Source organism: Prunus mume, linkage group LG2 (assembly GCF_029339155.1).
Source record: "Prunus mume cultivar Tortuosa linkage group LG2, ASM2933915v1, whole genome shotgun sequence".
Taxonomy (NCBI): domain Eukaryota; kingdom Viridiplantae; phylum Streptophyta; class Magnoliopsida; order Rosales; family Rosaceae; genus Prunus; species Prunus mume.
In genome coordinates, this window is record NC_142699.1 from 5,050,756 (window position 1) to 5,111,002 (window position 60,247).

A 60,247-nucleotide genomic window follows, 5' to 3' on the forward strand; every position below is an offset into this window, starting at 1 on the left:
ATAAGAAGAGGCACCGGACCAAGTTCACGCAGGAGCAGAAGGAAAAGATGCTGGAGTTTGCGGAGAAAGTTGGGTGGAGGATTCAGAAGCATGACGAGGCAGCGGTGGAGGAGTTTTGTGGAGAGACTGGAGTGAAGCGACAGGTTCTCAAGGTTTGGATGCACAACAACAAGCACACCCTCGGTAAGAAATTAGGGCCTTAAGTTAATTGATTAACCATTTTAATTTCATTTAATAGCTAATTAGCTAGCTTAGCTAGCTACCTAGCTAGCTCAGAAGAGTGTTGCAGTGTATGTTGAGTTTACCCAGTTAGATTATCATCACCCATTCATGCATGTACGTAAGAAAGAGGGCCTCCTTGCAAATTTATTGTGTGAATGGTTTTCCTTAATTTAGTGTTAATTCATGGTAATTTTAGTAGCTAGCTTAGCTAGGGTTTCATCGCCAGGTTCTAAAACTTTAATTAATTAAATCTTCTTCTTCAGTGTTTTTGCTAATTAATCTCTGGCTCTGGTTCTAATCTTAAGGTTAATCATGGTGTTCTTAATTGGGAATTTTGGTTAAGCATCTTCTTTCTTTGTTGCACATTGCCCTAAAAACCCAAAACAGCTCGGCCATTTTATTCCATGGAAGTGTAACTTTTCTCCTTTTCTTCTTTTGGTGAAACAAAAAGGAAAACCAACATAAAGGGTAAGCTTAATTATGCTAAGATAACCTAAATTGGGTTGTGATTAGTTCGCATTACCAGGAAGCAGAGAATTCCAAAAACTCCAATCGAAACCTGTAATTTTTGGCATGCAAAGCAAACCTGAAACCTGCTATTTTTGTATTGTTTATTAATTTCTTTTGGATTAGTTCTGAGTTTTGGGTTTCGGACGTTCATCCACATTTGTCATCTTATCCTTATTTGCTTCCATGATCACCGCCTTAGCTTTACTCTCTCTTTATCTTTTCTCTCTCATATTAATTTGGCTCAACCTCCATATTGCATTAATCTCTGGACACATCCAGCATGAAACTGAAGAAGCTGATCAAATTCACCGATTTTTGAGCTTAACGGACACATGTGATCTCATCAGATGAGAGCATCTATTTACAGCGGGGTGTACTGGATTGGTTTAATAAATTTGTTCTTTTCTTTCTTAGAAAAAACATTTTTTTGGATTTTTTTCTTTCTCGAAAAGCATTATGCATGCGTTAACGACACGTAGCATGCATGCCGATATCACGCTGTAAGTTCACACAAATTATAACACGTATATTGAATTTTGAAATTAGTCAAACTGCTCTCGTTTACATAAATTATAACACGTATATTAGATTTTAAAATTAATCCAACTGCTCTCGTTCACACAAATTATAACACGTATATTGAATTATGAAACTAGTCAGGTTGCTCTCGTTTTCTTAATCCATTCAGCTTGTGTTTCATCTTCTTATGCTGGTTTATTTCTTCTTTTACTTTGGTGTTATATTTACATTTATTGTTTTTTTTTTTATAAACAACTTAAATAATGAGAAATTAACTTCATATTAATGCAGTTAATTATCAAAATTTCTTGTTTTACATATGCACTAATTTGGACTATATGGGGAACTCTGTGTTCATCTTTTGGTGTGCTCTGATAATTTAACGTTCTTCCACTAAAAAAAAAGTGACAACAGTTACCATTATTTGATGACATTTGGTGATTAAAGGCTTTAGTCACCAAAAATGCCTTTTGTAGTGTTCTGAGCCATAAACCTAGAAAAGGGTTTAACAAGTAGTTGAGTATGTCCTTAGGATTATAGTCAATTGAAGAAAATGCCCCATAAATTGTTGGGGGAGGCCAATATGTATTTAGGTTGATCTCTTGGAACAATTTTTTTCCGTTATTTGGTTAATTACTTGGAACAATTTTAATCGATGTTTGTGACGAGCGAGGCTCAGCTGCGTATGGAGCATATGATCAATGGATGAATTTGATATTTTTGAGTAATCTTTGATTAATTTTAGCAATTCAATGTCAAGTCCCCAATTAATTTCTTTCACGCTAATCAAAAAAGGAAATTAAGTTGCATGAACAGGTACGCTGCTAAGAGTTCAAGACAACCTACTTAGACCTCCAAAACACCAAAATAATGGGTTGCTAGATAGTTTGACTCTACAAAGTTCTTCTGTTGGAGAGTTCTTGTCAGCTTGAAAATTTTGGGGTTAGGAATCGGGTCCTTGATCTCTTAGAAATAACAGGTGTGAAATGAATAAATGTGATCGAGAAACACAAAAGTAAACCAATCACAAAGAAGATTCACTCGTATGAGCTACGCCACTGAGTTACTATGAGATTCTGACTACAGAATAAGAAGGAGAAACAATTACAAGCACTTAGGTGTTTTTTTCATAGTTACTTCTAATTAGGGTTCGCAAGATTACCAAAACAACTCCTAGCACACCTTCTCTCGGAGCATCCTGCCTGGTCAGTTTAGACTATAACTTTCCCATGGAATCATTAATTCCTCAGTTATGAGAGGCCTCGATATGTTCATCTAAAATAACCTTCAGAGATTCAGCTTCTCTTCAATGTCACTCAACACGTTTGTAGGTTCACCAAACCACCCATGGTCATCTTCAATTAAACAACCGCGTAATCGTCAATTTGTGACCTCCATAGCACAAAGTCTATCAACAAACTTGTCTACTCTCTTCTCAAGGTCGTCTACGTTCATCATTCAACTTGAGTTTAAAGTTCTAATACCAGTTGTTAGGAAACATGTCTACTCTCTTTTCAATGTTAGATGTTAATATGGCATCACATGTTTAAATCGGGTCTATATCTTTAATAGTTGATATTCAGAGTATGGCAATATAACATGACGATATAATGTGCGCAATGTGGCGAAGGATTTCATCTGTGTGCCTCTTATAAATTATAAAAAATAAAAAATTGAACTCATCATAATACATACAAAAAATAGTGTGTATATATATATCACATGTGTCAAGAATTATATTGCTTATTGGTTGCAATCATAATTGTTCTCGACAAAGGGATACACAAATACATTCTAAGCAAGAAAATTTGAAAGAGATAGATAAAGAGTAGCGATTTAGCAAATATCTTTAAAGCTTTTTCCCCCATTAAACCCAATATAAAGAAAAAAAAAATCAAAATTTCCCAAATTAGAAACAACCTTAGGTCCCTTTATGCATTCATATCATACATGAAAAAATATTGACTAAATATGAAAAATGGTTTTTTAGAATAATCATTTTCTCAAGATAATTTTTGGCGGCTTTTATTCCTTACACATGAAATCAGAAAACTTGATTTTATGGGATTTAGAATGAAGTATATATTGACTTAATGAGCCATCATTTTTAGCATAAATCGTATTTTACACTAAAATCGATTTTTCATATTTTGATTTGGTGGGAATTTGATTTTCAGTATTTTTATTTGAATCCAAATAGGGGGTACTTCCTTATTTACATTGTAAACTTAAGTAAATGGAGTAATATAAAAATAAATTAAAGTCAATGGACAAAGACATTTACTTAAATGTTGAAAATGAAAATAAGGTAATCTGTACATCTGGAGTGTATCACCACTAGCTGAGTAAGGCGCAATTTGAACTACCTCCTTGTGCCTTAATAAGTCCGCCACAATACATGTAGTATATATCAAAACGTAAAGTATTTGAAATAATATACAAATACAAATACATAACAGTATATTACTTTTAAAATATAAAAAACTTGAGTTAGGGCTGGGACCACACTGGTCCCAGTGTGGCTCCGCCCATGTGCACAACTATATTGCCAAAAAAAAAAAGCGGGTTCTTAAAATATACATATGTACCACCTCAAATAAGATATACATTGTGGACCTTAGAGCCCATTTACTTTTGTTAGAAGCGCTTGTATCATAAGAACGACGATAATTTTTGGTAAAGAGTTGTGTTTCTTAAAAAAGCACTTTTATGACCCATAAATTTTTTGTTTTGTTTTGCCAAACATAGTTAAAATCAATTTTGGTTGTCAAAAGGCAGAACAATGACACCATAAAGGATAGATATATGCATTTGACACGACACGCATACATCATATATAGTTTAAAAGATTAGACATTCTTATAATATGTAGAGAAAATATTATTTTGATACAAAATTGTGTTGACATTGTAGTCTTCTGTTAGTTTAAGGGAGAAGAGGTTAGAGAATGGTTGGTTTAGTGTTTTGGACAATAGCTTAACTTGGAATGAAAACTTTTGAAAGAGTAACAAAGTAGTCTTTATTTGAATGGAGGAGAAAAGGTACAAAGCTTTGATATAGGACTTAGTGGAATATAGGACAGCTGCTAGTTTTTTCTGCTTTTAGCTTGATTACTTTGAGGGGCTGTAGGCTTATTTATAGGAATACTAAGTCGGCAACTTTGCTTTGGACAAGTCGGTTGCACACAACCGACTTATCCAAAGTCATTTTCAGTCACAAGTTGTATTTTAATTCTAGATTTCTCTAGTTATAATTATAATAAATAATTATTAGATAGTTCTAGTAAGAGTTGGCCATCTTTTTTACTTGATAATTCTCTCAATTATTCTAGAGTTTTCTAGTTTTATCACACAAGTTTGTATTAATATTTAACACCTTCATACAAGCCTTATTGAGCTTTGCAATCCGAGAATGATTTAGTTTAGAGCATAAATTTACATCCCCGACAAGCTAGCTCTAACAACAATATATATCCTTCGATTGCTTAAAGCAGCTCTCTGTCTATGTATGTGAAACCATTGGTGTAAAAGCAGCCTAGTTTGCGAAAGGTTGTTTTTGTTGAAGAGCTAGTTTTTCCAACACGTTAAACATGCAGAGATATATATACGGTGAAAGTCGTAAAGAATACAAATTATAGCCAGTGGAGTTTTTGAAGGTGTTGGAAAAAACGATGTGAAGTTGGATCGACTTGTTGCTGCTTTATTCTAAACAGGTGGGCTCTATCTCTCTGTTCCCCTCTCTGTCCAAGGAAAAGAACTGACCACAAAATACAAATTGGACTGACATTACAGCTATTATATCTGCTTAAATAAATGAGTAGCATCATTGCATTTTGTTTGTGAAGTCAGCATATATTCCCCCCCATCTACCAACATTTAGCATTTCCATCTTACCTTTTTAAGACCAAGAAAAGCTCAAGATGAAAAGAAAAACTTCTGGTCCGCTCGCTGCCACTGTCGTCAGCATCAGCTCATGCCAACGTTCCTCCGACTAAACACCCATGAAAGTCTCTCACTCTCTCATCGCGATGGTGAGAGAGGATAGACCGATGACTTTTCCGGCCTCGGATTTGGAAGGATGGGGGAAGGTTAGATGGGGGATAGGGTGGGTGGTGTCGGACTCAAACATGGCAGTCACTGTTCTAATTTCTAAATCTCCAACATCCTAACAGCAATGTGTGAGATGAAATATAATAATACCAACAAGAAAATGCCAAATGCCAAAAGGTGATAATATTAATATAAGTGGTTTGGTTCGGTCTAGGCAGTTTCTAAATAGCCCAAACCACACCTACCTAAGCGAAATCAAACCAACTTAAGCCAAACTAATTACATTTTAGTTCGATTCGGTTCATGATTACATTTGTTTTTAGTGTAGAAACCTAATGCTCAGATCGGTTTGATTTGTCTGATTTGAAGGTTCATGTGGTTTTTTTGTCAACCTCTAATTTTAAATAGAATTCATAAGCTAACATGTTGGGTGTTTAATGTATATACATTATTATTTTATTTTTTTTGCCAAAATTTGGAAGGTAGAAAGGAGGAATGATTGGGGTTGGAACCTAATTTTTAGGCCTAGAGTGGCTTTGGCCCTCTCATATTTTTATTAACCCCTAATTTTAAATAGAATTCATAAGTTCACACGTTCTAGGCCTGGAGTGGCTTGGCCCCCCCATATTTTTATCTCTCCTCTATTATATTATATAAAACATATAGAATTTGCAATAAATAATTTATAATTTAAGTTATAGTTTCCTTCAAAACAAATTAGACGTGACTTAATTATAAATATTTAGCTCTAAATATATAATTATTGAATACTTAAGTGTTTTATGTACTTGTATTTTCTACTTCGGTCTCTAACTTTACAATTCTAGCTCCGTCTCTACTTAAAACGTCTAATGTACATGAAAATGCTCTTACTACTAACCCCTTGGCAACTAGAAAAATACCAATTGCACCTAAGTTTTTGTCACAAGATTGATATAAAACCTAGTGAGGAAATGTGTGGGCGTGAGTCGTTGGGGGCCAAAAATAAAAATGGCCCAATTTTCATTTCATATGATATGAGGGCCAAAAAGTAGCTTGTGTTTCAAGTCAGTGTCCAATCCCCTTATTTTCTTCATTTGGACTGACAACGTAACATGCCTCCATAATCCGTGACTGTCGGCGTTTGGAGAGAAGACACCCACTCACTATCTGTTTCCCTTTTCTCTGCTTTCTAGATAGTGTCAAGTCAAGGTTGTTTTTTCTTTTTTCCTTTTTCTAATGGTTTCTGTCTGGTTGCTCTCATTCAAACGAAGCAACGGGCTTGAGCTTGACCGAAGTCTAAGCCTTGCAGGGTTGGCCTGGGTCATTCCATTAGTGGCTTTCAAATAATCGACCTCGTAGACCAGGCTCCAAATTAGGTAATGATTTAGACAATTTCAAATAACACACTTCTCATAGAAAGAGTGTGAAAATGACTTCTGAAGTGCCAAAATAGCGGGTTCGGATTCGAATTCCATAGATAATATGAAACCGAACCCCATAGATAATATGAAAGGCAAGGTATCGTCTATAATGGTTATAGGCTTCATCCCTGACAGTATCCTTCCTCACTTGTAGTTCTACAGAAATTTGCCTACAATCATAGGAATATACAAGTTTTCATCCATATTTTTTCATCCATATTTTCACAATACGGTGATAGTCTGAAAATACGATGTATATAATCACAAATGTCATTTACAACAAATATAGACTCGACTGAAACTTCCCTCATCCCAAATGTATCACTATACCCGAAAAGTAAAAAATCACAATCTGTGGGTTCTAATAACAAATACATCACAGCAATTTCACAAATAAAAGAAAATACATCCACATTAGCTGATATATTCCATATCCCGCACGATTTTGTCTATGTAGATGTCTTGCCAACATGATGCCTCTGCTGTAACACGGCAAAGGTTTGGACTTATATTCATCACAAGCTATGGGGCTGGGGCTGGGGCTGGGGCTGGGGCTGGGACTGGGTGGGGTGCAATACTTCTTGAAGATATTTCACAGCACTGTCATAGTGTACAAAGCTCATAAACCAGAATTCATGGTTGTCAACAGAGACCACCTGGATGTATTTTTCAGCTGATTTGACTTTGCTTGTTGATGGATTGACTGCCTTCAGCTGATGCAATGGAATAACCACCTACATACGAGAAGGGAATTATACCAGATTATGTCCATAGCTAATAGAGAGATTTCAAAATATAAATACTCATTCTAGACCATTGAAAATTATCAGAAGAAATTCATCAAAATGAAAAAAATTATTGGAAGGAAGCAAAAAAGTAAAATTGACTAATGGGATCACAATAGATCTTCAAATGGGGAAAATATATGAGTTTTGATTTCACTGCTTGTAACCCCTTAAGTATGAAACACCATACCAGAAGGTTAAAAAAAAGGGGTAAAATTAACAAAGAGCGTTTCTCTGTGCTTAAGAGATTTCACCACTCAGAAGGTTTGGCTTTACAGTGATATATAGATAACACAAATGAAGGGACATGGACATGCATGGTTGAACTGACACTGGGAAAGAATTGAAAATGTGGTCGACACCTACTTGGAAATGTGTCGACACTTCTTGGAACTTAACTTATCATAAATAGAAGAAACACCAAGTCATTCCACTTGAAATTGTTTAGCCTTCAAAAGAAGGTGATATCGATGGTTGCACCAATCACCACAAAATTCATGAACCAAGAATTAGGCAATTACAAGTGGAGTACACAACTGGAGGCAATTACTACATAACCAGAAACTTGAAGATTATAGGGTAAATTACATGTACTTCCACTGAGGTTAAGTGCAATCACCAAAGCTTCCCTCTTATATGGAGAATTAAATTAATGTCCTTGTCATAGAAAATCTTAGAAAGATCTACGAACAAGGTCGATCACTAGCGTATTCATCATTGTATCCGTATCTTTCATACGTACAAATGAATTAACAAATTTAAAATATGCTTTATTATCATTCTAAACACTCATCAGTAAAGTGAAATTTCTATTTTCAATTAAAACCTACCTCCTTAGTATTAATACTGTGCGTTCAGCACTGATAATATGACACAAGAGATTAGTAAAATTTATAAAACAGAATTTTTTTGAAAGAAATTCAAATTTCACTACCACAATTGGCGAGCATAAATGGCTCCTAAGTCATAATTCAAGCAAGGAAGGTGGCAAATGGTTCAATGGCAATAAGCAAACAATACTAATCCACTATACCTTATAATAGCTCCATTCAGTCTGGTCGCCATTTTTGTATGAAAGGGGATCGTCACTGCAAAATGCAAGCTTTGCCGTTGACAAATATAAAATTCCCATTACTGGGCCAGCAGATGTTGATAGGTAGCAAGCATATGTCTTCTGAAGTTGCTCCTCTGGGACAGTCTCAAAATTTTGTCGAAAGATCTTCTCATAACCACCTTCTGCAAGTACCTTAGTGCTCTGAGCAATTCTTGCCACAGCAGCATCAGCAAAACTAGGTCCCGTTTTCACTAGTTCAAGGGAAACAGCAGTACATGATTTATGTCTCACAAATAAAACAGCACAGAATTTACTATGAAATCAAGCAATGATTTTAATTTTTAAACCCAGAAATCATCAAGGATTCACGGTTCCTACCACAACCTCTGAAACTATAACTAAATAACAGAGTAATTAAAGTCATAAAAATGAGGAATGGGATCACAATGGGGCAAGAAAGAAGTAAGTGAAAAAAGTAATCAAGAGGCAAAATCCATAACTCTAAGATCCATTGCAATCTAAAAGCGCATATATTGATGGCATTTCTGAATTCCAACTCCCAGCACACATATTGGCACCATTCTTCTTCCATGCAAAAGCCAGAATGCTCCCACATAGAAATGCCATGCTATTGCTTAATCATTTAAGAAAAACAAAGACCCCAGTTTTACAGCATACTAAACAAAGCATTTGTGAATGGAAATTGATTGCATTGGCTTTATACATAATATTAATGATGCAAAGGACAATTACCATGGAAAATTAACATCTTTCACTGAATTGAAAACACTCGGAAGAACAGCTTAATTCACTGGAATTGAAAACTTACAGTGCTGCCACATGTTGCCAGCAAGATCCTCGGCCTTCTTGGTGGCCTCCGCAGCCTTCTTTCCCCATTTTCCAAGAACATCTTTCACTGAATCCATCTTGTCTAAATAACACAACAAATAAACAGTCATTTCCAACCTCCACAGTAACACTCCCAAATTCATCATTTCCTCAACAAAACCCTAACATATACAAATATATATATGTGTGTGTGTGTGTGTGTGTGTGTGTGTGTGTGTACACACATATAATTGAAAACACAAATGAGAGCGCTGGTTGGCTACTGATACTCACTCTTGACGGAGGAGGAGGGAGCCGGAGCAGGAGTGGCGACGTAGGGATTGGACTCCGCCGGCATGGAGGTGGCGGCTTCACCGGCAATCGGCGCTCGAGCCTCGACGTGAACCGGCGGATCGGCGACTGGAGGCGGCGGCGCTGACGGTGATTCCAATTTCGGCGGCGGTTCAGAGGCAATAGAGACAGAGGTCCAAGTTTCGGGCTGGGAAGGCGGCACGACGTCGTTGGGGTCGAGCTTAGGGTAGGGAGCGTAGTCTTCGGAGTGAGGAAGAGGCTTCGTGGTCTGAGATGGTGGGTGGTGATCGGGTGCTGCTGCGGCCTTGTGGTCGCTCATTTTATTCTTGTGATTGAAAATGGAATCTTTGTCTGATTGCTGTTGTTGCTGCGAAATTCAAACGGCTCGATTGGGGCGGAGCCTACGAGAAGAGAGGACACCTGGGGCAACTAGATTTGAGGTGAAGAAGCGTTTTATTGGGGATTTTTGGATTCGGCAATGAACTTGTCTGTAAATGGGAATTCAACATTGGCTTTGGGCCAACTTCTCTATACATATAAATCTCAAGGCCCAAATGGATGAACAAACAATTCAACACTGGCTTTAATATTCGTTTGTTTGTGTACATTTCTAGTGGAGGATTAGTTCTTGTTTTTGTTTTAAATTTATTGAGTAAAGCGATATTATTTTATTGATAGGAGGATAAGCAAGGAGTATAAAAATTGGGCTATGTCATCATGGATTATATGAGTTCTTTTATACATACAGGCTTAGTCGTCGATCTAACTACGTAGTCTTACCCTTTAACTAAAAGCAAGAGAAAGAACATTGCCTCTAATAGAGTACCAGTACTTCCATCTCCCAAAGATCATATCCATAAAAATTGTTTGTTACATCCCTCATACAAAACAACAACAAGAAAATCTAGCGGTTCTTCAAACAATGAGAAATCATTCCTTATGTCACAAGGAATGCCATCATTCCTAGTTTAAGATGGTTCAAATTCTCATCAAGTCAAACAAGGAGAAATTTTATAATTATAAATAATAATAAATATAAATAAATAAATAAATAACCCTAGATTATAGTAGGAATCCTATTCTTGTAATAATTGTAATTATATCTTAGAATAGGTAGGATTTCTAGGACTACTATATATAGGGGGATTCGGACACCATTGTAAAAATATAATCCAACACCATCAAATTCCTTCATATTCATACTCATAGTCATAGCTGAAACACCCTAAGGAGAACAAGAACAAAGCTCGTGCAACCTTGACATTTGTAGGGGCTTTTTTCTTCCGACTATAAATGGGTTGAGTGCCATAAAAAGCATATTGATAAAATTATCCCCTATGTCTAAGTTCAAAGATTCAAGCCCCAAAAATACTTCGAAAGGATAGTGAAACCTTAAGGAAACACCTTGGTTACCTTCACCAACAAAAATAACAACAGCTTACAGATAGATTTTTTAGCTTAGCATGAGAAGCTTGTGGCATGGAACAAAATTGTCATGAGTTTAGCACTGAAGAGAAGAACCTTGGTTACCTTCGAAATGATAAATAGAGCACAAATTTGTTGGGTTTGGAAGGGGAGAGAGGAAGCTTGCTCTCTGGATGTGGTTGTGGCTAGTGGTGAAGTAGTAGGTGTTTTGGGTAATTTTCTAGCAACTTGGCAAAGGCTCTATCAAGCTCTGGAATGACTTACCAGAAAAGAAGATAGGAGAAAATAAAGGAATGATGCTCGAAATTGCAGAGTTTCAAGGATGAGAGATGAAGCTTGCTCTCTAGATGTGGGTTGAGATGATATGTAGGAAATACTTCTTTTTATAGGCGCTGAAGCTCTTTCTTCCCTAAGAAACCCTAATGGTTTCTATTTCAATTTGACCAAGTCTTTCCTCTCATTTCCTCTTCTCTTCCTTTGACTTATCCTATTTGGTGAAACTTTTCTCTGCCCAATCGCACAAAAACAGGGTTTGGGGAGCTCTAGGCTTTTCCCCACTGTTCCAGTAGGGGACTCCCATTTTCAGCCATCTTTCTTCCTTCTTTTCTCCCATATTCTATGGACTAAGATCTGATTGGGAGGAAAAGGAATTGGAATATACACTGGTTTAAATGATGTTTTGCCCAAGTATCCCTTGGTTTTTCTTATGGCTTGCGTTGGGTTTGTCTTTGGCCATGTACTGGAGATTCTCAGTAGTCTGCATATGTGAGTGGCTTTTGGTTTTTGTCATGGTTTTGTCTCCAGCCATGTGCTGGAGACTTTCAAATATTTTGTTGGTCACTTGGGCAATTCTTTAAGGAAATTAGCTAGTTCACTAAAGGGATGAGCCAACTTCCCAAAGTGATGGGCTATCTTTTCTAAGTAATGGGCTATTTTCTCTCATTTATGCTTACCCACATATTTGGGCTCAAGAAATTGTGCTTGAGTTTCGGGGCATCCAAGCAACCCAAAACTTCTATTTCTCGGCTCATCAATGAGCCTCATGAAAACTTGTAACCATCCATACCACAACCCGCTCAGTAAGCCCCAGGCATTCGCATGGCTTAGGCCCACTTAAGCTTGTAGCATGGCGTGTTGCTTATTTGTTTAGTGTGGCACGTCTGCAAACGCATATGACGAACTCTTGCATACCCAAGTTGGGTTTCTTCCCAAGTTAGGTGTCGTACTGAGCTAGAAATATATTTGGGCTCATCCTTAAATTTTTTGGGCCTCAACAACATTCTACTTCAAGAATTTAATGCCTCTCATGTTTTTATCAATCATCATGTTTCCTAATAAGTCCTTAATGAACTAATCTCTTTTTACTAGGACTACAATGTAGCCTAGATATGAATATTCAAATTCTTTGATATTGTTAATTCTATTTATCAACTCGGAATATTAGGTTGTGGCTTGTGTAGTCTTTAATATTTTTCATAAATTCTTAATGAGTTCTTAGCCATCTAAATCCTATAACTAGGAATAGAGTGGGTTGACGGTAAGAAATACGACTAATATAACTTGGAAAAGAGTGTTGGTGAGGTAGGGAAAACGACTATCAATATGTTAGGTAAATTAGGATTAACAAGTTAGAATGATTTTGGTGGGATTAGCTAGGTGAAATCAATGTCCTACTGCTTTATCATCTTGTTACATTGTTTACTTACTCTTAATTTACTTCTTAATTATATTTTTGTCATACAATCCTTTTATTGTTTAATTCAAATATAATTAGGAATAAATAACTCTAGTACTTGATAGATTAACTTGATCCATGTTCGGAACAATTCGAATATGATAATCTAATATGTTTACAGGTCTAAGTGTAAGAAGGTGGGCTCTCATTCACTACTCTAACTTGCATCTATTATGATTGTTGGTATTTCACCCTAACTTGCGTCTATTATGATTGTTGTTATTTCACCCACCGCCTATATTCCATTTTTCATTCACCATTTAATGAGAATATAAATGACAAATATACTATGGTTAAATGGCATCTAAGACTGCTGACATAAATAAAAGGTACTTTAGGTATAAGTGGGGTGGTAAAAGAGGATTGTTTTTCAGAAAAAACATTCAATGGGCGGTGGGGTATTAGAGTTGGAAGAGAAATATCAGCATTCCTAACTAATACACTTAAATCCCTGGCTAATCTTGAATTATTTGATCAAATGTATAAAATGTGTAACTATCGTGCTATCACATATAGTTAAATCACGTGTTATGATATTAATTAGTAGACGATAAAGTTGATATTTCATGGAATTAAGGAAGGGTAAGAATTTCACGTACCATTCATATCTTGCAGCCATGCACTGTTGGAAAAGAAAAGAGACTGAGGCCCATGGACTTTACAGCCACTAAGGCTATGCATGTCCTACTCCTATGTGCCTCGGTTATGTCGATTGTCAAAATGCAGGCCAACCCACAAAACAATGGAAGTTTTTTTTCCCCTTTCCTCATTTCCAGAACTTGACAGCATATATATAGCTTCTGTCATTTACTGGCCATAGCTAAAAAGCCTACACCAAAAGTTCAGTTTAAAAGCAATGCCATTCTGCGGTCTGATTGATAAGCATGACTTTTTGCCCAATGTAAATCCAAATAGACCAGTAGAAGTTAAAAAAACCAAGAACAGAAAGCTCTTTTGCATGTTGGTGTGTGCCTACTGGAATTATTGACTAGGACAATGCTTCCCCAGACAACATAGCAAATTGAGCACTAAGAAAATTAGCTGTCTTATTTGCAATTTCGATTTTCAATGGCTGCTTCAATAATTCTCAGGGATGATAAAAGGGGTTACCTTCTTGGGTTTTGTCCAGTCCAATCAATAGCAGTACAGAGAAAAGGCTCACGAGCAATCTTGTTCAAACCAAGATACATGCAAGCTTGTCTGCCATCCACACCAGAAAAATGCAGTTTTTTTATAATGAACAAAATGCAGTATTTTTTGGAACAAATTAAAAACAAAAAATTCTGCCAGTGGAGAATATCTCCAGAAAAGATTTACCAGGATCTAAAATGTATGATGGCCCTTGTACTATTATAATTTGCACCTTGTTCTACAACTTTTGAATATAGGTGGTCTCAACAAGATTAAATTTTCTCTTTCTAGTTAAAGAAGATGTACATTATTACGAACCTAGGATCGAATGAGAATGAATCTAAATGAAAATGAATCGAAATGTATGGCACTCCAATGAAAGGTATGCAATTTGGATGAACAAAGTTAATTCTCATTGAAATGTTTACTAATTGTTGGGAGCGCAATTTCGAAGATTGGTAGATGTACGAAAATATTGAGAAAAACAAAGAAATAACCTTACAAACAATGAATTCAAATTACAGTAGGCTAGAGCTATGATGATTGTGTATCTTAAATTGTTCATGAGAATGGTTATATAACGGTGCAAAGGGTCTTGTTTAGGTAGGAGTTTAAACCCTACTTAGCTGATTTAGACTTATAATCCTTTCCAAAATCCATGTAGATTTGGTCTGAAGTAAGTAAATTTAAATAATTTTCAAATTGGAGTAAAAACCGTTGAGTCGAAAGAGTTGAAGTGTGTGCTTTAATTTTTAATCCTTAGGTTAAAACGAAGTTACCATTGCAGGTTTTTCTACACGCAGTCTTGGTTTCAAATCAATAGCTGAAGCCTGAAGGTGAAATTAATTCACTTCTCATGCAAAAACCAAGACTGCTGTTTTAGTGGTTGCCTCTCCCGTCGTCTAGCAGTTAGCTTCATCCTTCATTACTTATAGCACAAAATTCAATGAATTTTTATCTACATCCAAAAATGATGGGCTCCTATTTAAATAGATTTCCTAAATACAAACCCTGTACTTCTTATGTATCAAGGGTCATATATTTGGTTTATGTATGTAGAAAAATTCAAAATTTAGTGATAACAACAAAATGCATAAGTCACGGACAATTAATAACTGTCAACTGTTAAATTTCGCTCACAAGTGATCGATGCTAGCAAAATTTAAAATTCATTGAGAGTAATTGAGGAGGATGAACTGAAATTTTATATACAGTTGTACTTGGTACGTATGAATTGTGCATTTTGGGGGAGGGGGGGCTGGATCGATCTTCCAGATAGCTACTTTGTGAATTGTGATGGATGAGAGAAAAAGAAAGATGGGGCTCTTCTCTTTCTAAACTTTGTTCTCAGGGAAAAAAGGGTAATTTGCTTAGAGGGGAAAACGATGTTAGAACTACATGGATTGGAAAAAGCTAATTTAAGGAGGAGGCATAGGAACCACAACTCATTCTTTTCCAATTTTCTTTCTTGCCTTTTTCCTTTTCCAATCTGTTTTCTTACTTTTCTCTTATTTTTGTTTTTTTTTAAGATTCCTTTTGTTCTGAAGTAACTATTGATGAGGCTCTCCTCTTCTATATTGCCATTAGGAACAATGACACTCCAGTAAAAGTGTCTTAATTCAAATTTTGAGATTTTGACCTTTTATTTTATTCTTTCTTTCTTTATTTTTAAAAATTAATACTAATTACATAATTTGGGGAGTTATATATTGGTTTTTGAATGCATTGCATGGTGGTATTTTGAGTTCCTAAAATAAAGGGTATTAGAGGCGGAGTTAGAATTTTATATTTGAGGGGGGCTAAATTATAAGACACAAAGTATGATGGTATAAACCTAATAAAGAAGTATTACCTACAAAAGTACTATGTGGAAGAAGAATGATTTTTTATTTTCATTAGTGTAGTATTATATCTTCATTTCAAAATGTAATTTTGCACTACATATTCATGTCAAAATATAACTTTGCAATATTTATTCATGTCAACATGTAACTTTTGCAAAATATTTATTGGTGGCTAGGGTGCCATAAGCTTAAGAATGATTATTCCTGCTCACATATGTAACTATACATTATATATGCATAAATAATCTTTCTACAAATAAATTAAGCAATTAAATAACTCAATAATATTAGGGTCATCAAATTTGTTTATGTTTGACCAATGGGGTGTTAGTTGGATTGGCCTAGACCTTTGGTGTGGTCCCAAGTGATCCTCGATCCAAGACCCCCATGGTAACTTGGCAAAAAAAAAGGTTTACATTTGGAGTAACAATTGAGCTCAAATTGGAAAAAAAATAAAACACTAGAAACATGATTGGTAACACAAAATTGTAGTAACCAGATTGCCGACCCTAGCATACTCTAAAAGTCGTTATGAAATTCTTATCCATAGAATTTTAACCTAACATAGAGACTAAATATCACCAAACTACATGATCATTGACATTAAGGAAAGATATTCGAACCTCCTTTCAGAGAAGTACAAGTAGCTAGCAGATAAAATCTCCAAACTTTTCTTCCCACGATCCATTTATCCGAACTAAGAAAGCATGCTAATAGTTAGGAAAGTCAGATTTGGCTGCTAACCACACATGGGTTTTCTCAAATTTTCCCAAAACAAAGATTGAACAAGATTATGCAGTGACTTTATCATCTCATTAGATGTAAAATGACAAATTTGTTTTTTAGCTTTTTGTCAACTATAAATAGTAATCGGATAATTATGAGCATGCATGGCTTGAAGTTATTGTTCAAGTTGTTATTTGCGTCATGAAGATCTATTTGCTTATCTTGCTAGCATTTGACATTTGCCTATGAACACTCAAATTGGAAACATCGATCTACAAACACGCTGCGCTTGTACTAATACGGCCAATGTCTACATGGCCCATCACAAACTTGAACATGCTTATATCAACATCATAACAAAGGAGACTGCAAAGTCTTTATATTTCTATCCTTGATTAAGTTATTGTAACTTGTTAACTTGATGCATCAAGAGATATAATTAAGCTCCTTAGTGATTGCATTGTGCAGAACTAGCCCTCGACTCTTCGGGTGCACTCTATATTGAAATGTAATGCGTAAGGTGTTAGAAAATGTGATACAAATATTTTATAGTCAAGAAGGCTAGGGAAATTGAAAAAAGTCCCCCCTCGAAAAAAGAAAAAGGAAAAAAGAACCTTGTAATTATGCAGTCACCTTTTGAACTTAACCCAAAAGGGTAAATGACAACTAGGTGATGAGATGCCAGATTTAACCAAAAAGCTACATGAAAAACTCTTCCCAGCTATGATTAGAAGTGAAATTCCTTACCATAAAAATCAATTAAGCAACTCAAATCTTTTTAACCAATTTGAAAAAAGCACAGCAGATCAGAAAAAAAGAAGATAAATAAACAAATAATAGACAAAAGATGTTACAGAAAAGATCTGAGTAAAAAGGGCAAATGATGGTTCAAACTTAAAAAAGCAAGAGACTGATGGGCTCATTTCATTTGCAATTTGCATCCACTCTTTTATTTTTATTTAGTTATTTATTTATCTTGCTGCTTAAAAAAGTATAAAATAAAATAAATACAAAAGTGGAGGGAAAAAGGTATAGGGAGGTTGTTCTGACGCGAATATACTGCGCGTGCATGTAGCGCCAAGCACAGCCTGCCCTGCTAGCTTGCTTCATCTTTTGGTCAGCCTTCTCTCAAGGAAGCCCCTGAATCTCCAATGGAAAACAACTGTTTGCTCCTTTTTTATTGGGCCGTGCTTTCACTTTCTTTAAAGAAAGCATGCAGACAAAATTCTTTTTTTTTTTTAATCTTTTTTTAATCTTTCTGTTTGGTGGAGTGTAGAGAAAAAAGCTATTTGTAATTTGTATAATCAAACTGTTTAACTAAGATACATGTGGTTTTTGTGTCTCTATATTTTTGTTCACCCCTATATTTACTTACAAATAATGGGAATGAGTAGAAGGGAATTGATTTCAATTTCTGACTTTCCTTATATTTACTAGCAATACAAAATGAAAAAAAAAAAAAGGGTCCCATCTTAAAATCGATAATCACACACCCTCAAAATTATGAATCAGATCAACTAGAAAGGGGCAATTGATCATATCCCATTCATGTTCTTCCTTATTGCCTTCCAAAAACAACCTTACAACTTTACGATTCGTATTCATGTGTTGATTCCATATGGTTAATAAACAACTTCTTTCCGTACCAAGTCATTATATTCTTAAATTCCATGATTCCTTACTTCTTTCATTCTTGGTAAGTAAACATGTCATTAAAATTATAATCTATTAAAAATAGATTAAGTTTTAGCATATAATTTCATAGGTTAACAAGCTCCCATGATTGGATGCAAGGAAGTTGTATTCTAAATATGTGTTTTCAATTTTGCTGGTTATGATTATTTTTTCTAATATTTTTTGGCTTGAGTTTGAGTTTGGGTCGAGCCATTTCAAGCGTAGACATTATACTAGACCGAGCCTAGTTGATGTTGGGTTTCAATGCTTCCGCCCTCGACCTGCTGAAAGTACATTTAGTTTTTATTTATTGATACTGAATTATATTGCATATTGTGGACTAAATATAATATATCTTAAATTAAATATATTAAAATTTAGACTAAATATAATGAATAATATGGGCTGGCTTCAGCAGGCTAGATGGATCGAGCCACATTGGACTCAAATGGATCAGGTCATGGATTGGGCTTGGATTGCAAACCCATAGCCCAAGTCCTACCCAATACGAATACAACTTATTCAATGACCAAACGCAATAATAAGTTGAATTTATCTGGAGAGAATATGCACAACCCAAAAAATGATTAAAATCTCCGAATTAGCAACCAAACGTACATGTACTCAAACATACAATAAAGATTTGCAGCGCAATGACATAAACGACAAATCCGTATCGAAAGCCAAAAGTCAAAATAAAATAAAGTATCTTAAATAAAAAATCAAACTACATCAAACTCTTAAAGAGTTTATGAGAATTATTATACTAAAACAAACTAAGGAACAATACCATTGCTCCACATCCTCTCAGGCAACCTGATGAGAGCCATAACATCATACCGTCTAAACCCATAATTTTGCACCACCTAATCCCGAATCCTACATCATTCCTTCTTCGTAGCTCCAAATCTATATCGAAAGTTGACAACTTGAGGCCAAATCCTTATATGCGTGGGCCAAAAGACGGCAACTATATCATGGCGACTGCTTCTACATCACCAAAAAAAAAAAAAACCAAAGAATCCAAAGAGAAAAAGAATCCAGATGAAAGGTGATGAGAGGAGGAAAAATGGGAGGGAGTAAGAAGAGTAGGGGGCGGCTAGGGATTTTTCTTTAGGATTTTTCTCAGATAGCAAAAGAAGGGGGATGGGACAAGTTAACCAACGTAGTAAAGTCTAATTCATAGACCCCTGCTACATTTTAGCCAAATAGTTAATACAAGAAAAGAAAAGAAGAGAACAGAAAAAGAGAGGAAGAAGTAAAGAAAAAAGAGAAGCTAAATAATAAATAAAGAAAGGGAAAAAAGACAAGGTTTGTAAAGGGGAAAACCCCCAAATAATGGAGGAGAAGTGTGGAGAGCCATTGGATAATACAGATGAAAGAGAGAGAAGAGAGAGGAGAGAGAGTGTGTGTGTAAGAAGAGATGGCATGGAGAATCCCAATGCTCAGAGACACTGAGACACAGACAGCAGAGCCCTACTGTTCACTCTCCCTTGTGACCAATTAAAATAATCCCAACCCACATCTCCATTTCTGCATATCACACCCACCTCTCTCTCTCTCTCTCTCTCTCTACCACTCTATTTCTCTCTATCATCAGAACCCCCAAATCCAATTCACTCTCCCAGAGCCCATAACATGATCTGAATTAAAAATTCAAAACAGCAGCAAAAAAAAGAGAGAAAAGATTCGATTTTTGTTTTTGATATTTGTATTTGATCAAACACCCAGACTCAGATCATCCCAAATTCAGAAACTGATAGCGAAACTGAGAAGAAAAAGAGTGAGAGAAGGGCTTATGGGGGAGGACCCTTCAATCCCTTCATCCTCTTCATCCCAAATGTCCGAGGACGACGACCGATCTCCGCCGTTTGATCTCATCGACGGTCAAATCGTCTCCAACAAGGCCCGGAACTGCTCCGGAGTATCCGGGTCATCCGGGTCGGGCGGAAACTCCATCGAGTACAGCGTCCCCTACTCGGACCAAGTCCTCGAGAATGTTCTCGAAAACGTGCTATGCTTCCTCACCTCTCGCAGCGACCGCAACGCCGCCTCATTGGTCTGCAAGTCGTGGTACCGTGCGGAGGCCCTCACCCGATCCGAGCTCTTCATCGGCAACTGCTATGCGGTCTCTCCACGCCGGGCCACGGCCCGCTTCACCCGGGTCCGGGCCGTGACAATCAAGGGGAAGCCCCGGTTCGCCGATTTCAACCTCATGCCGGCCCATTGGGGGGCCCACTTGGCGCCATGGGTCTCTTCCATGGCCAAGGCTTACCCCTGGCTCGAGAAGCTTTTCCTTAAGCGCATGTCTGTGACGGATGACGATCTTGCCCTCTTGGCTGAGTCGTTTCCTGGGTTTAAAGAGCTTGTTCTTGTTTGCTGCGATGGGTTTGGGACCAGTGGGCTCGCCGTGGTCGCTAGCAAGTGCAGGTACTTTGCTAATTTCTTAATTAGTTTCAGGTTAAATTCATGGGTTTTGGTTTGCGTAAACAGACGTTGATTAGATCCGTGAAATGGGTATTGGATTTGGAGTTGAAAAGCTGAAGCTTTAATGGGTATTGTTTGGATCTGATTAGTGTTTTTAGATCTATTACGGTTTTGAGGGTTTGTGTGGATAGTAATGGTTTTCTATTTCCCCTTATTAAGTATTTGAATCTCCAAAGTAATGCTTTTTTCTCCCCTGCATGAAGTAATTGAATACCCACTATCAATAAGGTGCCTAAGATAATGTGATATTGCAATGGGGATCCAATACTGAGGTTAATAATGTTGTATTTTGCAGACAGCTTAGAGTGCTTGATCTGACTGAATCTGATGTTATGGACGATGATGTGGATTGGATATGTTGTTTTCCGGAGAGTCAAACCTGTCTCGAATCTCTGATGTTTGAATGTGTAGAATGCCTCATAAATTTTGAGGCATTGGAGAAGCTGGTGGCTAGGTCACCTTCCCTGAAGAAACTAAGCTTGAACCGCTTTGTTTCAATTGGGCAGCTATACCGTCTGATGGTTCGAGCGCCCCAACTCACACACTTAGGAACTGGTTCATTCAATACATCAGAGGTCATGGCTCAGGGTGATCAAGAACTGGATTATCGCTCTGCTTTTGCTGCTTGCAAATCCCTAGTGTATCTATCTGGGTTCAGGGAAATCTTGCTGGATTACTTACCTGCAATTAGTCCTGTTTGTGGTAATCTCACCACTCTGAATTTCAGCTATGCGAATATCAATGCAGAACAACTTAAATCAGTCATATGCCACTGCCACAAACTCCAGACCTTCTGGGTATGTGTTCTATGTACTTATTTTTAAGCATTTTGGTGAACTTTGGCTTGTGGAGCTTACTTTTTTTTAATCCTCATGCAGGTACTCGATTCAATATGCGATGAAGGACTTAAGGCAGTAGCTCGAACTTGCAAGGACCTGCGTGAGCTCCGGGTTTTCCCAGTTAATGCTCAGGAGGATATTGAGGGTCCTGTTTCTGAGGTGGGTCTCCAAGCAATTTCTGAGGGTTGTAGAAAACTGCGATCTATTTTATATTTCTGCCAACGTATGACAAATGCAGCTGTGATAGCCATGTCAAAGAATTGCCCGGATCTTGTGGTGTTTCGTCTCTGTATAATGGGGCGCCACCGGCCTGACCATGTTACCAGTGAGTCCATGGATGAAGGTTTTGGAGCAATTGTTATGAACTGCAAGAAGCTCACCCGCCTTGCTGTCTCTGGTTTACTGACTGATGGAGCTTTCAGTTACATTGGAAAATACGGAAAATTGGTTCGAACTCTCTCAGTTGCCTTTGCTGGTGACAGTGACACAGGGTTAAAACATGTGCTTGAGGGCTGCTCTAATTTGCAGAAGCTTGAAATCAGGGATAGCCCTTTTGGGGATACAGCATTGCGCTCTGGTTTGCATCACTATTACAATATGAGATTCCTCTGGATGTCTTCGTGTACGTTAACTCGCCAAGGTTGTCGTGAGATTGCTCGAGAACTCCCCGGTCTAGTGGTGGAAGTAATGAAAAATGAACAAGAGGAAGACACGGGTGAGCCTGAGAATGTCGATATATTATACATGTATCGATCCCTTGAGGGAGCCAGGGATGATATTCCAAAGTTTGTTGAGATCCTATAAACTTTGCACTTAGAAGTTGTTTCAAATTGTATTATGGCGGCATCTGAGCAAGTTAACCCTTGTTTTCGGGGTGGGGGGGAAGAAGTGTTGTGCGGGTGACTTTTATATATCCCGCGAGGTGACTGTTGCACAAAGATGATTAAACAACTCTGGTCCTGGGCTGGGCTTTTGCAGTGACAATCAGGCACCACATGTGCAATGGCATTCAAAGGAGCACCGTAGACTACATTTATTTGCTTTGGTTCTTCAAGAGAACTCGGAGGAGGGGTGCGGATGCCTCTGCAAGGTATTGGATTGTCCAATGTTGTATTGGTACGCTTCTAAATTTAATGTTTGTTTTTGCTTCCATATTCATTTGATCATAAACAAAGGCTGCCAGAGGCGAACGGAGGGAGGGTTTTGCGAGCTGATTAGAGATTGATAATTTATCCATCTTCAAAGGAACCATATTGTTTATCTTTTGTCCAGGAAATGGAGATAGTTCTGGGAGTGGATATTCGGAACAGGTTGAATTTCCACGTTTCTAGCCTCTTGTGTGCCACCAGTAGAGAAGTAAAGGAAGAGAGCGTAGTCTGTTTAGTTTTTATTCAAATGGTAGTTTAGTGTTTAAGCTGTAGCTGGTGAGATTTAAATGCCTAAACTGATACATCTATCTCATTCTCTCTTTCTTTCTCTTTCTCTTTCTCTTTCTCTTTCTCTCTCTTTCTCTTTCGAAGTGTTTGTTTCTTTCAGATGTGTTGTTGTAGCACCTGACTGTTGAATTTATTATTGTTATTGTTAGCCAATGTGATATGGGTAATAAATGCCAAAATATGCATGGACCATATACCATATATATACTTGGTAGGTCTGCATCTTTGCCCTTCTTTTTCTTCCCCCCTTGAATGTGGAATGATAAATTGAATGCATCATCTCCTCTAATCTCCTAGCCAAAAGAAAAAAAGAACCCCTGGATCAATATAAATCACCATGCTTACACAAGATTTCTGGTCAATGAAGAAAACCATTTAGGTTGAGGAAAAAAACTGGCTTTTACAGGTTTGGTTGCACCTACGATTTGCTGTTGAATTGCATTATTGATTTTGGTATGACCTGTATATAGTTAGGAGTGGGACCCTTTAGTTTGATGACTTGTCACACCCCCGTGATTGCGTTATAAAGCGGCCAAGTCCAATGACTCACCATCTCTCTCTCTCTCTCGCTCTCTATATCTCATAATTAGAAGAGAAAAATCTATCTGCATTCGTTGTTGGTATTCCATTTAGCAAGATGGTAAAAGCAAACTTATCATCAGAGTGGGATCTGACTGTGCAATTGATCTAAGTGATTTGGAACAAAAAGGGTTTAAACAAAAAAAAAAATTAAAAGAAAAAAGAGTTGTTTCAATTCAAGCAAAGCTTGTTTTACTTTCTTGTCGAGCCATTGGAAGCTCAACCTAATGTTGGGTTCAAACCAAAGGATTGGCATCTCTCTCATCTCTCTCTCTCTCTCATCCATGTCTCCCGGATTGTCATGACCACGATCCACGAAGATCTTGAATTGAAGTTTGATTTGCTTACGGATAAGAGTGTGTGTATGTGTGCGCGCGCGTTCAATAGAAACGATAAAAGAACATTGAGTTTTTTCCAGTACTTTTGCTTATCCACATTGCAAATGGTGGGAATAGTCTCTCGGATGGCCACTGCCTAAGAATGAAAGAATGATAGCCTTTGCTTTTTGATTGTATCATTCCTTCTAAGTTAGCTTTTTTTTTTTTTTTTTCTTTTCGAGCAACCGTCCTTGTCCCCAGAGAAAAAGTGAACAAAAAAAAAAGTTGGGCAAAAGAAAAACAAAAAAACTGATGGGGACCTTACACAAGGACGAGGAGTGACAAATCAATAAATCTCAGCCGTCCAATACATTAAACGACCCCTTCTGATTGAGCCATCTCACCAACTTGCACACATCAACCCATCATTTTTTAGATAAAAACTTCACCAAATTAAATGGTCCTGGATGAAATAGCACACCATCAACCCCCATTTGCTTAGCACATGCTTATACTGTTTGCTAAGCAAACACATTAACACATTAACACATTAAATACATTATTAATTAATATTTAATAATAATAATAATAATAAAAGTTGAGAGAGCTTTGTTTGGAGGTGGCTGATTGGTGAAGAAGATGACCCAAATCAAGGTGTGGCCCACCAAAGTGATCATTGAGTATGTGGGTCACGTGTACGGCATGAGAGCTTGCTGGGGGATACCATTAATTATTATTTTATTAATTAAAATTAGACATTAAAATATGAAAGTTACACCCTTTAATTATAAATAATCATGCTTTTATTAACAATAATATCATTGTTGTTGTTATTAAAGTAATGCACAGAGAGAGAGAGAGAGAGAGAGAGAGAGAGAAGAAGCTAACGTACAAAGTTTAAATTAAAATTATATTTAAAATCTAATACAAACAAACAAACAACAAAAACCATCCAAATGACATTGGCAGGTGTTTAAGTCCAGAGAAGACTCAAGTGGTGGATAGTGGGTGCTGCTTGTGCTTGTGCTTGTGCTTTTGGTGTGGTGGAAAAACCACCCAAAAAAAGAAAAAGAAAAACAAAAGTCGGTGAAGCCAAAAGGGTTACGGTTTTTTGGCTTTTTATTTATTTTTTTAATTTAAACTTTTCACTGTTAAGCACATTCATGGCTGAACTAAGCACGAGGTCAACCACCAAATCTTGTTTTTTGTTTTTATTTTTCTCTATTTTGCACTCTTTCCCAGCATACTTTTCTTTCTCTAGTTTTCAAGCCACACAAAATCTTCTATATAAATTTGTAATTAATAATCTCACTTCTGCTGTTACCTTATTCAAACTTTCTTTTTATTTATTTCAAGTTTGGTTTGGTTTGGTTTGATATTGTTTAATTCATATGCGATTCATGCACAGATGTATCTCATAGGAGGGAGTTAGATACCACTAAACTTTGTATCTCGAATATTTCAATTATCTTTTACAATAATTTCGATACATTATGATTCAACATGTTTATCATGAAATTAATGTTTGTGATTCGTCATGTCCTGTCTTTAACATATAATATTTCTAAAGTATAAGTATGGCAAAATAACTTTTAAGCACGCATGTCTGCTAGAGTTTTACTATATAATTTAGTTCTGAGTTGTTCTTAGCATAAGTATAAAGAAAACTTTGGATCCGATCATGGAGGTGACCATGTTACATTTTAATATTAACATTAGGTTGCCGACATTTTAGCTGAACAGAAAACTCGGTTATTAATTTTAAATCATATAAATTGAACTTATAATATAAACTATAAATATTATTGAAATGGTGTTTGGTATCTTAATCAAGCTTGGCATATTAATTTCTATTCACGTGCAACATGTATATAAATTTATCAATTGGCAAAGCCAGTGAGACAGTGGCGAAACATGGCATATGCTAACAGGCCGATCGAAGCCAATTTCAGACTCCAAAGTTGAAGAAAAGATGTATAACCAATTCTCTTGGAAATTGTGGGCACAACCCTCACATAAAAACAAATTTTATGTTTATACTTAAACCTAATATATGGCTTCCACTTGGATGGACTGATGGAGGATGCAAAATACGTGATTATGATCATAAACCTATGATTAGCTTATCACTTGCATTAATTCCATGCACCCATATGCACACTTCGATCCCGATCACTAATTTAAAGATGACATGATGAGTATAAAACGAGCTGTAAATTTAGACGTTATACATTTAGAATTTCATTAACAAAAAGAGAGAATGATAAAGTCGAAGATATCTGTTGTTGGACAAAAAAGATAGTATCGTATGTTCCTTAATTTGAAAGAATGAAATTCTCATAACCCTAAAGCGAGTTAAAAAGAGGTTGCTTCAATCGGCCGTTTGATAAAGTTTTGTTCTTATCAAATGGGGCTTCGAGTGCAACTTTAGCCAAATTTGATATTCAAAGGGAGTTGAAGCATCATTTAAAGAAGGCTAGACATTTGACTAAAGTTTAGATTTTTGTAAAAAGAAGAAAATGGATGGATATTATTAGGGGTTAAACTATAGCTATATTTCGTCAAAAATTATCAATTTTCTTAATTGAATTCATGTTGCCATGTAAGAGCTTGTAACTCAAATTGTTAAAAATATTCACTTACATTTGAAGCTCGATATTCAGTTTTTCTTTCTGAATCATTTGTTTTATTTATTGAAGCGATAGTCTAAATTAAAAGAGGAAGAGGTTTTCAACTGTAGTATAAAACAAAAACAAAAAACAAAGCAAGCAAGCAAGCAAATCCCATTAGAGGACTATAATTAGATGTTTAATAAAAATAAGACGGGTTTCTCAAACACATTTCAAAAATATCATAAAGTTTAGAATATGAGACAATTAATCTACAAATTAATGCACTTTTTCACTGCACTAAACCGTATTGGCCCTCTCGGAACCATCATTTGTATCAAAAGAGTGTGAGAATCGCCAATAATTCACAGCCTGCCCCATGTAATTCCTGAAAAGACACAACCAAGTCATATAGTAAACCGTTAATATTCCTTTAATGCTCACCCAAAAGTCATGATACACAGGAAAGCAAGCAAACCAAATGGGTCAGTCTCCCATAACACAAAGTGCCCCCCTTGGAGGAGAGTGTCTGGGGGCATACGTGGCACTCTCTCATAGATTCTAGAATAATGGGTCCTCCCTCACCTCTTCAATTTTTTTTAGTTTTTGTGTTTGTTGAGGGACACCATAATTTCCTATTGGAGATAAGATTGAACCCCACTTTGGATGTTTGTTTTGTACATTCAAAAGTTGTTTGAAAGGAAAAAAAAGTTTCAACTCCTTTGAAAGCTCAAGAAAATGGTACACCAATCCACAATCCACACACCCACAATGATGATTTAAGCTATTGGGCACTACCATCTGAATTTCAAATCAGCTTTCCATATATTAATCATAAAAACCATTCCTTCTCACCAATTTTTATGTCAGTAATTTTCACACTTGTTTTCTTTGCCAGAATCCAAGTTTTGTGTTTTTGGTTTTTCTATTACTGCGTCATCCTAATTTTATGGCAGCAGTTTTCACTATAAAATAATAGCAAAATGTTGGTATAATTACTCGTATAGATGATGTATGAATTTTGGGCTAACGATAAAAGATCTCTTGAAAATTTGGGGTCATTCTCGTTCTTCACAAATAATTTTCTTAATTTTGTGAATCAAGGCTCCGATTTAGTGGGATGCAATTCTGTAAATTTAAAGAGAAGGTTATTCTTTAGTTCCCTAAGCACATAAGAAAACATTCATTAGAAGCTCAAGTGTTTATACGTATTCATAAAAAAAAATGTTTTCTAATTTTTTTTTTCTTTCAAAAATGCGTTCTCTAACTCAAAGGATACTAAAAAAGGACTTATATCTCTAATGATTAAGAACGGTTACTTCTGTACATTATTAGTTTTTGATTATCTAAAAACGCTTACCAATAGAAACCGAAAAAAAAAAACAAAGAGGGTTTATCCATAGAGCCCATAGGTGCTTGCTTACACACATTATCATCCTTAGCAATTAGAAATTCCAATGAATTATCAACTATTAGTTAAGGACGTGGCCACTCGCAAAGCAAATTGGCTGCTGAGGGGTCATTCAAAGAGACATTCTCAGGGGGGTTCAATGGCCTTCAACTATATCCATTAGCAATTGGCATAGTAGAAATATTGATATATCAGAAAAATGCTCTTGTGGTTTGTATAAAACAACTTTGTCCACTTGTGGAATATATCAAAAGAGGCCCAGGCCTTTTTAGATGCATGATTTTAAAGAGAGAGAGAATCTTCTAATCATTTCTCCTCTAGAATTCTTTTCAAAAATTCCCCACCTCTTCTCCTTCTTCTTTAGGATCTTTGTGATATTGTGGGTGATGTGTAAACATGGCACAGTCAGAGTCCCCTTTGAATATTTTTACTCTTCTCTTCCATTCATATATAAAGAAGAAGGAAAATCAACAACCCAATCCACCTCTCTTCTTCAAAAGAAAAAGTGAGTGGTGTGGTCAGCTTGCATCAAATTGGCCTTTGAATGATATAAAGTGTCAGCCTTCAGTTTCTCAGCTGGTCAAAAGATCCTTGAAAATAATTTGTTTTTTTTTTTTTTTGGTTGAGTTTTTATAAGTTTATCTTTATTTTCATGGTGGAGCCAAATTCTGGTCAGAAATCATGATCATACTACCACAACACTCAAATATAAGCAATATTAATATTAGGAAGCCTCCAAAACAAAGACAGTAGGCTTTAAGCAATTTGGAGAGTTTAAACTTAAACAAACTCAATAATTCTTTGTCCACCATTTCACAGACTATCATGCTCCCATAAAAGTCTGCAAAAATTTAGTCTCCCATCTTTAGTAAAGCATGATCAAACTCAATTGACAAGAAGCATGCATTAAACAAACCTCCAAAAGTTTAAGATTTTAGCAAGGGCTTTAAATATTCTTAAGAGCAAAAAGAATTTCTCCTTTCTTTCTGTTTAATTTTTGGGCCACTGTGATTTTAAAATTATAAATTTTACTATTTATGTATTTGTTGTGGTCATCAAAGGCAAATACTTGTTAGTCAATTATGAAATTTGAATAGAAACAGTGTTAACTTTTTGATCCATTAGCAAAAGCAATATCCATCTTGCATGTGACAAACTGTCACACTTCTAACTCCAAATATAGAACTGCAGCCAAGCTCCCATGAAGTGTGGCTGTGTTCAATGATGGTCATCACATTTAAACCTCGACAAATTCTCGTGAGGAGACAATGACGAGGTTGAAACCCTCTCACAATCACCCTCACGAGTATATGATCACCCTATCCTATAACTTTTGCTACAGAAGACACGGTGACAAAATCTCCCAAAATTCATCAGTTTATAGTTCCGATAACTCCAGCGATAGTGAGCATTTGCCCCATACTTGGGTCAAAGTTCGTAACTTCGTACCTCATCTGCCCCTCTTGACCTCCTTTACATAAAAAGAAAAGTTAACCTAAATTCAAATACCCTTCCTGCATTCAAGCCCAGGTGATGCCTCAAAAAATTTCATGTAAAAGGAACAAAAGTTGAGCTAAGACTTACCTGATCGAAAGTACTAGAAAAAGAGGTAGAACAGGCAGTGTGACTAGATTATAGGGGCTAGATGGAAGACTGCCACTACACTGGAGGAATAGGTGTTTTAGGTATGACTGGCTGATTCATGGAACTCTAAAACCCAAGTCCAAAACGAAACATCTTGAAGAACATACAAAATAAACTTGAGCTGTTTCTTCCAAGCATATACATTTCATCATACAAAGAAATATTGCAATCTTCCGGTGGCAATTTTGACACTAACTAATCACCAAGGCAATGGTACTGTTCCAAACTTTTGGCACAGATCTCCGTATACCCATAACAATGTATTTCACTATTCATGGCTACCTGATTCACCAAATCGTTTATAACTAGTCTAAAATGTTCCATTCATTGGAAACACTACTACAGCACAGTAGAAAATGGCAAATGAATTCAATACCACATGGATGATTGGATGATTATGCATTGTAAGTGAGGACATAAGCTCCATCTTGGCAAACAATTTTCCAACCCAACAAAGTTCATGTGTAATATATTCAATTGTTTTATTTTATGACATTTGATGCTTATTCATAGGGCAAACAACAAATTTTAACTTTGGGCAGTGTGCCTTCAGAATAAGACCAACAGCATTCTAAATGTACATGCTCGTAACTTACCTGCCATTACATTACACATGGATGTTGGTTGCTAATAGAAGAAAGAGAACAATGAAAAAATAATAGGGGCCGTAATGACATAGTAGACAATACCCTGAAAGAACCTCACAATGAAGATGCTGAAAATACTCATCAGGGAGCCAACCGCTCAATTTTCCACACTTGTCCATTGATCTCCTTGGGAGAATATTGCAGCCTATCAAGAAAATATAATTTACTCTGAGAATTTCGAGCTAACTACACGCTGTTCTTTTGTTTTTTTCTTTCTGTGGCAGGGGGCAACAACATAGATCAATATATATAAGTATTCAGATTCCAACAATATGATAAACAAATCATAGAATAATAAGATTTCTATTTATGACCAGCACAGAAAAGAAAAATCTTTTAAATAATTAAGACTATCCAAGATAACAGGATTTAAGATAACTTTTTTGAAATAAACTAACAGTACCAAAACCCAAAGGTTTGCTAGAATAAACTCAATCCATCAAAATGGTTTGGACCAACCCAACTCAACTTATATCAGAGTAACAGTTCATATCCAAGCCAGAGAAAGAATAAATTCTATTTAAGTTTCAAGTATCCACGATACAGACGCCAAAATATTTTGATGTTTTAGGCACATATCTGCTCCATTAATTTGTTACAAGCCATCTGTAGATACTATAGAGAAAGCAATGTAATAAGAACCACCCATCATAAAGGGGATAGAAACCACCTGTCATGCAAGCGAGACTTTTGGCCTTGCCAAAACTCAAACAGCTCTGGCTTAAGTCTGTACCCTCCCCAGTTTTTAGGTTTAGGAATTATACTTCTGCACACAGAAAAAACAAGTGGAATTTAATTTCATATTGCATAAAAAGAATGCAAATCTGTTTCATTTTACTTAAAGGTTGTTCTGATAGGAAAGTAAACACATTGCAAAGATTACACCCACAGTCCACGGCATATAAGATGGTGGTAGGGGATTGGGCCAATGACTTACCCATCAGAGAACTTTTCCTCTAGCCTTTGTATTGGTCATACAAAACATGCCTTCCAGGAACTACAGTGCTCTGGAGGAAGAAGATGCAAATTATTTAAATTATTATAGAAAATTAATAGTATCAGCAAAATTGAGAATGAAAATGGAATAATAGTAAAATTAATAATACATAACTACCTTTACCCACTGAACCACGCAGTCATCCAAAATCTTTCACATTTATCTTCCCATCTACTGTGTAATCTTTGTTTTACATATTAAACTTTTGTAATTTATTTTTTGGTGGTAGGTTTAAATTTTGACGAAATACAGTCGGTGGCAGTGCAATTACACTAAATTTGGTTTGATAAAATTGGAAAGAAAAGGGTTGAAGAAACATGAAGACGAGTTTCACCAAATGAAGTTAATTATCTCCCTTATTGATCAAATAATATTAGTTTAAATTTTCTCACATTTTTTACTGATTCTTAAAGAAAACTTGCGAGCTTCAAAATTTATGCAACAATCAAGAATGAATGTATTCCGTCACGCCAGTGCTCAGGATATCAGAGAAATTTGAAAGAAACAAACCTGCTTACTAACTATTGCTCCAATCTGACTTCCTCGAGGGCGGCTATGGAAGTACTGATCAGATTCCTCATCAGAAACTTTCTCTACAGATCCTTCCACTCGTACCTACAAATCACTGATAATGTTAAGACATGATCTTCATCCACAAACATCATCAAAGAGCAATGCCCCTATAGTGCAAAGGCATGAAAACAAACATTTGCTTCTAGATCAAACGTTGGTAGTTCAGTAAATCAAAAATCTATTCCTTAACATCCAGGATGAAATCCCAGAATCACTACTAATGCTCAAGGTGGACCAGAATATAGGATCACATCCGAACTGCACTATTAATTGAGGGTGACTATCCAAAAGGAAGTATCCAAAAGTAACAGGACTCATAATCCAGAGAAGGCACCTAATTATGCATAGAAATAAGAAAAAGAAGCAAACATTCACAATCCAGAAAAGGCACCTAGATAACCCGTTTTTTAAATACAAGGAACACAAACTCCTCCCCAAAGAAAGAATAATTGCATTAAAAGGAATGAGAAAATAAGCAACAGTACTATGAACAAAATACTTAAGTTTACTATCAGTATTCCAAATTTACAGAGCGAGTAACATCAGAGTTACTGAAACTTCAGAAGCAATTAGCATAGGGGGAATGCAATTGTGACTTCTTTTTTTGGGGTGAAATAGGGGGTACAAGACCCCAAAAACAAAGAACAACTACACATAGCGATACCCACCAATCTGATCTTAGGAACTCCTAACAAGTCCTCCACTAAAATAGAGCCGAGCTAACTAGGAACAAAATAAAAAAATACAGAGACCCAGATCCATATCGTAGCTCCAATTGTGACTTCAGAAGTCGGTAAAAAGATTAAATCAGAACAACAACAAACCCAGTATCATCTGAATTTTCGTTGTGCCACTAAAGTTTTTACCAGATGCCAAGGCCAAACTCAGTTCTGAAATAAACCAGGCAAAATAAACCCTTCAAGCAGGCATTCTATCATTGACTACACAATTACCAACTTCAAAAGTTCGTAAGATATACATACTCTCTCTCTCTCTCTCTCTCTCTTTCGGGAGGTTATTTGTAGCTCCTAAGTTAGCGGGAAAACAAACAATAACATCATGATTTTTTGAGACAAACAATAACATCATGATAATTTATGATAATGTCATTTGAACTTCTTTAGAGGAGTGCATAGCACAATCAACACAAAATATCTCATCGCAAGAGCCCAAACAAGGATATGGCATACGTGCTTTGAGATCAGGTGTATGTGCACTAATGTGGTTTTCTTTTACCCAGAAAATCACCATTATTCTACTTTGCAAAGGGAGTGGATATGTAAACAAAAACGACCTCCCTCACCCAGTTTTTCTAGTATCAGTATTTAAAGCATTTATTGAAATGGCACCAAGGAGGTACAACCTACATCAGACCAAAACAGATAAGTAGGTGTAACCCATGCACGCAAGCACTATATGCCCAACATTCTAAAATAACTAGTCTTAAAGTGAAAAAACACGGCTTACCTGCCGATTAAGACCATCCCAGTGGAACAGAAGAGATGCATGAGGATTTTCTGACAATTCATGTGCCTTTCGACTTTCATAGTTGGTATACCTGCATACATTAACAGCATTGAATTAAGAATATTACAATCATTTAATGAAAAACACCATTCACGGCATTGTTGATGTATGTACAGCCTTAAACAGACAGATACTAACCAGACAAAACCATTCTTATCAAATCCTTTGAGCAATACCATGCGAGATGAGCTGAAAAAAAAAACTAAATTATGTTGAGTAAACTAATAAAAAATCAACAGGTAATATATATGAATAAGAAAAATCATATTAAAATCCAAAATGATAATTGCAGAGAGGAAATTTTAAAACTATAGCGAAACCAATAAAATGTCATCTAACATGCAAGAACAATATGTGAAACATAGCTTAGTATTAGTAAAAGAGACATGGTAACAAAGGAAACAGATATTACGGTTTTCCATTCTTGCTAGCAGTTGACAAGGCCATAGCATTTGGTTCCCTCAAGCCAGCAGCCACTACATCATCGAACCATTTGCGGAACTGTAAAATAGTTAAAGGCTTGAAATATGAAGGGAAGCTTTGCAACTAAATGTGACAAATAAAAATCAACTGTGCGTTTAACTAATCTGTACCTTTTGCAACTAAATGTGATAAAATTGAAATCAATTATGCATTTAACTAATCTGTACCTGATCAAAAGGATCAGCCTCCACCTGTTCCTCGAGAAACTCAGGAGAAATATAGTTCTCTCTTAGAGCCGATATATCAACTTGTGCTGGCCTTCCAATTCGGACACACATAGAAGTTCCAGGATATGGTGGAAGACGAATCTTATATTTATCAGCAATAGATGGTGGGACAAATCTACCACCCAGAAAATGGTGTGGACCAAAAAATTTCTTTGCACACAACTTCGGAGCAGTCAGAGAAACCTGGAAAGTAGCAAGTTTTCATCAACAAGATTGTTCATTATAAATAAAACAACATACATATGCATGTAAATACACGTCAAATTTCTAAACAAAACTCAAAGTGTAATGATGTGTAGGAAAGACGAATTGAGGTGTTCCTCAAGAACATACCAACATGTCAGGTTTGATGCCTTCAGCACCACCATCCCCTTCAACATGCCACCCAGATGGAATATCTATGGAGACAATAGCGGAGGACTTTTGGTGTGTTTGATCATAGTTATTTATACAAACAAGCTTTTGGATCAGATTATCAAAAGGGGGCCTTGGGGAACCTGAAGCATTACAAATGAATGCAGTTAGATATATCATGTAGGCAGTTAAATAAACACCACAATTGTCAAGAGTGAAGAATTTATAATCTGGATGAGACTTATCAAGTGGTCAGATGTCAGGGTCTACATGAACAAAAAGAGAATAGACCTGAATTGAGAGTTTTTCAAAGGACAATGGCTTATCTAAGAAAATTGAGCATGTCAAAGTTAATCCTATGAAAACACCAGAACTATCTTCTGCACTGAATTCTTATGAAGTTAATGTATAGCAACATGACAATTTAAACATGAATGAACTGAATATGTGGGAATTTACTAGGTCCAATATGAATGCATTGAGAATTACCTAAGTTGAATTCCAATCTATGATCCAAAAGGGAAAAAAATGAGATGTCATCAAGCTGTAGAACACGTAAAATCAGCACAAGGGAGAAATAACAACCCAGACATTATTTTGAGAGATTGCCTAGCAATTTCAGGCATCAAATGTTCATATGTTCACAGAGTTTTTAGATAAATGTAAAGTATTTCCTACTTATCATGATAGCTCTTTTACACACAAGACAATAATCGAACGAGAATCAGAGTGGTTGTGTCAAAAAAAAAAAAAAAATTGTATTGGCACGGTGACTACATAGAGAAAAAAAATAATTTTCCCAAAACAAAAATTTAGTAATTACCATGGAATGAGAACCAAACATTGCGTCTACAATAATATCAAAGTCCTTTGACAAGTCCAAAGGTAGATCTTCCACTGAGATGAATGGGACTGACAGTGATTCCAGCTGCAAAATTACTCCATCAAATAAGAATATCTTCTAAAACAAGCCTCCACGGAAAATCCAACAGCCCCCATATATATGTATAATATAACCCCGCATTCAAAGAGTTTTCAACTTTGAGTTATATTCCATACTTGAGTAACCAGACCAGTATAAAGAGGCTTAGCAGTACGCTTTGGATAACAAACAGATGGTTTATATCCAAAGTGATGCAGGTGTCGAGCAGCCACGAGACCATCACCACCATTGTTTCCAGGGCCACAAATCGCAAGGACATGATTATGCTCGCTCGGTTTATAGACCTGTCAAATAAATCAAGCAACAAAATAAAGCGCCATATAATATGAATGAAGTTCCTCACTCCCACTAAATGAACACTGCAGTAAGTAGTAGCGTATTGCAGAATACTTAGATGAAATACTCTCATTGCATCTCAACAGAATGCTAGAAATATCACATCATTCAGTCATAATGAGAGGGAAACGTTATAACACATCTTCTATTAGCAAATTAAAGATTACAATTTGAATTTGTGAATGTGCATGATCATCATCAATAACAGGACCAATCAAAAAGTGCAAAAGCAAGGAAAAATAGCATATCAAACTGCAAAGACAATGAGCTCATATTCAATTAATCTCAATAGACAGAGAGAAGAAAACAGAAAAGCATTACCTCTGCTATGGAAGTGGCCACGCTCAAACCAGCCAATTCCTGCAAAGTCAATAAAAACGAAACTTTATGCGAACCCATGATTAGGATTGTGAAATAATTAACTATTAACGGAACCCATGATAAAAAGTTGCTTATAAAACCAAAAAAGAGACTGACCATTAACTGGTCGACACTGAAGCCGAGAGGACCCATGAGAATCTCATCAATCTCAGCAGCTTCACGCTGCGTCAGGTACGATATATCCTCAGTCATGCTGGGTAAGGACCCAACTCCCACCGCGCTACTGGGTTTTGAACAAAAAGCACGAATTGCAGGGCTTCGAATTGGATAAAGAAAAGCCTAGAAGATGAACATATGATATGAATTCATTGAATTGCTGGTTATGGTGAGAATAGCTTTTTATTGAGAGAGGCTTAGTAGCTTACCAAGGAGAGATGGGAGATAGAGTTGTGGAAAGAGCGAGAGACACTGTAATTGTAGTAAGTGTGAGAATGAGAAATGGGTTTGGGATTGGAAGAGAGTGATTGGGTCAAGAAGAGAGACGTGTCATTTTTCTGCTTCTGCGTGCCAATGGCCACATTGGTCGAGAAGCAGCGCTTGCTTCCTTTGCATCGCTTCTTCTTCCACTTCTTTCTGATAGTGAATTGTGAATTGTGAATTTGTGATGGCCCAAGTGTCTGTTTTGGTTTATAAAGTTTCTGGCTTTTGGTGCAGTGACGTTGCCTTTTAGCATTAAGCTCCAAACGACTGACCACAACTTGCACATACATAGACTAGGCAAAGTTCTTGTGCCGTGCGGTAAAGTGTTTAGTCATTCTAAAGAAACCACATTTTTTTTTATTTTTTTTCTTCTAAGAATGTGATGATTTTTTGATTGTTGATATGTAATTAGCAATTATCACATGTGAACAATGTTTCTTCCCACCAGTATTGCAAAACTCTACCACATATTTCAGGTGGCAATTTTTGACATGACACGATTCAAATTAGACATAAAATTAGTGAGATTTTTGATTTAACACATGTTAATATGAATAATAGACGGATCGGGTTAATATCAAACACAAAAATTTCGATTTTGACAAGATAAGCACTTTAAACTAGTATTAGGTGAATAGAATTATTTATTTTCTCATGTGTATGAGTAATGGTATGATTACAGGCTTTTCCTTATAGTTTTGTAAGGCAGCTTTCATAATTAAGGTAGCTTTCATTTCACAATATATGTGAATCAATGTGAACATGATACAATTATATATGGGATAGTTTAGTAACGAGTCATTCAGCACAGTTAATAAAACGAGTTCAATCAATATTGATTATTATCAAACACAAATACGATCCGTTAATAAAAATTGTCACTCCTAACTTTACAGCAGTGATGTTGAGGGAAGTTTGAAGATTAGTATACATTATCACATTGGTGGAGAGATGAATGATGGGTTCCTTCAAAGAAGCACAACATTTACCAGCTAAATCCGCGGACCAAATGACCTAAAAATTATAACCTATGAACACCACATTCATCTGACTGCAGGATTATGTTTAATCAGATCCAACCAAAATATTTTCCAACGTAGAAGGCGAAACCCATTTGATGGGATGAATGCCCTTTTTTTAAAAAAAATATGGAGAACTCTTTTTTCCCACAAGTTCACATTGCTTTACTCCCTCATCAATCCCATTATCTCTCTAATTCTAACTTGTGATCAAGCGGGATATTGGCCCGTGGTTCCAAAAATTAACACCATGAGGTATCAGATTTTACTAGAATCAGAGTTAACGTCTGGTACAATTGGTTGTGTCTTTAAGTTGTCATATACTTTAAGCGGTTGCATATATCTTAGCTTAAGATATGTTTGGTGTCGATGAGTTATCATTTTTGGTCCTTAGCTGAGCGGAAATGCACAATAGAGTTGCAGACTCAACCCTAAAGTGCATACAGCATCAATGATTTACAATGCATGAGGATGGGAAGATCCTAACTGAGGAGTACCCAAATATAATTCCGAAAAACTCTATATATTGTTCTTATGAAATTAAATTTTACACAACATGGGAAGTAAATGTGGTTTAAAATGGCACCAACATATTGAAGAGAAAAAAAATAGATTTAAGGGGCATTATTGTTACTGTTGGTCTTTCTCAGTCAATGCTTTTTGAATCTTGTCAATGAAGCTCATCATGGTCTCTAAACCCTTTTCATCAAGCCTAGGTACTGTATGACCCTTGGGATGATGAATGATTGTAGGTTCTACACAGTGTTCCAACAGCTCAAGTCCATATGGCTTCAAGAAGTCCGTCTCTCCTGCAAACATATAACACACTTTGATCAATAATCACTAACCAAAGTTGAATGATTATGAACCGTTAATTGAAATGAGTCTTGTAATACAAAATTCAAGAACAAACAACGCTCACACACGTGCGTAGACAACATTAAATAAAGTAGTCCTGCAATAAAGAAACCCAATAAACTGACGGACCGTTCACATGCATAAACCACTCTGAATCGTTGATTGAAATACGTCATCAATGTAGAATCCCATTTTCTTTATGCATTTGGAACTTTGACCAAATAGTAATTACCTAAAAAGTGAAGGGACGGGCATTGAATGGGAGAAGCATAAGCATCGTCAGCCACTGCTGGGGACTTGAATTTGGCCCCTCCAATTATGATGAGAAATTTAATTTTAGGCACTTTAGTCAATGCCACCCCCTACAAGCAAAGCATAAAAAGTATACAAATTTATAAATAAACCCAATCCTAGACATGTATTTATAAAAAAACCCAAGCACTATTTAAACATAGAAACACACCCAAAATCAACCCCAAAGTCAACTTTTTGGGTGTGTTTATAAATGGGTTTTGAGTGTGTGTAATGATGGGTTTTAGGTGTGTTTATAAAGTTTTTTTATAATTTCAACCTCCATTTTGGGTGTTTTAGTGAAACTCCCTAAAAAGTAACGCAAAACAAATCAAAAGCCAAAACAAAACAACAGTCCCAAAAATCAATATATCATTGTCAAAATCCCCAGCAAATCAATTCTATGAAATTAAAACTTGTTACATTATAGCTTCTGTGTATACCTTCGCTTGTAGCCCCGGCAGCGCAGCCGACAATATTGCACCCTGCATTTATTCATTTCCAACCAACTAGTGATCAAAAGATTGAAAACACAACAAAAAAAGAGTTAAAAAGGGAGGGCATTTATAGGGCTTTTGATTTGGACACAATTTCTTTCTTTAGGAATGCAATACCATCATTCTGTGAAAAATATACACATATTGCTAAAATTAAATCTGAATATTAAAAGAGGTCACAAATTCGAATTTCTGCTCTCGATTCATGAAAAAAAAAACCCATTAAAGGATTTTAAAAGTGGTAAGATAAATACCTGGGAAAAACCAACTAGCCCATCAAATGGTCCCTGCTTTATAATGTAATCTTCTATGTATTCCAAGCACTTGTCAAAGTTTGTGTACTCAGAAAATTCCTGCGTAAAAATAAATAAAATAAAATCAAAACTTACCCTTGTACAGAAAAACAAAAAACAGCAAATCGGAATGGGAAGGATGATTCTGGGAAATTCTTTTTTCTTTTCTTTTACCTTGTTGAATTGGAACCACTCATAATAAGGAGGATCAAAAATGCCCTCAACGTCAGATTTACCTAGGGCCGGAAAAGGCCCATCAAGATAAACAAGGTCGAGCTTCTGCAGCACAGATTCAGGCCACTTACCCACTTGTTTCTTCATGATTTCTCCACTGGTTCTGAATCCATGGAGGCAGAGAAATCTGGGTTTCTTCAACAACCACCCTCCTTCTTCGCTTCCCTGGCTACCCATGTAATTTCTTAGTTTTTCTGGGGGTTTTCTGTAATAATAATAAGAAGAAGAATATGCCAATGGGTCGATGAGTTTTTTCTTCTTCTTCTTCTTCTTTTCAGTTCCGCTAGTGTGGGAGGAATGTAATGTGCATTGAATTTGAGTCGGGTGGTGGCTGAATTTTAAAGGCCAAGGTTCGAGGCAATTATTGTTGACTGGAACGACGTCGTGTGAGAATCTGCCTCGTTCAATGTGAACGGCAGCGGACCAACGAAATTGAGATATCATCATCTGATTTAATAGAGCCGCGTGTACCGTGTGCGTGGTGGGCTGGTAGATGAAGGAGCGTGCGTTTTTCAATCGACGGTGGATGATGTGGGGTGTGACATCATGTCACACGAGAGAAAGAAACCAATGGTGGATTCAAATGGAAGGAGAACGCAAGTTTTGACGCGCGTTCTCTTCCACCACGTTGTCTCTTGAATTTATATTCAATTTATTTCTATTTTTATTTTATTTACGGACAATGTTAATCTCCACTTGGGATGGTGCCAAGTTTTGCGTTATTCACTATGAGAGGAAAATCTCGTTCAGAATTCAAAGTATTTTTTTTCTTTTCTTAACAATGGAAGTAAATTTAACCATTTGGTGAACCGTAATTCTAATATATTTATCCACCAAACCTCACCATTTAGCTAACCCCATGGGCTTTAAAATTGATGATTATATTAATGGGATGCTTACACAAGCTTGAATTTACAAAAAAGAAAAAAAGAAAAAGGAAAAGACATTCTAATATAAAAAGATATAACAACTGCAAACACTAGAAAAATTTGTAGACAAATCACATGTGGGTAACATAATAAAAGTTTTTTTATATATATTAAAATGCATGTTAAAATAATATAATTGCAAAAAAAAAAAAAAATGTATCTACACACGATTGAAACAAAAAAAAAGAATGCTCACATCTATTCCAATTAGGCTTTGTTTACGGAACGGGTTCACAAAAACGTAGAAAAGGAAGAGTTTGTTTTGTTTCATTTTAACGAAATATTTGAAATACCTCGACTCTTTCCTCAAAACAAAAGCTTCTATCCTCCTTCGTCTTACGCGCGAGGTTTCCATTTCTGCTACTTCTCTCTAACTTTTGTCAGGGTCCTCGCTGTTGTCACCCTTCGAATCCCCTGTGTTGTTCATCGAGGACGAAGGTATTGCCATTGACATATTTTCTCTTTTTATTTCTTTTCAAATCATATGCTTTTCTTTCTTGATCAGATTTGTTTACCAGTTTCAGAATTCGAAATTCATCCGTGATTGATTATCAAAATGATTATATATGTTGGAATTCGTTAAAATCCTTTTGTTTGGTTTGCATCAAGAGATTGGGGGGACATGCAATTGGAACAGAGCCCTAATTGTTCTTTTGGCTAATAAATTGGAATAAGGGTTTCGGATGGAGATCATATGTTTTCAGTCATCAAAATTGGGTTTTTTGTCTGCCAAATTGGGTTTAGCAGGCAGGGCAGCAATTTAAATTGGTATTCTCTTTAGGGCCTAAATCCTAATGATGGCATGTAGAATGGGTCTGATCAGCAACCTCGAGCCGGAGTCTGCCGACCCGGGCCTTGTGATGTACTGATGTACAATGTGAATTTTGTGTTGAAGGAGTGTGCTCTAGTAGAATATTATCTTCCCCATTGAGTGGTTCTTGAATTTATTTTATTGTTTCTTCAAACTCGGGCACTAGTTTTGTGGTTGAAGCTGCATTGTGCATGATATCCTCAGATAAATTCTTTGTGAATATTTTATATTTCTGGCTTATTCTACATCTATTAAGTACGTGTAAAATTTACTTATGTTTTGTGGTAGTCCATCTCCTTCAAATTATGGTTTATAACAAAAGTCCATGCATGGTCAGATATTCGAGATTCAAAAACTAACGGTGGGCAATCATCAAGACAACATCATCACCAATTCAATTTGAAATAAAAGACGATTGTTCATAGAAGCCAAGTCAGGCCAGCTCACCAAACACAAACTCTTGTCTCTCCAATGGCAGCCTATGGCAATGCTGCTCCATACAGATCAAGGTATTCTTTACACTATGCAATGTTTCTATTTTGTTTGATGTTGATAAATGAATGATGGTTCTTCAGGGAGGGTCTTAGCACAAGACCAGCAGCTAGCTCTGATGAAATCCAATTGAGGATTGATCCAATGCATGCCGATTTGGATGATGAGATCACTGGTCTCCGATCCCAAGTGAGAAGATTGAGAAATGTATGCACTCCATTTATCTTGTATCTTCTTTTTTATTTTTTCTTTGTGTGTTTTATTTAGGTAACTGAATTTATGTTTGTACAAATTGGTTATAGTATTTTATTTCTTTGTATGTACGTATATTGGTCCCATAATTGTTATATATTGGCAGTTCTGTTACATTGTTCTCAGTGCATGCGTATTGCTTGATGGTTTAGAGGCAGGTCCAAATTAAATGAATTATACTTTACCTTTTCAAAGATTGGACGCTTCACTTTAACTTTTTTGTTTCTAGTAGCTATAGGATGTAATGCTTTAAGTGAGCCATATGTTTCTCATTTGAATTCTCAGTCTTAATTACTCACTTGCATTGCACCTGTTGTCGTGGTCTTGAATATATTGATGCTTGCTAAATGTGATAATGTTACTAGCTAGTAAATCCATGGTTAATTACTACATTTCTACTTGTTTACATATTTCCTTTACTCTTCATTGCCATGCATTACTCTTCTGAATATGGAATCTGTCCTAATGTTTTAGTTATATATGTTAGATTTGTGCTTTCTCTCAAAATTTCTCTAGAAGTTTATTTATTCTGTGTACAGTTCTATTTTGTCTTTATTGGTTTGCTTGTAAATGTTGGTTTTGGTGGATATGTGCTTGCATTGTATTTCTTTGCTTGGTTATATGGATATATAATGGAGATAGTCGCTGACGCCTGTCTGCAGACTCGGGCTTTTACTATCTTGTCTATTAGGACTATATGAGTTTTCTTGGAATTTCATCTTTTGCCTTGTAAAATTGTTTATTTCAGCAATTTGATTTCAACCAAGTTATAGTTTAATCTTGTTCTCATATTCTGGGGCAGGTAGCGCAAGATATAGAGGCGGAAGCAAAATTCCAGAATGAATTTCTCAATCAACTGGTATACCATCAACTCTAGAGTCTAGACATTGCTACTTGCATAATTCTCTTTATTTTGAACTGCCTGGGAAGGATGAAATGGATTACTTTACATTCTACATTCAACAATTTTTGTTAAAATTGATGGATTAAAGGTCTCCATCAGTTTGACTTTATTTGTGTATGTGTGTGTGTGTGGAGATGGTACAGCTTTCTGAAACCATTATATGTGTCTTGTTCATTACAGCATATGACGCTGATGAAAGGTCAAGCAGGGTTGAAGAACAATGTCAGGAGATTGAACAAGAGCATCGTCCAGAGTGGAGCAAACCACGTTGTCCATGTAGTGGTTTTTGCGCTAATTTGTTTCTTTATGGTATACCTTTGGTCCAAAATGTTTAGATGAAGATTTCAAAGGTACTTCATGCCTTCCAAACTCTTTTGTTCAAGGCTAAAACAGGATTCTGGGGTACACAAATACTAGTTTCATTGTAAAGCCATCCTCATCCTCCTATTAGAAAACTAGTTGAACATCCTCAAGTATCTCAAAATTTTGTGCTTAAAGCTTGACTCTTGAAGAAGTGATCTATGTAAGAAAGAAACTTGATGCCATTGTGAAAAATCCCCACAAATCTTTTCAGCAGCATAAGTCTTCCAATTTTTCTGTCGGATGTGAGGTCTTTATGATCTTGATTTTTCTATACTATTATCAATTTTTACGTGGAGAATGAAATGATGCAATTCTATTCATCAAATGCTTGTTACACACACGCATATATATATGCTTACGAAGTTTGTAAATGAATGACTGGTTTAGCTAGTTAGCACAGGCTAACATTTGAATGTCTCTGAGAACTTTGGATGGTTTGTTCTTGCTTGCTTGTTCTTACTTGTTTGAGGACTGTTCTTGCCCACTTTGCAAAGTAGGTTTCATTGTGGCCAAGCTGGCCGTCTTTGTAAAGGAGAAAGCATTCTAGTTGTTTTTTAGGGTCTGGGCATTCCTTCTCGGTGTGGGGGTCCCACCATGCACATATGTGCTTCATGCCGGATTGGTCTGCCATCCAATGATAAACATTCTGGCCGACCCCGTCAAGCTTCAACCATCCTTTGGGGAAAAACTCCATTATGATACTGTTTCTATCCGTGAAGAGCATGTTTGTTAGCTGTGCTCCATGTGGGGATGCAAGGATGTCTGTGCTGGTCATTACATTAGCTTAACCTGTTTTAAGATCACCATGCATTACTAAGGGAAAGTGCACAGAAATCATGCATTACTAAGGGAACGGCTCTTCTAATGCACAAGTGTCTACTAAATCTCTAATTAACAGCGTACCCATCCACGATTCTTGGCTACAACCGATCCCAGTTGTTTATACTTGCTTTACATCTAAGTCAAACCTAAGTGAATATCAATTACCAAACTTTGAGCTAAGGAAACATTGCCACTTGAAATAGCTCTCATAGACCTTAGCATGCTAAGGCATGTGAACTTTCACCTGCTTCAAGCGTCTTCATATGTGTTTTGATCTTTGGTCTTCAAACCATGTCACGTGTCTAGTTTCGAGCTATTGGCATCCACATTTTGGAAGCATCTTGAAGTCAAAAGGAGAGGCCTGTGCATGAAATAGGATGAGAATTAGAAACAGAGAAAAAAGGGCCAATGCTGATGAGAATGGTTAAGTGACTAAAGCTCTTGTTTTTCGTAAATGCCTTGGCCCTGCTTTGCACTTCCGTAGTTTGTTCTGTTGAAGGTGAATGAACGGCAAGAAAGAGGCACATTTGCGACTTTTGAATGTTAAAATAAAAGATTTAGCCTCGAGAGATTGAGAAAGGACATGCAGGGCGTGTTTCTTTTTTGCCTTGCACATTAAGGATTAAAGGTGATAATGAATTGGCTTATAGAAGGCATGTCACTACCTATATTATAGAAAGCTATATATACACTCAAATGTAAGTTTTTTTTTAAGTTGGAGCTTAAAAGTAAGTTAAAAATCACTCTTCAATTAACGGTAAGTATCTTTATGGAGCATATGCTTCTACAAAAAAAAAAAAAAATTAATAATAATAACGGTAAGAAAAAAAAAAAAAAAGGACCCTAAACTAGGTCTTTTAAATTTTTTTTTCCCCTGAACTTTAAAGAATACCTACGTCTATAACGTGATGATCAGAGCATATGCGTGTACAAAAATCAGTGCTGCGGATGAAACTCTTTATTCGTTTGGGTGATTTTTGCTGTATAAACAAATGCTCTGCGATGGCATTTCCCCTAATTGCCTCACTTTTTTGTTCCTTGTAACATAATGCACGAGTAGGGTTGATGGCGGCACAGGCCGGAGCTTCCATGAACAAGTCGTTAAGTATGGGCTCGACATGATGTTTTTGTTCAAAATTCGATGATTGTTATGTACTCTGCATGCGGGTTTCTGAATAGTGCACGTACATTGTTTGATGAAATGTTGGAAAGGGATGTTTCGTGAAACTCGATGATTAGGGGGTATTTGAGAAGTGGGAATCTTGATGAGGCATTGAATCTGTTCGGGAAGATGAACAAGAGAAGCATTATTACTTCGAATTCCTTGATTACTGGGTTTGTTCAAGGTGGTCGGCCAAAGGAGGCCAGATCACCAGTGGTGACATGGTTAGACCGGATAATTATAGGATCACCATTGCCAGTGTCCTTGCAGCTTGTGCTCATCTTGCTGCATTTGATCATGGGATATGGGTGCATAGGTGTGTACCCATGGAGAAGTGGCCTGGACAGTGATGTGGTCATTGTGCGGATATGTGGACAAAGCGTATGAGGTCTTTCAGGAAATGCCCAACAAGGCTACTTTGGCATGGACAGCTATGATTTCAGAGTTGGCTGTCCATGGGTTTGGCAACGAGGCTTTTGATATTTTGTATAGCCGCGCGGCTATACTGTTTTAAATTTCAAAAGACCCAACGTATAGCCGCCGGCTATACTATTTATAATAAAAAAAGCACCCGCCTGGCTCCTAGCGCCCTCAAAAATAGTATAGCCGTGTTGGGCTATATGCTTTAAGTATATTATATTTAATAAGATTATAGCCGCCCGGCTATACTATTTATTAAAAAATAATAATGACCATTCTAGTTGCATTAATTTATACTTTATAGACATTAATTTGCTTATTTCAACATCTCCAAAGCAGATATTGAAGAGAGAGAAATTACACCGTAAATCAATTTGAGAGTTCAATTTTTTCTTATTCTTTTTTTGTGGGAATGTTTGCCTTTGGTTCACCTCGTTCTCTTGAGTGCTACTAAATTTTGTTACTACACACATTATTTATTGTAGAGAATTGCATGATAAGTTGTAATGTTCTTGGTAATTGTTTCACTTTTCAAACAACACTCTCAGTTCTAGTGTAGTAGTATGTGTATATACTGCACCATTCTAAATGAGTTATATTGCTCACACACATCACCTACTAAGATATAACCTCATGGACAAAGCCATGAGAATTGTTTCAGTTTTCAGATTCCTAAGCATTGCAACCATTACCATTAGCTTATACAATGGAAATTTGGGTGTGCCTTGTAAACAAAATGAGAGACAGGCACTTCTAATGTTCAAGCAAGATCTTAAGGATCCTTCAAATAGGCTTTTATCTTGGGTTGGTGAGGGAGATTGTTGCAATTGGACTGGAGTTTTCTGCGATAATTTAACCGGTCATGTCCGTGAGCTGCACCTTGGAAATTATTATTCAGATGAGTATTTGAATTACAGTTTGAATCAAGAAAACTCTTTGGGTGGCAAGGTAAATACTTAAATTTAAAGCATCTGAGCTACTTGGATCTAAGCAACAATGATATTGGAGGAATACAGATTCCTAGCTTCTTAGGTTCTCTTAAAAGTTTAATTCTGCATCAATTGGCAAATCTCTCGAGTCTACGCTCTCTGGGACTCCAGAGTAAAAGCTACTACGTACTGGATGAAGGTTGAGAATCTCCAATGGCTTTCTGGTCTTTCGACCTTGCAGAACCTGGACATGAGTCGTGTAGATCTTAGCAAAGCATCTGATTGGTTTCAGGTGACAAACACACTCCCCTCTATGCTGGTAGAGCTGCATATGTCCGTTGTGAACTCAATCAAATACCAGTTGCAAACATGACAAGGCTTGAAGTTCTTAATCACAGGTGGAACATCTGGGGTACCATACCTCAACAGTTGTACACTCGTAGCAATCTTGAGTCCCTATCCCTTTATTTGAATCTCTTGCGAGGTGATATTTCAAGTTCCGTTGGAAACTTGACAGCCATTGTCAATCTTGACTTGTCTGCTAATCAACTTGAAGGGAAAATCCCAAGCTCATTGGGAAATGTTTGTAAGTTGACGGTTCTTGATCTGTCAAGGAACTATTTCAATGGAAGCGTATCAGAAATATTGGGAAGTTTGTCAAGGTGTAGTTCAGGTCAAATGGACTCACTGAAGCTATCAACAAATGATTTTTCAGGTCCACTATCCGATCAGCTAGGAAATTTCAGACATTTACGCCTCCTTGCTCTTTCGAGTAATTCAATATCAGTTCCGATTCCAGTGTCCTCTTGAAATCTATCATTCCTAGAAGAGGCAAGCATTTCTGAAAATTATTTTAATGGAACTCTTCCAAAAACTATTGGTCGACACAAAATGTTAACAAAAGCACGGTGTCTTCTGCAAAAAAGTATGGCCGATCGGCTATAATATTTATAAAATATCCATTATATAGTTTATAAAATAGTATAGCCTATACCTTTTTATTAAAAACCACTAGTTGACGGCTATACGCCATTTTGTCAAGCCGAGCGGCTATACCCTTTTTATCAAAAAAACCATGAGTTGGGCCGCACGGCTATACTATTTATATTTGCCTAGCGCCCATTTGGCCACGTGTCAAAAATAGTATAGCCGGCTATATTATTTTTATATAATAATAATAATATAGCCGCGCGGCTATACTGTGCTATGGAAAAGGTTTGATGACGGTCTGGCGGGCGACCGATCCTTTGCAATTTGCAAAGGTTGGTTCGAAGGAAGAACGGAACAAATTTTCCACTCTAAAATGAAATGCTGTAGTATGTATGTGTCTGCATGTATAGTATTTTGAGCTGTGGATAAGGAATTTTTGTGATTTCAGATTTGCTGGCCAAGTTTCCTCCAAATTCTATGAAGATGAAGCAGCGGTTCTGTATGCAACCTTGGGATTCTTCTCCAGAGATTGTCAAGAAACTGTTCAAGGTATGTGAATTGCAAACTGTTTGAGGCTTGATTTTGTTAAGTTATTTTGCAAATATAGGACATCCTTCGTGAAAGATGTCATACACTCCATCTGTATTGCATTTGCGTTTTCTTATTTATGAGGTCTGTTTTCTTATTCATGATTATACGACCTATAAAAGCTTGGAATTCTGGAAGAGATCTCTAAACCCTTTAACATGGACAGAAATACTGCGTCAAGTAATGGTTGCCGCTGGTTTTGGTTCAAAGCAAGGTGCAATGCGAAGGGATGCCCTTAGCAAGGTCTTCTAATTTAACTCCCATAGTTGCAATTGATTTTTCTAAGCTCCATTTCCTCTCTAGTAAATGTATTTAATTATCAACACATCTATATTCTGCAAGTCAAGTGCCATAGATGCCCAGTAATTATCAACACATCTAGTAAATGTGTTCATCACCCGAAACCTTAAGCATTCAAAGCCTTATTGGCAATAGTCATTTAAGATCTGTCATTATGCCGAATAATCTGTTTCTACCTTGAGGCAGAGCCCCAGTTGGATAGATTCATTTTCCATACTAAAGGACCAAAATCTGAAATTTTAGGTTTTACATATAACATGTAGTGATTGAATGTTAAAGGAAATAGTTTCTTCAGTTTTGTTTGTCTTCATTCTGAATGCATATAACTGAATATAACTGAATGCATTCAGTTTTGTTTTGTTTGTCTTCAGTTTTGTTTGTCTTACATATAACTGAATGCATTCCTAGCAGCCTTCATTCTGGTTCAGGGGCGAAAATTAAGAGGTTATCAACTAAACAACATGGCATGCCCAGGCCAACCTGGGTCCATGCAGGACATACGAGTGGTGCAAAGGAAGATTATACATTAAAGTTTCACCTTATAGATTCTTCAGGATCAATCTCAAAGTTCTTTGACGAGAGATTCTCTACTGAAAAGAAAAATGGAAAAGAAAGAGAAGTGCGGTTTGACTTACACCCAATGCAATCTGTGTTTTTGGGGTCTGATCATAGATACAATAGATACTGGCTTTTCTTGGGCCCTTGTAATGCATATGACCCAGGACATAGAAGGGTTTATTTCGAATCTTCAGAAGATGGTCACTGGGAGGTGATTGATGCAGAAGAGGTATTCTGCTGAACTTTTGTTATACGATCAATGTGATTGTAGTACATATTGCTTGACCTTGTATAAGTTATAATATTTACATGCTTTTTCTTAAACCAAATGCAGGCCCTGTGTGCTTTGTTGTCAGTTTTGGATGACAGGGGTAAACGAGAGGCTCTTCTTATTGAATCCCTGGAGAAAAGAATAGTGTTTCTGTGCCAAGCGATGTCAAGTAGAATGGTAAAGAGTGATAAGAATTGACAACTTGGTGCAATCTGATCAATCTGAGCTGGATAGGTTAGAGAAGACACTTATTCACAGTATCTGATGTAGACAACAACTTATCTGGAATTGCAAATGATTCTCTGCCTTCATCTGGAGTTGTGGTTCTTGAAGTTAGAAAGAAAGGAGAACAACAGAAACAGAAATGGAGCCGGATCCAAGCATTTGATTCATGGTTATGGAATTCCTTTTACCTAGATCTGAACGCTGTCAAACATGGTAAACGATCCTATTTTGATACACTTACTAGAAGTGAAAGTTGTCATGATTTGTATTGGAGAGATGAGAAGCACTGCAGGATTTGCCATACAACATTTGAGCTTCATTGTGATCTGGAAGAAAGGTATGCCATCCATGTGGCCAGATGTAAGGAGAAAGAAGCGAGTGATACTTTTCCTAAGCATAGGTCCTCTCACCACAGATGCAATCACTAAAAGCTGCGATGCATGCAATTGAGGTAACCTATCATTTGGATTTTAGCTTTGCATTTTGTGATATATGTTTGTTATGGTATTGAAGATGTCCTCTAGTTAAAAAGATTTCAAGCTGCACATATCTTTGATAGACTGGAGGAGAATAGGACTTCAGTTGAGGATCAACCTAGGAATGAATTAAGTGTTCATGGTTTGGATAATTAGAATGTGACTTTGAGATTTATGTGCAATCAAATCTGATAGCTTTTATATAATTATTAAAAAAAAAAAAAAAAAAAAAAAAGAAGAGAAAATCTCTGAAGTGCAATAAGATTTTAGATGAAGGGATGCGGGATGGCAGGAAAACAAGGCCAAAAAAGGAATTGAGCGTGTGTTACTGAGAAGGGATTGATGAAAATGGAGCAGAATGATTGATTAGTATCCACCTGCCCTATCTGATTAGTTCGGGCCTCTGGTAGCTAACCCTAAATAGTGGGATTAGTTTAGTTGGATTTTGGGGCCTGAACCTTTTGATTGTCTGATGCTTAAAACAGGTTTACTAGGTTATATATCGAAGACATTTCTATTCGCCCCAAACTTTTTAATGTTTTTCCGTGCTATATTGATCTCTACCTCCCTCTGCTTTGTGCAGTCAGTCATGCCAGAAGATGCTTTGTTGGGTGCTTGGAAAAAATCTGCTCATAAGCTATGGGTGAAACGACTAAGACGTACCTCATCTTTGGCTGAGCTTTTGCAGGTTTTCTATTTTCCCCTTTCACACTATCTATTTTTTGTTTATTTTCTAGTCAGAACCATCAGTTTCTTTATTGTTTACTAGTGCAGGTTCTTGGTGATTTTGTTGTGCCATCAATGAGGACCGATTATGTGAGTGCAATATAGTGCAAGGTTCTTGTAATTTTAGTGAAGAACTGATTGCGTCCTTTGCATGTATGCGCCAAACAACATCTGCAGTTGCACTCTGGCTGGTGAGGTTGGATGCCTTGATTGCTTCATACTTGGAAAGAGCCCATTCTTAGAAAAGGCTGGAAATTAGTGTCAGAGGTAATGATTGAATATAATGCAGATTGGTGCTTGACAATTGAGTGACTTCTTAATTGTTTTCATAGCTGTTCAAATTTTGCCATCTTAAAAGCTTCTTTTACTTCAGGGAAGCATGCTCCAAAGCAATAGCACTGCCTTTTTTGGGTAGATTAGCCAAATTCAATCCCTCATTTTTTTGACAGATTGAGGAGCATTTATATGTCCATTGTACTGCCAGATCAGTGGAACTGTTGCGGGCTTTGAAACTGCGGTACTTTGTATGAAGCTATGCTTCAGGTTCTCTCTTTAGTTGCCATATATGGCGATTGAGTCGTTTAGATGTACAGCATGAGGGAAAGTTGGACGTTTAATAGATTCAAGAGTTTCATCACTGAAGCCTGCTCCAGAGAAATATCCTCATGTTCATTTAGATTCAAGAGATTCAGATTTTGTTCATGTTTGCTTGTTTGTCAAATGTACATTGTTGTAAAGAAAAACAAAATAATGTTTAAAAAAAAAATAGAAGATTTGAAAGTCGTCTTTGTGATAATCTTTTTTAGCTAGAACAATGTTTATTGTAGTTGAAAATCCTCGGCCTCACACAAGAGTTTATTGTGGTGATTTCCCCAAGATTTGTAGGAGTGGTTTATTGAAATATGTATTTCTTAATTGTGGTTTTCATAGCTATTGTTTGGTAAAAAAATAAACATTCCCAAGTATGCTGGAATTATATTACACAAAAAATAGCACAAGATAAATAAAACATTTAGGGTTTGGCTGTACTTTTTCTAGGCGTTTTTTAAGATAATAGTTGCAGCATAATTTCACGAAAAACTCCATGCATTCCTCGAAGCCTTCTTTTGGGTTTCGGTAGCAAGTCTCAGTGCCTTGAGCAACACGCTTTATATATGCCTCAGTCTTTGTGGCCATTTTAACCTTAAATATGGAGAGGAAGAAATGTCTTTATCTTGCACTGAGGCTTTGATGAAAGCTACCAATCCCAACATAATTATCACCTTGAATAATCTCAAATGAGTTCTCTCCATGCTAGCTTTTACAACTTGTTTTGAGAGGTTTGTAAATTTTGTTTTAAAGTTGAATAAATATATAAAATGTACTAATGAAAGTTATTTTAAAGAAAATATATGTTGTGTGTATAGTGACTTTTTTTGGCCACCTATTTTACTAGTTTTTAATTTTGGTTGGAACCTATTTTACTAATTAAAAATCAATGAGAAGTGAAAAATAGTACACGTCTTTGTTAGAGTCATAAGTTATCTTTCAGTGTTTATTTTTTTTCTTACAGATTAAGAATCAAAGGTGATCATTAATTGGCTTATAGAAGGCATGTCACTACCTATATTATAGAAAGCTACATATACACTTAAATGTAAGTTTTTTATTTATTTATTTATTTATTTAATAGAGCATCTGCTTCAACAAAAGAAAAATAACGATAAGAAGAAAACAAAAAACAAAAACAAAAAAAGGACCCAAAACCCACCTAGGTGCCCATTTCGCCACGCAGCTATACTATTTATAAAATGAGGACTCACCTGGTGTTACAGCGCATCACAAATAGTATAGCCGCATGGCTATACTAATTTAAAAAGCCACAAATAATCGACATTGCGCTGAAAGCAACACAGTCTAGCATCGTCCAAATAACTCTCTCTCTTCTTCCTTGAGCTGAGTCTGAGCCTCTTTGGCTGTGTTTCTAGACATGGGAAGAATACTGAAGAAGCCAAGAAAGGCAAAGAGAAAGCAAGAAAAGAGAGCTCGCAGAGAGACCATAAGCTCTCACCTGAGGATGACATCGATGCCATTTTGGTAATTTCATATATATATGTGTGTGTGTGTGTGTGTGTGTGTGTGTGTGTGTGTGTTTTGTGCTTGTTAATTAGAGTTATGGATCATTTGAGAACAACGGAAATAGTTTGTGGGAGTTTTAAACAATGTTGGAAAAATCAGCCTAGGCGGCCATTTTTCGCAATTGTTGTCTGTGATTCCCATATGTATGTCATTTTATGTGCTTTTTAATTAGAGTCATGGATCATTTGAGAACAACTGAAATAGTTTGTGGGAGTTTTAAACAATGTTGGAAAAATCGGCCTAGGCGGTCGGCGTCCCATTTTTCACAATAGTTGTCTGTGATTCCCATATGTATGTCATTTTGGGCTTGTTAATTAGAGTTATGGATCATTTGAGAACAGCTGAAATAGTTTGTGGGAGTTTTAAACAGTGTAGGAAAAATCTGCCCGCCTAGGCGGCCACTAGGCACTCGGCGGCCGATTTTTCGCAATTGTTGTCTGTGATTCCCATATGTATGTCATTTTGTGCTTGTTAATTAGAGTTATGGATCATTTGAGAACAACTGAAATAGTTTGTAGGAGTTTTAAACAGTGTTGGAAAAATCAGCCTAGGTGCTGGGTGGCCGATTTTTTGCAATCATTGTCTGTGATTCCCACCCAAGATTCCTTTTTTGTTATTGTTTTGAAGATTCTGCTCCTTATTTTCTATCTGATAGTTTATTTGCACCAAAGGTATGATGATTGTGGAAATTCAGAATTCCCATCTAGATTCATTGCAAGAATTTCGTAAACTGTACATATTTTGCAGAGAGACTAGAACTTAAGGCTTTAATAATATATGTTACTGCCTCAATCCTAAAACTATTATTCTACTCAAGTATCAATGGAGACCAACTTTTACATCCCAAAAGATAAGTATCTTGCTGTAATTTCATTGATATTATTTAATCTACTATATCAATGTAAATTACAATTTTCTAATATATATTTCTGTGATGCTTTGCCAGAAAAGTAGTATCCATAAACCAAAATTTCCAACAGACCATATGGCACTATCATGGAGGGTGTCAAGTTGGGAGGGTTGTTGATAAAGGATATAGAGTTCTTGGTATTGATTCTCTGAGGGTTACTGATGGTTCAACGTTTTATCACACCCCGAGTGCTAATCCTCAAGCTACTGTCATGATGCTTGAAAGGCAAGTATGCTTGGAAAACATATCATATATACATAATCTTCACGAAAATCTTATACTAATTGCTGATTAAACCTGCCTTTTGGTTTCGTTTGTTGTGCATGTGGTGCAGGTACATGAGGCAAAGGATTCTGCATGACAGATTAGTCCATAGATCAAAAAAGAAAAATTGATCTGGTCACTTATGTTTCCCAAACATAAAGTAAATTAGTGATTACTGGAATATATGTCTCTGAGACATTTGATTAATATTGTAGAGATTGGAACCTAAAATTTTAAAATCTTTATAGTTGATGTCATGTTTATTTACCTATCATCACATTTGGTGTTGAATTGATCTGATCTGGTATGTTTCAAGCAAAACTTTCTGTACTTAACTTGACTAGATTAGCCTTCCTGTGATTAAATATATGCATTACTATTCAAACTAATTTAGCTCTAAAAATAATTAGTTAGTTTTTGTTTATTTTGTTAAGAGCGTTATTAGGAAGGAAACTAGTGAGGAGGTGAGGAAACTGTTTATTTGATCACATGGCTGCTCTAACTTCATGAGTCCTTCAGGTAGGCCTTATTTTTCTTTAGTTGTCATGATTTTTTTGTACATCGTTCACAAAAGAAAGATTTGAAAAATGATTACCAAATTAACGAATGTGGCATTGCGCACAATCATGGCATGGTTAGAAAGAGATACCCACAGAAGGACAGAAGCAGATTAACTAAAGTCAAACTAATTTGGAGATCCTATAATATGGCTCACTATAAAAGTGAGACTCTTTTGTATTCAAGACAGAGATTACTAATATACAGACGTAGGCAAAAAAGAAAAGAAGACGAATAAGATTAGGATATGCTGTTAGCCCTTCTTTCTCAGCCCCTTATAATAATATGGGGAGGCATCTCCTTTCATCTACTTTTTTCTTGCTTCAACTTCATTGCACATTTTCATGGACACATAGAGTGGAAGAATCTCATTTGCTAGGAAAGAGCGCTTTCAAGGCTCGGATAAGGAGGAGAAAAATCTAGCAGCAGAATGAGCCCTGGCCCCAACAAAATCCATGAAAAGCAGCCCTTGATGGATGTTCACAGCATAATCCTCAGGATATGCCATTTGTGCTTACTGGTTTATTCCATCTCTTGGAGTCTTTGAGCCCTTATATAACTTGTGCAGGGCCATCATTGAAACACAAGTACATACTACAAGAAGTATACCTATCAAATAAGCAAAGCAGTCATAGGGCTCCTCTTTCTTGGCAGCACTGGTGACTAAGGCAGCTACAAAGCGTACAATTGCTTTCATTGACCTGCCAAAGAAGAGTTGCCCTACGATTGCTTTGGCTTAATGAAATTTGCAGCCTGTCTGATCAATGCAGTAGAGGCCTGTCATGCAAAACATATACGGCAAGGTATAATATTAGGCTAGGCTAGCCAGGGATATACGTAGGTTTTGTCATATTTGAAAATAATGGTAGAGGTAGAGCTATAATACTGAAGTTATTTTTGTTGTGCAAAGTTGTTCGCTTCGTGACTGAGCAAGCAGCAAATTGACTTTACCATGTGTCTTTGCACGATGCGGGGAAATAATGTGATTCTATATGGGTGGAATAGAAGGTGGAAGCCATATATACAAGCAATTACTAATTTCCCTGATCCCTTTTGTCAGTTGTGGCCTTATATCGGTTGAGAGAATGTTCTTGCTATGTGCTTAAACAATGCATATAAAAATAAAACAATTCTGTACAAAAGACCAGTAAGTTTCTTTTCTACAGCTATTTTGACACCCAAGGGAAGTCTAGCCGACCATGTCCGTGAGCTGCACCTTGGAAATTATTATTCAGATGAGTATTTGAATTACAGTTTGAATCAAGAAAATTTCTTGGGTGGCAAGGTAAATACTTAAATTTAATGCATCTGAGCTACTTGGATCTAAGCAACAGTGATTTTGGAGGAATACAGATTCCTAGCTTCTTAGGTTCTCTTAAAAGTTTAAGATATCTTAACCTCTCAGACTCAAAGTTCACTGGAATAATTCCACATCAATTGGGAAATCTCTCTAGTCTACGCTCTCTAGGACTTCGGAGTAAAAGGTACTACGTACTGGATGAAGGTTGAGAATCTCCAATGGCTTTCTAGTCTTTTTCGATCAACAATGGCTCTCTAGTCTTCCGATCGGCTATAATACTAATATAAAAATGACATCCATAAAGCCGATCGGCTATACTCTTTTAAATTCCAGAGAATAGTGTAAAACCTTTATAGTATAGCCGCGCGGCTATACTATTTTTAATTAAAAACAAAAACCGAGTATAGCCGACCGGATACACTAGTTATTTATTTCCACGTCGTATAGCCGCACGGCTATACTCTAAAAAAAAATGTAGAGCCGGTCGGCTATACTATTTATATTAAAAACAAGGACCGGCCTGTCGCCTAGCGCCCATTTCGCCACGTGTCAAAAATAGTATGCTATACAAACCGTCGTATAGCCGAGTATATGCATTTTTAAAAAAACCATGAGTAGAGCTGTGCGGCTATACTGTTTATATTAAGAAAAGGACCGGCCTGTCGCTTAGCGCCCATTTTACCACGTGTCAACAATAGTATAGCCGGCCGGCTATACGGTTTTTGTTTTTGTTTTTTTTATTAAAAAAAGCCGATCCTGATGCTTAAGATTTTTCTGTTGACATGGGTTTTGCTAACGATGAAGTCAAGTGTATGATTCATTCCAATTTAGTCTATATTGCTTGTAGATATGTGAGAAAGTCTTTTGGGATGATCATCTTAAAGGTCGATTTGAGTGGTTACCTTTAGAAAGTTGTCTGACATTTTATTGCCTTCACAGAAACAGGGATGGGTACGAAATAAGGTACAAGAAAAGACGAAACATTTCGTCAAAAGGAGAGAGGTAAGTGAAAAAAATGTTCTTGGAAATATATGGTTTAAGTTAGCAGATTTAGCAACATTCATTTTGCTTTTGGATGCAAGGTGGAATCTAACAATGAGAATCAGACTCTGCCAAGCAAAGGAAAATGTGAACTTACTTTGGAAGGAGCAGGTTCCCAAGAACACTCGGATAAGATTGCAATGCTTGTGGATGATGAAGAGCTGGAGCTGAGAGAATTGCAAGGAAGGCCAAATGCACTGAGGTGCTATGATCATTTTACTACTAATGGTTGGAGATCATGCCTGTTCACTTTGCGAAGGTTGGTTTGAAGGAAGAACGGAACAAATTTTCTTGAAAATGTTGTTATCATACTCTATTGTTTTAATCATTAAGTTGATACCAGCCAAGCACAGCATTCCACTTGAATTAGTGATGGACTTTGTTTTTGTTTTGTAGATTTTTGAATTGAACCTTTCCAGTGGAATAGAGGAACTAGAGTCTTTAATTGGTTCAACTGTTTCAAGTGTACTACATTATTTGAAAAGATTTCATCATCCACATATCGTGTGCATATTAATTCTTCTGAAAAGGAAGTGGAGGAATCCCAATAAGATATCGAAGACTCTGGAGCAGTTGATGATGATCTCGGTGACTCTGGGTGCAATTCAGGAAATTCTAAAATTAAAAAACAAGACTTATATGAACCATGGAAAAAGTAAAGATAACATGGTGACAGTATACACCGAAATTGATGAGAACCATCCAGGAGAAGTATGGTTGTTAGGACTGATGGAAGGGGAATATTCAAATTTAAGCATTGAAGAAAAGTTGAGCGCAACAGTGGCTCTAATTGACCTTCTTCACGCACGTTCTAGTTTCAGAATGGAGGTAACATATAGAATCTTTGCATGACATTGAAACCTTTTCTTTGTTTTTATTTTTCCCCTTACTATGAGGTTGCCCTATTAAATAGAACGTGTTCAATCCTCTGTAAGATAATATCATCTGAATGGTGCAAATTGCATTATATATAAAATACTTTGACAATTGTTTAAATATTCAATAAGATTCAAGTAGCCGTAATTATTATGGTGGTTTATAAGTTTAATATTGGTTCGTATTATTGTTTTCCTTAAAATTGGATCTACCTTTTGGGTTGCACATATGTGACTTGACTGAAGTCCTGACAGGTTCATTACGGCTACCTTCTTTGGCTTCTCCAAACAAAAACAAAAAAACAGAAACTGATAGCTTCTTGTTGTCTTGGCTATTGTCATGGATCATGTATTTCGCTACTGAGTTCTTAAATGTGCTTCAATTGTAACTATAGTTTTCAACAGCATTTAAACATGCACGGTGTATATTTAAGTAATTTTCAGCAGATTAAACCTGTCTCTCTTTTTCTTCTTATTCCTTTATAGGATCCTATAAATGCTATTGCTGAAGGCATTCCTAGCAGCCTTCATTCTGGTTCAGGGGCGAAAATTAAGGGGTTATCAACTAAGAGGGCATGCCCAGGCCAACCTGGGTTCATGCAGGATACGAGTGGTGCAAAAGAATATTATACATTAAAGTTTCACCCTGTAGATTCTTCAGGATCAATCTCAAAGTTCTCTGACGAGAGATTCTCTACAAAAGAGAAAAATGGAAAAGAAAGAGAAGTGAGGTTTGACTTACACCCAATACAATCTGTGTTTTTGGGGTCTGATCGTAGATACAAAAGGTACTTCCCAATGTCTTATGTGAAACGTATAGCCGGGCGGCTTTACTATTTATAAAAAAACATTTATTTGCCGAGCGGCTAAAAAATATCTATACTATTTAAAAACTTGTCAAAAATAGTACAGCCGTTCGGCTATACTCTTTTTAATACTATTTTTTAAATAAAACCGTAGTATAGCCGGTCGGCTACAATCCTTTTTTGAAAAAAACTCCAGAGTATAGCTGACCGGCTATACTATTTATAATTAAAAAAGGACCCGACTGTCGCCAAGCCCGCCTCAGCAGGTGTCAAAATTAGTATAGCCGCGCGGCTATACTATTTGTTATAATAAAAAACCGTAGTATTGCCGTACGGCTACTCTCTTTTTATTAAAGAACTGATTATATGAGTGCAATATAGTGCAAGGTTCTTGTAATTTTAGTGAAGAACTGACTGCGTCCTTCTGCATTTATGCCCCAAACGACATCTGCAGTTGCACGCTGGTTGGTGAGAGTGGATGCCTTAATTGCTCCATACTTGGAAAGAACCCATTCTCAGAAAAGGCTGGAAATTAGTGTCAGAGGTATTGATTGGATATAATGCAGATTGGTGCTTGGCAATTGAGTGACTTCTTAATTGTTTTCATAGCTTCTTAATTGAAGTTGGTAATTCGGATATTTTGGAGAAACTTAAAATAAGTTATGATGATCTAGAATATATAATGAGAGGAAATTTTATCTAGACATTGCATGCTTCTTTAAAATGAGACACAAAGATCAAGTAAGAGAAGCACTGGACGGTTGCGGTTTTTATGCAGATATTGGAATAGATATCCTTGTTGAGAAAGCTCTTCTAGATATTGATTCATATGGGTTTCTACGGATGCATGATTTGCTCCAACAAATGGGTCAGGAAGTTGTCCGCCGATAATCTCCTGATGAGCCAGGCAGGCGTAGCAGGTTGTGGAACCGTAAAGACGTCAATTATGTCTTGAGCCAAAATACAGTAAGAGAATTTAGTACAAGAATGAGTTTAATTGCAATTGGCTAGTATATCATATAACACTTTTCTCTTATCTTATGAGCTTCACATTTATATACTCATGTCATGTTGATTAGGGAACAGAAACAATTGAAGGTATAATGGCGGACATCGAATACCTAGGAGTTGTCCACGTGAACTCTAAATCCTTTTCAAAGATGAACAAACTCAGATACCTCAAGCTAATGGGTGTGGACCTCTCCAAACGGGCTCGAAGATCTTCCCAATAGTCTACGGATTCTTGAATGGTCTGAATTTTCCCTAAAATTTTGCCATCATCTTTCTATCCCGAGCATGAGCATCTATGAGAACTTAGCATGTGTCATAGTGACCTTGAATATCTATGGAGGGAAGTAAAGGTATCTTCTCTCTTATTCATCTTTCTTACCTATAGTACTTTTTGAATTATATGAAAGCTAATTTTGCTACGTTTTCACTTCATGTCAGCCGTTACACAATTTGGAAAGGATTGATCTCCGTTACTCTTTGAGTCTTGTCAAGACCCCAGACTTCAGAAGTATTCCATTCCTTGAGCATCTGATTCTTGAAGGTTGTGAAAGGTTGCATGAGGTTGACCCGGATCCAGCTCTGCAGAA

At 36.5% G+C, this 60,247-nt stretch overlaps 6 protein-coding genes and 1 pseudogene across 7 annotated transcripts in view; 4 read left to right on the top strand and 3 right to left on the bottom strand.

Moving 5' to 3' along the window:
* Positions 1-484, top strand: part of LOC103319603 (zinc-finger homeodomain protein 2) — a 1,507-nt gene extending 1,023 nt beyond the window's left edge. The window contains exon 1 of the mRNA XM_008221160.3: positions 1-484. This exon is cut by the window's left edge and continues 1,023 nt beyond it. Within this exon, the coding sequence (XP_008219382.2) occupies positions 1-203 (203 nt within the window). The 3' untranslated portion in view covers positions 204-484.
* A 6,455-nt stretch (positions 485-6,939) lies between these two features.
* Positions 6,940-10,240, bottom strand: LOC103319602 (FH interacting protein 1). The gene is made up of 4 exons (XM_008221159.2): positions 9,665-10,240; positions 9,372-9,473; positions 8,522-8,793; positions 6,940-7,437 (listed from the first exon to the last, which is right to left on the bottom strand). The coding sequence occupies exons 1-4, from the start codon at positions 9,999-10,001 to the stop codon at positions 7,219-7,221; spliced, it is 930 nt and encodes a 309-aa protein (XP_008219381.2). The 5' UTR covers positions 10,002-10,240; the 3' UTR covers positions 6,940-7,218.
* A 9,328-nt stretch (positions 10,241-19,568) lies between these two features.
* Positions 19,569-23,132, top strand: AFB5 (auxin F-box protein 5). Its single transcript, XM_008221158.3, has 3 exons — positions 19,569-20,647; positions 21,000-21,501; positions 21,583-23,132. Exons 1-3 carry the CDS (start codon positions 20,016-20,018, stop codon positions 22,345-22,347), a joined length of 1,899 nt encoding a protein of 632 aa, XP_008219380.1. The 5' UTR covers positions 19,569-20,015; the 3' UTR covers positions 22,348-23,132.
* Positions 23,133-29,978: 6,846 nt separating this feature from the next.
* On the bottom strand, positions 29,979-36,527 carry LOC103319600 (pyridoxin (pyrodoxamine) 5'-phosphate oxidase). The gene is given in 17 exon segments (XM_008221156.2): positions 29,979-30,331; positions 30,857-30,952; positions 31,124-31,148; positions 31,151-31,193; positions 31,694-31,798; positions 33,224-33,314; positions 33,422-33,472; positions 33,696-33,784; positions 33,934-34,176; positions 34,327-34,490; positions 35,171-35,185; positions 35,188-35,275; positions 35,407-35,574; positions 35,948-35,986; positions 36,104-36,286; positions 36,373-36,488; positions 36,491-36,527. Coding segments are annotated over 17 exon segments (1,617 nt in total). The 3' UTR covers positions 29,979-30,267.
* A 1,423-nt stretch (positions 36,528-37,950) lies between these two features.
* On the bottom strand, positions 37,951-40,035 carry LOC103319599 (dihydrofolate reductase). Its single transcript, XM_008221155.3, has 5 exons — positions 39,560-40,035; positions 39,347-39,445; positions 39,039-39,080; positions 38,537-38,666; positions 37,951-38,255 (listed from the first exon to the last, which is right to left on the bottom strand). Exons 1-5 carry the CDS (start codon positions 39,794-39,796, stop codon positions 38,077-38,079), a joined length of 687 nt encoding a protein of 228 aa, XP_008219377.1. The 5' UTR covers positions 39,797-40,035; the 3' UTR covers positions 37,951-38,076.
* Positions 40,036-40,843: 808 nt separating this feature from the next.
* On the top strand, positions 40,844-43,583 carry LOC103319598 (bet1-like protein At4g14600). The gene is made up of 5 exons (XM_008221153.3): positions 40,844-40,986; positions 41,697-41,868; positions 41,935-42,058; positions 42,906-42,962; positions 43,188-43,583. The coding sequence occupies exons 2-5, from the start codon at positions 41,831-41,833 to the stop codon at positions 43,344-43,346; spliced, it is 378 nt and encodes a 125-aa protein (XP_008219375.1). The 5' UTR covers positions 40,844-40,986; positions 41,697-41,830; the 3' UTR covers positions 43,347-43,583.
* Positions 43,584-47,937: 4,354 nt separating this feature from the next.
* Positions 47,938-51,573, top strand: LOC103319633 (homeobox-DDT domain protein RLT3-like; annotated as a pseudogene). Its single transcript, XR_016124718.1, has 6 exons — positions 47,938-48,182; positions 48,388-48,464; positions 48,933-49,308; positions 49,414-50,026; positions 50,635-50,739; positions 50,826-51,573. The product of XR_016124718.1 is annotated as a homeobox-DDT domain protein RLT3-like (transcript).
* Positions 51,574-60,247: the final 8,674 nt, after the last annotated feature.

What these genes read in the sequence shown, in the direction of transcription:
- LOC103319599 (XM_008221155.3), bottom strand. Translation starts at nt 39,796, where the DNA reads ATGGGTAGCCAGGGAAGCGAAGAAGGAGGGTGGTTGTTGAAGAAACCC. An exon ending in GGCTAGTTGGTTTTTCCCAG is followed by an intron (nt 39,081 to 39,346) that starts GTATTTATCTTA and finishes GAATAAATGCAG; the next exon opens with GGTGCAATATTGTCGGCTGC. An exon ending in TGCCGGGGCTACAAGCGAAG is followed by an intron (nt 38,667 to 39,038) that starts GTATACACAGAA and finishes CTTTGCTTGTAG; the next exon opens with GGGGTGGCATTGACTAAAGT.
- AFB5 (XM_008221158.3), top strand. Translation starts at nt 20,016, where the DNA reads ATGGGGGAGGACCCTTCAATCCCTTCATCCTCTTCATCCCAAATGTCC. An exon ending in GTGGTCGCTAGCAAGTGCAG is followed by an intron (nt 20,648 to 20,999) that starts GTACTTTGCTAA and finishes TGTATTTTGCAG; the next exon opens with ACAGCTTAGAGTGCTTGATC. An exon ending in ACAAACTCCAGACCTTCTGG is followed by an intron (nt 21,502 to 21,582) that starts GTATGTGTTCTA and finishes ATCCTCATGCAG; the next exon opens with GTACTCGATTCAATATGCGA.
- LOC103319602 (XM_008221159.2), bottom strand. Translation starts at nt 10,001, where the DNA reads ATGAGCGACCACAAGGCCGCAGCAGCACCCGATCACCACCCACCATCT. An exon ending in TGGCAACATGTGGCAGCACT is followed by an intron (nt 8,794 to 9,371) that starts GTAAGTTTTCAA and finishes CCCTTGAACTAG; the next exon opens with TGAAAACGGGACCTAGTTTT. An exon ending in CTGAATGGAGCTATTATAAG is followed by an intron (nt 7,438 to 8,521) that starts GTATAGTGGATT and finishes TCTCGTATGTAG; the next exon opens with GTGGTTATTCCATTGCATCA.
- LOC103319598 (XM_008221153.3), top strand. Translation starts at nt 41,831, where the DNA reads ATGGCAGCCTATGGCAATGCTGCTCCATACAGATCAAG. An exon ending in GCTGCTCCATACAGATCAAG is followed by an intron (nt 41,869 to 41,934) that starts GTATTCTTTACA and finishes ATGGTTCTTCAG; the next exon opens with GGAGGGTCTTAGCACAAGAC. An exon ending in AAGTGAGAAGATTGAGAAAT is followed by an intron (nt 42,059 to 42,905) that starts GTATGCACTCCA and finishes ATTCTGGGGCAG; the next exon opens with GTAGCGCAAGATATAGAGGC.